The sequence below is a fragment of the Podarcis muralis genome, chromosome 15, assembly GCF_964188315.1.
Source record: "Podarcis muralis chromosome 15, rPodMur119.hap1.1, whole genome shotgun sequence".
Lineage (NCBI taxonomy): Eukaryota > Metazoa > Chordata > Lepidosauria > Squamata > Lacertidae > Podarcis > Podarcis muralis.
Window position 1 is genome coordinate 45,313,433 of NC_135669.1, and position 56,703 is coordinate 45,370,135.

The following is a 56,703-nucleotide window of genomic DNA, read 5'->3' on the forward strand; positions in this document are numbered from 1 at the left end:
CAATCTCTGCTTAAAAACCTCCAAGGAAGGAGAGTCCACCACCTTCGGAAGGGAGGCCGTTGTTCCACCGTCGAACAGCTCTTACCGTCAGAAAGTTCTTCCTAATGTTGAGTCAGAATCTCCTTTCTTGTAAACTTGATTCCACTGGTTCTAGTCTTACCTAGCAGAGCAGGAGAAAACAAGCTTTCTCCATCCTCCTTGTGATATATTTGAAGATGGCTCTCATATCTCCTCTCAGTCTTCTCTTTTCCAGGCTAAACATATCCAGCTCCTTCAACCGTTCCTCATCAGACTTGGTTTCCAGACTTAGCAACAACAACAACAACAACAATTTATTTTTTATACCCCACCCATCTGGCTGGGCTTCCCCAGCCACTCTGGGCAGCTTCCAACAAAATATTAAATTACCGTAATGCACCAAACATTAAAAGCTTCCCTAAACAGGGCTGCCTTCCGATGTATTCTAAAAGTCTGGTAGTTGTTGTTCTCTTTGACATCTGGTGGGATGGCGTTCCACAGGGCAGGTGCCACCACCGAGAAGGCCCTCTGCCTGGTTCCCTGTAACTTGGCTTCTCGCAGTGAGTGAACCGCCAGAAGGCCCTCGGAGCTGGATCTCAGTGTCCGGGCAGAACGATGGGGGTGGAGACGCTCCTTCAGATATACAGTAGTACCTTGGGTTAATAACTTAATTCATTCTGGAGGTCCGTTCTTAACCTGTTCTTAACCTGAAGCACCACTTTAGCTAATGGGGCCTCCTGCTGCTGCTGAACCGCAGGAGCATGATTTTTGTTCCTCTCCTGAAGCAAAGTTCTTAACCTGAGGTACTATTTCTGGGTTAGCGGAGTCTGTAACCTGAAGCGTCTGTAACCTGAAGCGTATGTAACCCGAGGTACTACTGTACTGGATCATCTTTGTTGCCCTCCTCTACACACATTGCAGCTTACCAATGGCATTTTAAAATTGTGGCACCCAGAACTGGACACAGTATTCCAGGTGTGGTCTAACCCAGGCAGAATAGAGTGGGACTATGACTTGATCTCGACACTAGACTTCTGTTGATGCAGCCTAGAACAGCATTAGCTTTTTTTGCTGCTGCATCACACTGTGGACTCATGTTCAGCTTGTGGTCCACCAAGACCCCTGGATCCTTTCCTGCTAGCAAATTCATGGTCTGTCCACAGCTATGAATGGCTATTGGTCATGATGGTTTTCCTCTGCCTCCATGGAGACAGTGATGCTTTTGAATACCAGTTGCTGCGAACTCGCAGGAGGGGAGGGGGTCAAATCCTGAGTGTGGGTTTTCCACAGTCAACTGTTCAGCCACTGGGATGCTTGACTAGGCAGGCCATTGGCCTGATCCAGCAGCCAAGCTCTTCCCATGTTCTGGCACAAAAGATAACTTAATATTTTCAGTTGAAATCCCAGCAATCAAGTTACATAATTTAAAGGTGCCACACAAACACATTACATTTGTTTGCTTTTCAGATAGCACAAGACTCTGCTGCTGGTGTTGTTTTTTTTTGCTGTAAAAGTAAATGGCTGTTTACCCCTCTGGCGATAACCCTGGACTGAGCATCAGCCCATTAGGGCTGGCTCCAGTCCATTGTGGAGCCCAGCCACTGACTCAGCAGCTTCACCGCTATGTATTATAGATGAGGAAAGAGAGAGAGAGATTCATGTGCTATAAAAGCCACCTGGACAGAGGCTGGATTAACAAAAATAACCTCATTTTTATTTTTTCAGCATCATATAAAAGGAATAGTAGAGCTCAAAAAAAAAAAAAAAAGGAAAACCAAAAAAGAGAAAGAAAACAAGTGAAATAAAATAGCAACGGCAATAATGAACCTAATAAAATACAAAAGTATATAGGTTTTTTAATCTACAGTATCTGTCATCTCAGTATTTTGTCTTAATCTTCAATCCTTCCAGCTCCCACCTGGGAGAGATTCTCCCTTCCTCTGATTCCTGCCCCCCAGTCATTTACCCTTCAGATATTAGCGTCTTCCGAAATTAAAAGACGCATATAGATAATATTTTTAGAGGCCTGTCAAGAGGCTGAGGCTGGATGATTCTGACGATACCAGGAAGGGAATCTCCCAGCCCCACTTCCAGGGGGCTGCCCCTTGGCCTTCCTAAGAGGGACCCAGGATTAACCCCAAATACAGGCACGGCCAACATCGCACAGCGTTTGGTGCAGTTAAATGTATTAATTTTGTGTCCGCATGACGGAGCTTTGACATCCACACGCATGTGTTAGTGCTCAGCATAGAGCCAAAGTGCGCAGTAGCGCCCCCTGGAGGTGGTGGGATTCCCTAGTGGGGGCCCTAAAGGGGTGGCGGGGGGGGGGGGCTGGAGGTGGAAGAGACTGCCAGACTGCCACTGGGTCCAAATTCATCTCTTTGGTTGAATTAGGTAGTTTTAATTGGACCTTGAATCAATGTGCAATTATCTCTTCCTCCAGTCTGGTGCTATTATTTCCATTAGTGGGTTGTGCAAACAGCTATCCTGAATATTGCTTTTTATAGGGCAGGGGTCCCAAAAAGTCTGGGAAACCTCTGGCATAGAGGAACATAAATGATGAATATAGAGGCCTCTCTATATTTTGGATATTGTAACCTCTGTATTCTATCCTCTGGGACTCAGGATGCTTGATGGCGAGAGAGAGGCTGTTAGAAGCATTTTAACTGTGGCCATTGGGGTTCCTGGAACAGGAAAAAACCAGGACAGGTGCACAGGGTGAGAGAACGTTCTTCTGCGGTTAAAGGGGAGGCGTCAACCAGTGATGAAAAGACGGAGAGATGAAGAGCTCCTGCTGGAACAGCCTATTGCCATTTTGGGGAGGGAGACAGGTGGGAGGGCAGGCGTTTCCGCTGCAATCTCTTTGGCACCTCCTCAAAACATTCTTGTTTAGAAAAGTCCACCGGGACGTTTCAGAAATTTGATGTTAGTTTCCACCCGTTTTACACCAATTCTTATTTTAACCTTTTGAAAGACTTAAAATTCTTGCCATTTATTTTTCTTAACGATCTTTTGTGTAAACTGCTTTGAGGGGGATTTTCACAATTGAGCGGTGCATAAATTTTATGAAATAAAAAAAAATGGGGGAAAGAGATGCACAAACCTCCAACAACTATACAGGTTGCAGAATTATTATTTTTTAAAAGAGATTTTAAGAACTTTAAGCAGGGTGGGGAAAGGCCTGTTCTGGTGGCCTGCTTTCAGCGGGGGAGAGCTTGCAAGCAGAAGGCCACAAAGGGTGGGTGGGTGGGAGTCTAGAAGGAAGCACGCTGCTGCTTTTTAATGAAGAGGGGAGGAAGGCAGGTGGTCCTGTAGCCACAGAGGCAGAGAAATGCTTGCTGGCCATAGCCTCCACCCCCCCCCCGAAAAGAGACATGACTCTGAGCAGGGAGCTGGGACAAGGGGAATCTAGGCCACGGTGGGGGAGAAGGAGGACCCCCCCCACGCTCCGCCCCAGAGAAGCTAGGTCACCCGTGACGGAGGACGCCCAAGGGCAGAGGGACGGATCCAGCACCTTCTTGAGGTGGGGCTAAATCGGGGACAGAACTGGCTGCAGGCTGTGTGTGGGCGGCAGGGAAAAAAGGAGGAGCAGGGCAGCTGGGAGAGAAATGAAATTAAGTCAATCAATGACTTGGGAATAAAACGAGGGGCTGGGCTGCGTCAGAGGATGGAGGCTGAGAGGGGCCGCCAATTGCAGACTCTTTGCTTTCTTTTTGCTCCCGTCTCACAGAGTGGGCAGGCCAACTCTGGCCTCCGGCCTCTGTTGTAAACAAAAATTGCCCTTTTCCCTTATGGGGTATCCAAGAGCCCATATAGAGTCCTTACGTAGGTTCCCTATTGGTAGGAGAGAATAACAGAGGCCAAGCAGAGAATATTGAGAAGCAAAGCAGCTAGTGAGCCTGATCTTTATTGATCTGTTGCAACAGGGTGCTCCCCTCACCCGCAGGAGAAGGAGGAGGACCCAGAACAATGGCGCTCAAGGCCTTATAAAGACTTTTGAAATTACCACCCTGTAGATCAAGACTACCCCTCAGATACATCATACCTACATCACAGAAAAGGCGGTCTAAAACAGAAATTTTGTTAAGTTGTGGTTGCGGAGCTTCTCTTGGATCGTGTCCCACAGTGTTGCCTGGACTGCTTCAGGCGCAACCAATGCTCAGGCTGTCTCGAACACCTCAGGCCCACAGAGGCTGAGGAATAGGCCCCGCTTACGCTCCTGTGATACTTCCATCAGCTCATTGGCTTGGAGGTAACAGTCGAACCGAGCGAGGTAGGAGTCCCATGATTCAGAGGCTGGGGCAAACGGCAGTAGAGGCATGAGTGAAGACAAGGTTCTGATGCCGATGTGGAGGCGATGGATGGAACACAGTGCTCTAGCCAGAACAGTCAGCTCTGAATTGGTTCTGCTCCGTGATTTCGCTCAGTGTTTCAGCTCCATGATTCAGCTCCGCTCAGAGGGTGGCTGCATCTGGCTGTGCTCTGTTGTCCATCCATCCCACCTTCGTCGCCAGTGTTAAGTTGTGGGTGAACATATCAGATGACATAGCGATTCTTCAAACAGCTCTTGTTTATTCACAGGCCAGAACAGAACTGAACTGAAGGGTTCAGCCAGCCTGCTTATATAGAGCTCCACTACAACACAACTGTAACCACTTTCTGTAACTATCCAATCACTGAACATCATTTTCAATCCCTTATTTGCATATGTGGACCTGAGTGAAAACTATCTACAGTATCCCCCTGGTGGCTCAGGGTGAGAACTTCAGTACATAACAAATCTGAATGTTGCTTTTCTCCTGTTGTTTATCTCCTGTCTGGCAGGTTACTTGATTGGATTTCCTGGGGAGCCTGGCCAATCTTTTGTAATGATAAATACTTAGTTCCTGGGCCAGGTCACAGGCTCACACCCTATTCAAACACAGACATGCCCATAAGACAGGATTTGTGAAGGAAAAGACAATGGGGAGGCTTTTCCATTTTCCTTTGACCTTGCAGAGAAAACATTTGGTCAGTTTGGGAATAAAAAATGGTTTCCGGTCGGTCTTCCTGTGCTGATCTATGTACGTGCTTGGTTGGTACACTTATGAACATTACCATATATCTAAGACCTCAAAATTCCTATCACACCTCCCACTTTCCAGGGCGGCTGGATGTAGGGGTGCAGATATCCAGAGTGTGGGGGTCAGGTGGGATTGCTATGAGGAATTATGAAATATGGAGCAAGCCACTGTGTCCGCTATGAAAGCATTGCGCTGACTGGGTTTGATTCATTGACAATGGTTTCTGATCAAATCCCCCAGGCCTCTCCGCCTCTGCCATTTGCTTTCTCTACACCTGACAGGCACCTATAAGCATTCTATACACAGGCCAGTTGCTTCATCAGGCATCCTCAGTACCCAAAGATAGTAGGTTACTTTGATGTAGTTTAATCTTTAGATAGATCTTAAGGGCCAGGAAGAGAGTTCACAAAGAGATGGCAAATACTGCCATCCTGTTTATTCCTGTTTATGACCTCTGGGGTATCCTAAAAGCATTCCTCCTTGCTTCCTCTTTTATTTACTCTGGACTACATATATGCATGCTCAAGTAGGAAATAGTTTCTTTGTAGTTAAAAGAATTTCTCTAATTTTACTTTGTCCCACTTTTTTTGAAATGCTCAGGGAAAATCTGATTGGTTCTTACAAACACTATGTAAAAAGTTCTTTTGTGAATAAAACGACCTGGGACTAGAGGTGGAGAGGGAGGATTGTTATATGCACTCCTCCCAGAGTCTTGCTGGTCAAGCCTCGTGTGTATTCTATTAATCAGAGTCCAATCCTTCCTTGCTACAGCTGGAGGCTCCCCAATGCCGCGAGACGTCCGTGTGGAACTGAAGGTGATCCTGCGGCTCCACACATCCAGCAGATCTCACAGCGGCCCAATGGAAGGAGGAACCCAGATAGACTGCCTCTGGAACTGGAGGTTCCATCAGAACATCAGAAGAGCCAGCCAGATGAGAGCAAGCATCTTCTCCCCTCCTGCAGTTTCCAGCAACTAGTTTCGGAAGAATTGTGGCAGAGCCAAGCCACAGTCGCTAGGAGCCATTGAGAGGCCTCTCCTCCTTTGTGCCTAGTATACCTGAAGGAGCGTCTCCACCCACATTGTTCTGCCCGGACACTGAGGTCCAGCGCCGAGGGCCTTCTGGCGGTTCCCTCACTGCGAGATGTGAGGTTACAGGGAACCAGGCAGAGGGCCTCCTCGGTGGTGGCGCCCTCCCTGTGGAACACCCTCCCACCAGATGTCAAAGAGAACAACAACTACCAGACTTTTAGAAGACATCTGAAGGCAGCCCTGTTTAGGGAAGCTTTTAATGTTTGATGCATTACTGTATTTTAATATTTTGTTGGAAGCCGCCCAGAGTGGCTGGGGAAGCCCAGCCAGATGGGCGGGGTATAAATAATAAATTTATTATTGTTGTTGTTGTGGATGCAGCCCTTGCTTGGCATGCAGAAAGTGGCCGGTTCAATCCTTTGCCTCCCTACTTGAAAAATCACCAGTTGTGGGTGATTTGGGGGTGGGGACCCCAACCTTTCATTGGCAGTGTGGTGTGGTGGTTACAGTGTCAGCCATGACCTAGGAGAGAGCAGGATTCAAATCCCCACCAGTCAAGCCTTGAAGCTCTCACTGAGTGCCCTTGGGCCTCTCAGCCTATCCTACCTGGCACGGTTGTGCTGTGGGAATTAGATGAGTATTAGGCCCTGGGAGAGACCAGGATCCATCTCCCCCTACTCGGCCGCCAGCTCACTGGGCGCGTCCTTGGGCCAGGCACTGCCTCTGAACGTGGCCTACCTCACAGGGCTGTTGTGAAGTTTAAATGAAGGGGAGAATCAGGCATACCAAGGCGGATTAGAAATGCCACAAATGTCGGACAAGCAGCCAGGGCCTTTGGACTATAACTCCCATCAGCCGCACATGGGAGTTGTAGTCCTGATGTGCCCAAATCTGGACAGCTTTTGCCCACACACACCCAAACGTCACACGCTGGTCCTCTTGGGCGCATCAGGACTACAAATCCCATGTGCGGCTGAGAGGACACGACACTCCCGTCCGCCCAAATGACCTTCACACTTGGAGACAGACCGATCCTTGCAAAAGACACACACACATTTATTTAAATACACACAGGCGGCCGGATCAGGCTGGCAAACAGCCCCTTTCTCTGTCCTATTCTCCCCAGCCCTCAGCCGGCTTCATCCGAGGAGGTCGAGAATTAAGCGCACTTCCGAGATGTGGGAAGCTTCAGCGGGAAGCGAAGACATCACCTGGAAGTTGGAGGGAAAAGAGGCATTGGGGGGCGGAGGGGGCTGGCAGCGGCTTCCTCGCCTTTTGAGATGGGGAGGGGGGTCTTTCCCAGCCCAAGCCGTGGATCAAGAGGACTAGCCCCTTAGGTCTAAGAAAGGGTGCTGCTTGTGGAAACCATTCTGTCTCCCACCAGGGGTGGAGCAGCCTCATGCCACAACCCCCCCTAGCAGAGCCCTTTTTAACCTCTAAAAGCCTCAATACCCTTCCGCCTTTTTATTCAATTTCTGCTGTGGTGGCAGTGCATGCGCGGTGCAGGATAAATACAGTGGTACCTCGGGTTAAGTACTTAATTCGTTCTGGAGGTCCATTCTTAACCTGAAACTGTTATTAACTTGAAGCACCACTTTAGCTAATGGGGCCTCCCACTGCCACTGTGCAATTTCTGTTCTCATCCTGAAGCAAAGTTCTTAACCCGAGGTACTATTTCTGGGTTAGCAGAGTCTGTAACCTGAAGCGTATGTAACCTGAGGTACCACTGTATTACACAGGTCAGTTGAGCAGCGGGTCATGTTTCCCCCCTGCGCTGGAGGAGGGCTAGGAAGTTATAACTTTTATGGAAAGAAAATCCTAAAAAGCTACTTTTGGGGGAAAGGAAGGGCCAGAGATGGAGAAAATCTTCCACCTACACCCTCTTGCATGGGTAGGCAAACTAAGGCCTGGGGGCTGGATCCGGCCCAACCGCCTTCTCAATCCAGTCCGCAGACTGTCCAGGAACCAGCGTGTTTTAACATGAGTAGAATGTGTCCTTTTATTTAAAATGCATCTCTGGTTTATTTGTGGGGCATAGGAATTCGTTTATTCCCCCCCCCCAAAAAAAAAATATAGTCTGGCCCCCCACAAGGTCTGAGGGACAGTGGACCGACCCCCTGCTGAAAAAGTTTGCTGACCCCTGCTCTAATGCAACCAAATTGGAGGGGAGGGTGTAGATATCTGTGGCCCTCCAGATTTTCCTGGACTATAAGTCCCATCATTCTCCCTGGCCAAGATGGAGGACGGAGTCCCTTGGCTTTTTAAAAAAAGGGGGGAGGGGAGAAATCCCGAGGGAGGTGGGCAAAGGAAATCGAAGGTGCCCCAGACCCCCGGGGGATGGTGTCTCGCTTCCCAAGACCTCCAAATTGGGCCTCACTTCCAAACCCCCCAGATACGGTCTCACATCCCAAGACCAATTGGGTCTCACCTCCTTTATCTTTGCCTCCGTCCTCTTGAGTGCCTTCACCTCCCGTTGAGCGTGGAAAAGATGCTCCTCCAGATGCCTCACCTGGAAGCCAGGAGCAGAAAGAACGAGTTAGGGGGCTAAAAGAACAAGTTAGGGGGCTAAAAGAGCGAGGAGTTAAGAGGCTGGTCCATGCAAGGGCGGCCATTTCCCGGCCCTCCCCGGAAGGCTCCTTTCCTGCATCCCTCACCCCAGGTCCTCACCCGGCCTTGGTATCTCATCACGAGGTCCATGTTCTCGCTGTCCTGGCCAGCCAGAAGTTCCCTCAGCTTGGCAACCTAAGGAGACAAGAAGGCTCCATCTTGAACCACAGGGCGGTGGTTTGGGGTCACGGTGGGATTGGGGGAGGGGGGAAGAGTTGAAGACCCTTTACTGTTTCTGCAGGATCTGTTCCAAGAGACCCCACAAAAGACCCAAATGATTATTATTTTTCTCAGTGCAAATAAAACCACCTGAAATTCACTGAGTGCAAATAAATCTCTGGCCACGCGGGGATAGCCTGACGGCCGCAGTCCATGCGTGGATAACCTTGAGGATGGACTACTGCCGCTGCCCGGATCCTGACCCCAGTGACGCCACCCAGCCCCATACCTGCCGCTGCAGACACATCTTCTCCTGGACCCAATCCGCGCTGGACGGCTTCTGCTCCCTGAGCTCTTCCCACAGGGCTGACCTCTCCATCTCGCAGCTGCGGAGGTCAGATTTCAGCTGATCCAACTCCAGTTTTAGGATCTGGGGAAGGGAGAGAGAGATGGGGGGGGGGGGGCGTTTAGCAGCCACTCGGGGTTCAGCAACCCACCCCTTTGCAGGAGGCTGGAGGGTGAAGGCAGCACAGAACATCATGGCTGCTGCCCATGTTCCCACTTAAACCAGCCCCTTATTTCAGGCAATGAGGACTAGAATCTTTATGGTTCAGAGAAGCGGCTGCAGCTAAGTGGCAGAGCACCTGCTTGGCATGCAGAAGGCGCCAGGTTCAATTCCCCGGTGGCCTGGGGGAGACCCTCTTTCTGAAACCCCGGGGAGCGCTTGCTGCCAGCCAGGGGAGGCGGTATTGCAGTCTATGGACCATGCACATATTAAGGCAGCTTTTCCTGTGAGCTCCAGGACCTTCTCCTTCCCGAGGCACACAGATCTCTGAGAATGCCAGAGGGCAGGGGGCCCTTGGACCCACCCGGATGTCCGCACTCTGGTCATCCAGCTGCTGAAGCTTCCTGTCCTGCTGCCGGATAACTTCCTGAAGCTCCTTTTCGTCCTGTGTGAGAGAGAGCGCGCGTAAGAGGGCGGGGAGGGAGAAAGGCTTCACAGTGGTTTCGCCAAAGCCTGGCTAAGTTTCTAGTCCCTTGGACCCTGGGGGTGGGAAACAGGGCGGCAGATGCTGCCCAGGGAGAGGAAAGAGTTTGGACAACCTGTCCCACCTTCTGTGCTCCAAGAGTTCCTTATTTTCTTTCCCAAATGTTTTTACATTGCAAATTTAAATTCACGCATTAAACACCAAGACCATCACTTAGGATTTCCCTGAATCCTTCGACTCTCCTCTGCCCTTCCATGGTTACCCTGATCATTCTTTTTTCAACTGCTTCCCTTAATTTTCTGTTTTTTTAAATAAAAAATAACAATCCATTTTTACCGTAGTTTTTCATACATTACAAGCATTACTCAAATCCTGCCAAAGTTTGGGTTGTTTGTAGTGTTCTCTTAAATGCATTGTAAATTTCCCCCATTCCTTCTTAAAGTTCTTCTCTTCTTGGTTTCTGATTAAAATAAAAGGTAAAGGTAAAGGGACCCCTGACCATTAGGTCCAGTCGTGACCGACTCTGGGGTTGCGGCGCTCATCTCACTTTATTGGCCAAGGGAACCAGCGTACAGCTTCCGGGTCATGTGGCCAGCAGGACGAAGCCGCTTCTGGCAAACCAGAGCAGCGAACGGAAACGCCGTTTACCTTCCTGCTGGAGAGGTACCTATTTATCTACTTGCACTATGATGTGCTTTCGAACTGCTAGGTTGGCAGGAGCAGGGACCGAGCAACAGGAGCTCACCCCATAACGGGGATTCGAACCACCGACCTTCTAATCGGCAAGCCCTAGGCTCTGTGATTTAACCCACAGCGCCACCCGCGTCCCTTCTGATTAAAATAAGTGCTCCTTATTTTCAGACTATGTCTCTTATCCTGGAATCTATTTTGCGAAGAATTCTAACAAGAAGAAAGGGGATTTCTTTCCAAAGCTTAGGAAGAACTTTCTGACAGTAAGAGCTGTTTGACAGTCCCTGGGAAGGTGGTGGAATCTCCTGTCTTGTAAAGAGAGCTCGGGTGACCACCTGCCAAAGATTCTGCAGCTGTGATTCCTGCATTGCAGGGGGCTGGACTGGATAACAATTGGGGTTTCCTTCCAACTCTACAATCCTCTTTTTTTTTTTATTCCACAGCGCATAGAAAACGGGAGATACGTAGCCACTCCAGCAACATATCTCTATTTCCTCACATCCAGAAACGCAAGAAGGGCTTTTACTCTTGCTAGAAGCTCAGCCTTGCCCTCACCGGTTCTGGAAGGCTCCTGTAGAAGAGACTTTGCGCCTGTCCATTAGGGGAAATAGGAAGCCCCGAACATATATTTTTTAGATGTCCTTTTTATGTTGAGATGCTTAGAGACACCATTGATCCTTTGCTGAAGAGGCTCGCCGAACTTTCGGACAAGTCTAAACTTAATTCTCTCCTCTTAGGCAAAGATCACAAGACGACCTGCCTGGGAGCCAGATTCTGCTCCCAGATTTGTAGGCACAGATCATCCTCTAGAATAAAATAGCTTACTAGGGAAATGCTGAAGTTGACCTTTGGGGCGCCTCAGGGTCAATTTTTTGTGGTAGCCCAAATTTCAGCTGTACAGGTGTATGCATATATCTCAATTTTAACTCATGAGCTATTGCTGCAATCTGCTGCGATTGTATATTTTATCTTTACAAACACTGTTTTTATTGTGTTATGTTATGTGAGCTGGTCTTTGACCGTAATAAATTATCTACCTATCTATTCCACAGCGGCTTCAGAGACATGCAGGTTGATCGAGATGGAGGCTGGCTCCCTGGTTGCTGCAACGCCCTAGAAGCAGATCCCCGGCCGATCCGTGCCCCAGATCCTCCGAGCCCTGCGGCTCCATCCTGACCCAGATCCCCCTCCTCCTGGCAACCTCACCTGCTTCCTGTCGCGCAGAGTCTTGCTCAGCTGGGCGATGCTGGCGTCGCGGGAATCGACCTCAGCCTCCAGCTCCCTCTCCAGGCCCTGGAGCCGCAAACTGCGGGGGGGGGGGAGAAGGGAGAGAGGCCCCCAAATTCAACTCTGCGTTGACCAGTCTGGGGGAATAATCTGGATTGATCCCGCATGGCAAGGGGTTGGACTGGATGACCCCGGGGTGCCTTTCAACTCAACAGTTCTACAATTCTAGGATTGCCCTTCTTGAAAATGTATCTCATAATCTAACAGCATCTAAACGGCAAATCTAAAAGGACCTTTTAACAATATATACAACGTGTGGTTTTATTTTTTGTACAAATATTGCGGCACAAGGTCACCCAGCGCCTCCCGTATATGCAAAAGCCTGGCCCATTTAAGACTTGGCAAAATGTTTCTTCTCAATAGGGATGGAATGAACAGGTGGGGAACACTCATTTTGTGGTGAGTCTTATATTACCTGTAAAGGGAACCTTTACACGGATTAATATATTATTATCCTGTTGAAGCTGCGCTGTGTCTTTTCCCCTCCCAGGCTGTGACGCTTAATGGTCTGATTTTTTAAATTCTTTTACCTTTTTCACTTGGTGGAACGCTCTGTTCCGCCCTTATGATTCTTATGATTCCCTCCCCTTATGGTCTTGATCTACTGTATGGGCTACTTTTAAAATGAGGCTGATTTTAAATTGCATTTTAATCTGTATTTTAAATTAGGGTTTTTTTCTTCTTTTTTCCTTCCTATTATGTTTTTACTGTAATTTTACTGGTGTTAGCCGCCCTGAGCCCGGCTCTGGCCGGGAAGGGCAGGGTATAAATAAAAATTATTATTATTATTATTATTATTATTATTATTATTATTATTATTATTATTTTAAAAAGAAACAGCACATGCAGTTTAAATAAAGGGAAATGGGTACAGCAGAAGAGCAGGAACTTGTTTCCAGCTGCCTTCTCTTCCGGGGGCCACAATCCATGCAGGCCCCAATCTCTTTCTCTCCTTCCTTCAGGCAAGGAAGAAGCTAAGGGCACATTTCAAAAGCACTCATTGTTGTTGTTGCTTAGTCGTGTCCGCCTCTTCGTGACCCCCTGGACCAGAGAACGCCAGGCACTTCTGTCTTCCACTGCCTCCCGCAGTTTGGTCAAACTCCTGCTGGTAGCTTTGAGAACACTGTCCGACCATCTCGTCCTCTGTCGTCCCCTTCTCCTTGTGCCCTCCATCTTTCCCAACATCAGGGTGTTTTCCAGAGAGTCTTCTCTTCTCATGAGGTGGCCAAAGTATTGGAGCCTCAGCTTCAGGATCTGTCCTTCCAGTGAGCACTCAGGGCTGATTTCCTTCAGAATGGAGAGGTTGGATCTTCTTGCAGTCCATGGGACTCTCAAGAGTCTCCTCCAGCAGCATAATTCAAAAGCATCAATTCTTCGGCAATCAGCCTTCTTTATGGTCCAGCTCTCACTTCCATACATCAGCAAGAGGCGTGGTCCAGGGAGAGTCCAGGGGGCCAGGCGGAGAGGTCTGGGGGGCCGCATTCAGCCCACGGAGCCTGAGGCCCCCCCTCCCCAATGCTTCAAGCGGGAATCCTGATCGCACCTTGAAAATATTCAAAGAATCGCTTTGACCTCTCTACGAGTGCTTTAGAAATTTGCCCTTAGCTTCTTCCTTGCCCTGGTAATCCATGTAATGGTTCCCTTTACAGGTTATATAAGACTCACAAAAAAATAAGCGTTCCCCACCTGTGCATTCCATCAATATTGAGAAGTTGGAAGGGTCCTGTAGCCCAAGCTCCTTCAACGCAGGAACCTCAGGTAGAGCATCTTCACCTCTGGGTTTCCCCAGCGCAAAGCAAGCCCCCAGACCCACTTACATTTCCGCCTGCAGGGTTTCCCTCTCCTCCTGGGCGGCCCTCTGGTGCTGCGAAGCCAGGAGGCGGAGCTGTTCTGAAACGGACAGCAAGTCTTGGACGTGGGTGGAGAGCTGATCCTGGAGCTCTGCGGACGGGACAGACCGTGAGACGGCTTCGTTTCGTTCATTTATTGCATTCCTGTCGCACCTTTTCCCTTCTAGGAGCTCAGGGGGGGACATGGCTTTCCTCCCCCTCCCCATCTAATCCCCAACAACCCTGCAAGGTAGGTGAGGCTGAGAGAGGCAGGGGGCTGCCCACCTCCAGGGGGGGAATTCGAACCCTGGTCCCCTCTCAGGGCCGAGTCCTAGTTACCTGCCGGCTTGGGCGGACCTTCATGAACGGCTTTCGTGAAAGCGGTGCTCTCGCTCCAAATCCCGGGAGTTTCCACGTCTGAAAAAGAACAGGAGGCACAAAATTGGGGGGGGGGGGTGTCAAAACCTGCAATGCCCCCTTGAGTCAGAATTAAGAGGGAGGCTGCAATTGAGTGGCCTGGGGGCAGGGCTTGGACTACTGCAATGTGCTCTACGTGGCTGACTGGGAGAACCCAGCCAGTTGGGCGGGGTAAAAATAATAATTTATTATTATTATTATTACCCCTTTCCCCCATGAGGTCTGGCAACATGACAAGTGTGGGGGGGGGGCTTTCTGCTTCAGGTTTGTGTTTGGGGCCCCTCCCCCCCCCCGAGATGAGCGAACAGAAACCCCCACCTCTCTCCGCCACTGCCTGCAAGATGCTGTCCACGAAGGAGGTCCCAAAGCGGTGGGGGGTGAGTCGCCTGGGGGTGCAGGGCCGCCTCCTGGGGGCTGTGTCGACCACCTGCAAAAGAGCAGAGCATTGGGAGCGCTGCCATGATACGACTCTGAAGGGGTTCTTCAGCTGCGATTCCCGTATTGCAGCGGGTTGGGCTGGATGACCTTTGGGGGTCCCTTGCCAACTCTACCATTCTGTGATTCCAAGACCCTTTCCCAGCAGGGGAGAGAGATGGCAGGGACCCCGTTGCACACGGCCGCCTCACCTCTCCCTGCAGCACCCGTTCGAGGAAACTGGCAATTTCCAGGAGCTGCGTCTGAGCGCCATCCATCTCCTGCAAGGAGCAGGCGCAGGCCTCCATGCTGGATCGGGTCCTCTCCATTTCCGCCTTTGCGCTCGCCAGCTCCTCACCGACAGTCTCTCGCTCCTGCCTTTTGGGGTGGGGTGGGGGACAGGAGAAAGTCAGGACGATGCTGCTCCCTATGCCACAAAAGAAGGGAGACGCCCCACCCCAACCCAGACACTCTTTTGGGTGGGGTCTCGGAGAGGAACAGGCACTTACTGAAGGGCGCTGTGGGCACCCTTGAGGTCCTCCAGCTGGGCGCTGCGCTCCCACAGAGTCACAAGGGTAGCCTTCAGCTCCAACTCCGTCTCCGAGAGCTGGCGGCGGGCAATTTGGTTTTCCAGATCTATAAACTTTTAACATTTCAGCAGTTTGGTTAGGTTGGCTTATTTGCATTATTTTACACCGATTCGTATTATTTTACACCAACATTTTGAAGAAGAAGAAGAAGAAGAAGAAGAGGAGGAGGAGGAGGAGGAGGAGGAGGAGGAGGAGTTTGGATTTGATCTCCCGCTTTATCACTACCCGAAGGAGTCTCAAAGCGGCTGACATTCTCCTTTCCCTTCCTCCCCCACAACAAACACTCTGTGGGGTGAGTGGGGCTGAGAGACTTCAGAGAAGTGTGACTGGCCCAAGGTCACCCAGCAGCTGCATGTGGAGGAGCGGGGAGGCGAACCCGGTTCCCCAGTCTACTGCTCTTGACCACTACACCATACTGGTGTTTGTTGATGGTGTTATTTCTGATTGTTTCCGAGATAGAATCATTATACTGTTCTGAGTCACCTTATACTGCAAAAAACACCCCTGTTTAGAGAAGTCTACCCAGTCTCCTAGAAGGCTGAGATATTTTCAGTCAGTTTTAGCATTTTACCTTCTGTACCTTCTGTCAATCTCTCTTGATTTTGCTCAATTTTGTAAACTGCTTTGAGTGGTTTCTTCCCCCATCAAACGGTGTATAGATTTTACAAACTAGATAAAATGTAACTGAAGAAAGATGCGATTTCAAGAGGGATACAGGAAGCTGGTTTATGCAGAGTCAGACCATTGGGTCCGACTCTCTGGCGGGAAGTTTCAAGGGCCATCAAACAAACATTCATCCGTCTTCCTATGCGGCTGCATTTTCCACTTTCTGGATGCCCCACAATCGTATCACCAAGTAGTTGTGTTCGGGGTTATGACTCAAGCACGGCTAGCTGTTGTTTCTTCTTGATTTCCAATGTCAGAGTGGCTGAGGAAACCCAGCCAGATGGGTGGGGTATAAATTAAATAATAATAACAATATCTTATCAATAAAAATATTCAGTGTGGCCAATTTTTATTCTGAAAGTGTAGCCTGAAAGAAGTTTTCAAACCACTGGCCTCCACTGAGAGGCAGGCTGCCTCCTCTTACAGCCCTAACAAAGAGCTGGTATTCAAAGCAGGTCCTCCTCTGCTGAGAAGAAAGATACCAGTCCTCATGAAAGGCGACTTGCGACTTTCAGCAGGAAGATGCCTTACCCTGAGGAGATACCCTTAATAATAATAATAATAATTTTTTATTTATATCCCACCCTCCCCAGCCGAAGCCGGGCTCAGAGCGGCTAACAACAGTAAAAATAAGAGAGTTTACATAAAATCACAATCAATGAATTGAAATACATTCTAAAACCAATTCATTCTAAAATCAATTCAGAATCAAATGAATGGCAACCATTGGGCTAGAGTTCTATGAGGATTACAGAAGGAGGGGGTCAGGCTGTGCCCTGGCCAAAGTCCTGGTGGAACAGCTCTGTCTCGCAGGCCCTGTGGAAAGATGTCAAGTCCCGCAGGGCCCTAGTCTCTTGTGACAGAGCGCTCACCAGATCGGGGCCACGGCTGAAAAGGCCCTGGGCTCTAGTTGAGGCCAGCGTAACCTCCCTGTGGCCCGGGATCTCCAAGATGTTTTTGTTTGAAGACCGTAAGGTCCTCCGTGGGACGTACCAGGAGAGGCGGTCCTGAAGGTACGAGGGTCCTAGGCTGTGTAGGACTTTAAAGGTTTAAAGGTAAAGGTAAAGGGACCACTGACCGTTAGGTCCAGTCGTGGCCGACTCTGGGGTTGCGGCGCTCATCTCGCTTTATTGGCCGAGGGAGCCGGCGTACAGCTTCCGGGTCATGTGGCCAGCAGGACTAAGCCGCTTCTGGCAAACCAGAGTAGTGTACAGAAACGCCGTTTACCCTCCCTATTAATCTACTTGCACTTTTGACGTGCTTTCAGACTGCTAGGTTGGCAGTAGCAGGGACCGAGCAATGGGAGCTCACCGCGTCGCGGGGATTTGAACCGCCGACCTTCTGATCAGTAAGCCCTAGGCTCTGTGGTTTAACCCGCAGCGCCACCTGCATCCCTTAAAGGTCAAAACCAGCACCTTAAACCTGATCCTGTACTCCACCGGGAGCCAGTGCAGCTGGTATAGCACTGGGTGAATGTGATCCCGCGGCAAGGACCCCGTAAGGAGTCTCGTCGCGGCATTCTGCACCCGCTGGAGTTTCTGGGACAGCTTCAAGGGCAGCCCCATGTAGAGTGAGTTACAATAATCAAGTCTGGGAAGATCTGGAATCAGCGTGATGAACTGTTTCAAAAGGACTAGAGCAAATTTATATTCTATATGAAAGAAAATGGTAAACAGTTGAAAACGTTTGTAGGTTTGAGCTGTACAGTGGTACCTCGCAAGACGAATGCCTCGCAAGACAAAAAACTCGCTAGACGAAAGGGTTTTTTGTTTTTTGAGCTGCTTCGCAAGACGATTTTCCCTATGGGCTTGCTTCGCAAGACGGAAACGTCTTGCAAGTTTGTTTCCTTTTTCTTAACACCGTTAATACAGTTGCGACTTGACTTTGAGGAGCAACTCATAGAACGCGGTGTGGTAGCCTTTTTTGAGGTTTTTAAAGACTTTGGTGATTTTTGAAGCTTTTCCAAAACTTTCCCGACACCGTGCTTCGCAAGACGAAAAAAATCGCAAGACGACAAAACTCGCGGAATGAATTAATTTCGTCTTGCGAGGCACCACTGTAATGTGAAAATGAGCTGATTTACATATAAGAAGGTGAATGTTAAAAGATAGATATAAGGTAAAAAAGTGGTAATAGAAATGTGAAGACATTGGTAAAGTTGTGTGGAAGTCAGTTAGAGGGAGGGAAGGAAGTCCATGCTTTATGTAAGCAATGTCTTCAGTTATGGATTTCTGATATGAAAATGTAATGAAACATAGAAAACTTAATAAAAATCATGTTAGAAAAAAATACAATAATCAAGTCTGGAGGTGACCATTGCGAGGATCAGTGGCTAGGTCAGGGGACCAAACCTGGGGCATTCTGCACGCTAAGCAGGCACCCTGCCGCCAAGCTGCGGCTCTCGCACCCACTCCCCTTCCCCACCCGCCCCAGACCTTGCGCCCCTCGCTGCTCCAGGAGCCGCCCCTCTCCGTACCTCCCGGCACTCGGCCGTCTCGCGAGCTTCCCGCTGGGCTTCGTCACGCTCCTGCTCTGCCCTCGCCTTCTCCACAGACAGCCTGCGTCACACGGAACAGGGTTAGCGGGAGCCTGGGAACTGTAGCTTCCTGGGGGTGCTGAGCGCCCTTAGGAGGTTCCCACCTCCCAGAGCTACAATTTCCAGAGAGGTTGTCGTCCCTCTCTGGAGACCGTAGTTCTGGAAGGGGGACGGTTCCCAGGATTCACGGACGACAACATGACTGCGTAAAGTGAAGTCATAGTGCTTCAGGCGTCTGGTGTGAATGTGGCTGGGGGGGGGGGGGGTCAGGGTGTTGGGCCAGCAGTGGGGAGACCTGGTTTCAAATCTGCAACCCACTATTACATTCGCTGACATTTCAGCAGCTTCAGGCTTGAGCTTGACATAATAATAATAATAATAATAATAATAATAATAATAATAATAATAATAATAATAATTTATTATTTATACCCCGCCCATCTGGCAAAGGCCATGCCAGAACTATATATTGGATATATCTTTTTTTAAATTTCTATTCACTAAATTTATACATTGCCTGTGGTGGTCCCGTGGGATTACTATGAGGAATTATGAAAATATGGAGCAAGCCATTGTGTCCGCAATGAAAGCATTGCGCTGACTGGGCTTGACAATAATTCCTGATCAAATCCCACAAGCCTCTGCATCTCTGCCATTTTCTCTACTGCCCATTTCTCTACTCCTGACAGGCACGCATCAGCGTTCTAAAACACAGACCAGTTGCTTCACCAGGCATCCTCAGTACATAAAGATAGTAGGTAACTTTGATGTAGTTTGTTAACGTTTCACATGGAACTACATTTCCCAGAGTTCCCTGGGAAGGAGCCTCGAATCTGAGCATCAAGACTCACCGCGCTGCTTCCTCTTCCAGCTTCAGGATCATGTCCTGCTTCTCTGACAGCTGACGGGAGAGGATCTCCTTCTCCTCCTGCAGCCGATCCCGCTGGCTCTCGGCTGCGGTCCCCTTCTGCCTCGCAGCCTCCAGCTCTGCGGAAAGAGCGCGGGGTCAAGACTGGGTTAGAAACTCAGATACAGGGAAGTTTTTCATGTGCGACATTTTAATGTATTTTTAATCTTTGTTGGAAGCTGCCCAGAGTGGCTGGGGAAACCCAACTTCAGAGTCGCAAATATTTCAGTTCCTCTTTCCTTGGCTTGGGAGAATTTTTTGGGTGCTTTATGCAACATATGGAAAGTTAAAATTTAAAAACTTTTGTTTTACCCCACGGCTAAAGGATCTTGAGAGTTTTAGGACAAAACCAGAGGAAGGTTAACGCGTCTCTAAAAGTCCTGGACTCAAAAGGCGATGCTTCCCACCCATCCCAGGCGAGAGATACATGGTCGATTCACCTGTCTGCAGGTGAATCTTGGCTGCAGTCAGCTCATTTCCCCGTCCCAAGGCTTCGACCAACTCCTGTGTTGCGTTCTCCAGTTTCCTGCACACCTGCAGGCAGCAAAGGGTTAAGAAGGGTTAAGTCTGAAATAAATAAATTAAGGTCTTATATATTTATAATAAATGTTCATAAATGTACCAAGCAAACACGTACATAAATATATAAACCACATGTCTGAAGCAGCACAGGAAAGCAGTCCTGGAGCCATTTTGGCTCCCAGACTGACCAAATGTTTTCTCTGCGAGGTCAAAGGAAAATGGAAAAGCCTCCCCATTGTCTCTTCATTCACAAAACCTGTCTTAAGGGTATATCTGTGTATGAATAGGGTGAGCCTGTGACCTGGCTCAGGAACTAAGTATTTATCATTACAAAAGACTGGCCAGGCTCCCCAGGTATCCAGTCAAGTGAGCATTAACAGGTAACCTGCCAGACAGAAGATAAACAATGACAGGAGGTAAACAACGTACTCAGATTTCTCTTGAGCTACACCCCTTTCTGTGACGTAGGTATGATGTTTCTGGGGGTGGTTTTGGACTCCAAGGCGGGCAATTTAAAATGTCTATATAAGGGCGGGCACACCTGGGTTCTGGGTCCTCCTCCTTTCCTGAGTGTGAGGGGAGCACCCTGTTGCAACAGATCAATAAAGATCAGGCTTACGAGCTGCTTTGCTTCTCAATATTTTCTGTCTGGCCTCTGTTCTTTTCTCCGACCGATGGAGAACCTAGAAAGGACTCTATAAGGGCTCTTGTGTCCCCCAGAAGGGAATAAGGGCAGATTTTCGTTTATTACAAGTCCATGAACGGCAGCGAGGCAGAACACGTTCGCAAACACCAACATAGAAATATTGTCAGAAGGACTGGTCTTATCTCAAACAGCCGTTGGGACTGAGGGGAGAACAGCCCCAAAATCTCACACCACTCGCCCCGGAACGGAGCTATAGTGGGGGAAACGACACAATGAGTTATTATGGAGATATGGTGGAACCTCCAGGTTCAGAGGCAGTCTACCCCAGAACACCGGGAACCAGGGAAATGGAGGGAGAGAGCAAGAGTCTTTGGCGCAAAGGGAGAAACAGGACTGGATCTGGGCTGGGGGCCTGATCCAGCCATTCTAGACACACACCCCCTCCTCCCTGGTTCAGTGCCACCCCCAAGAGAAGACTTGCCTCGTGGTGCTGGGCAAGCTCCTGCTGGGCTGCCCTCATCTTCTGGACCATCTGCCCCATTGTGACTCGGAATCGGCCCGCCAGGGTCCTCATGGCCTCATACTGGAGAGAAAGAGAAATTTAGTCCCCCTGTTGGACAAGTCTGGCAAAGGCCTCGGTCCAGTATACCTGAAGGAGCGTCTCCACCCCCATTGTTCTGCCCGGACACTGAGGTCCAGCATCAAGGGCCTTCTGGCGGTTCCCTCATTGCGAGAAGTGAGGTTACAGGGAACCAGACAGAGGGCCTTCTCGGTGGTGGCGCCCGCCCTGTGGAACACCCTCCCTTCAGATGTGAAGGAAATAAGCAGCTACAGTGGTGCCTCGCAAGACGAAATTAATTCGTTCCGCGAGTTTTGTCGTCTTGCGATTTTTTTCGTCTTGCGAAGCACGGTGTCGGGAAAGTTTTGGAAAAGCTTCAAAAATCACCAAAGTCTTCCAAAACCTCAAAAAAGGCTACCACACCGCATGCTATGAGTTGCTCCTCGAAGTCAAGTCGCAACTGTATTAACGGTGTTAAGAAAAAGGAAACAAACTTGCAAGACGTTTCTGTCTTGCGAAGCAAGCCCATAGGGGAAATCGTCTTGCAAAGCAGCTCAAAAAACCAAAAACCCTTTCGTCTTGCGAGTTTTTTGTCTTGCGAGGCATTCGTCTTGCGAGGTACCACTGTATCTTCTCTTTGAAAGACATCTGAAGGCAGCCCTGTTTAGGGAAGCTTTTAATATTTAATGCTGTATTGTTTTTAACACTCGATTGGGAGCCGCCCAGAGTGGCTGGGGAAACTCAGCCAGATGGGCAGGGTATAAATAATATATTATATTATTATTATTATTATTATTATTATTATTATTATTATTATTATTATTGGAGCTGGGGAGGCCAGGAGTGAATCAGGACTCACGTCGTGCCGCATCTTCGCCCAGTTGCTCTGCAGGGCTGTCGCGAGGCAGGCCTCCTCCGCCAGGTGTTTGGCGTAGCCGCCCGAGAGATCAGACTGCAGAAACGAAAAACGGGAAAAGTGTGTGGATGAAAGAGAGGAGCTTCCTTCAGGGGCTTGCGGCAGAGCCGGAAAGGGGTCCAAAAAGGGCAGCTGGAAGGAGCGCCACGGAGAAAGGGGCTTTTGCATTTAGAGGAGAGTAGAAGACAACACGATTGAAGTTTATTACAATTCAGTGGCAAGAGAAATGGATGAACTACGCAGAATTGGCTAAACTGACACACAAACTGAGAGATCAGGACACCTGTGACTTCAAAGAAGAATGGGAACTTTTCACATATTACTTAAAAAGACAAGAAAATGAACTGGACTCCTTGGCAGGTTTTGAATATACATACACAAATGTATTGATTGTTAACATAGTAGATAGATAATATAAGGATTTATACAATTTTACAGTATGCAGAGAACAATATGAGTTGAGAAATCAGAGAGAGGAGCTGAGGGAAGTCTTGGGGTTTTGATGGGGAAATGGGGGGGAATGTTGAATATGAGATGTTTTGATATTTTGTTATGTTGAAATTGTTAGGTTTTTTTAAATAAAAAAAGTAGTTTATTACAATTATGCACGGCGTGGAAAGAGAGGACGAGGGAAAGTTTTTGTCCCTCTTTCGTAACCCTGGGAGTCACGGGCATTCAGTGAGGCTGAACACTGGACAGATTTTTAAAAGTTCTTCATCACACAGCGCAGGGTTAAACTACGGAACTCCTTGCCACAAGAGGCAGGGATGGATGCTCTTTTTGAGCTGTATCCAAACGTCCGTCCCGGTGCCTCCTTCCCCGCTCACCTGGAGTGCGTTGGCCTCCGCCAGCAGGGTGCGGAGATGCCGCCGGGACCCGCAGTCCTGCTCCAGCTGCCTGATGCGTTGGGTGGCGTGATTCTGGAACAACTCCAGAACGTGGTCTGCCTGCAAGGAGCGAACGGAGGGGGAAGAGAGATCACACAGGGAGCTTTTCAGTCAGAGGATTCGCACACCCAACCCTTCCCCCTCTGCATACTGAGCTCGATGCACTGGTGGTCTGAACCATAATCAGGGAATTATGGTGCCCCATGCTTCCCCCACAAACAGAACAGAAAAGCTGGCAGGGCTCATCCGCCCACCTGCATCTTCCTCTGTGCTCAAGAGACCTGTGACATCAAAAAGCTTGCCTCTTTTTTTTTTTTAACCTACCCTGAGCTAAACAGTCTTTACAGAAAAGAGTAACACCTCTTTTAAAAAACAAGGCTTTTTTTAAAAAAAAATTAATTGTAAATTTTATTTACAACATAACACAAACCCCCCACCCCCCCCAATACAGAAATACAATAAGCATAACATACAACAATACAAACAACCAAATAAAAGACTTCCTTTATCCTGTATCTGGCCTCCTTATTTACTTCTTATAAACTGTTTCCTTTATGAATAAATATTAAGCTTTTTCTAATTATAACTTAAATATCCACAAAGTCTCTGCAGACATGAATCGAAACAAGTCCAGGTATGTATTTTAGGGCACTGTTTTGGGAAGTATTCTCTGCATTTTCCCCATGCTTTTTGAAACTCTTGTCTAGTGTGATCTCTAATTGTATTTTGCATCTCTTACAGGCATAGGCAAACTCGGCCCTACAGATGTTTTGGGACTACAACTCCCATCATCCCTAGCTAGCAAGACCAGCGGTCAAGGATGGTGGGAGTTGTAGTCCCAAAACATCTGGAGGGTCGAGTTTGCCTATGCCTGGTCTATTACTCTGCAAGCCTATGTTCCGGTTTCAGTCCCTAAGAGGTGTTTGACAGCGGAAGGGACTCTCCTCACCTGGGAGCTTCTAAGCAGAGTTTGGATGGCCATCTGTCACGGATGTTGAGATTTCTGCATTGCAGGGGGCTGGACAAGAAGACCCTCAGGCATCCCGGCCACCTCTGTAGTTCTAGGATCACCAGAGCCACCCAAGTATTTTCACCAAGAAAGAACCTGACCTTGGGGTAACTTGAAGGAGTTTTTAATGGTTTGGATTTACACTTATGCAAATATTGCTGCTGTTATTTTAACCTACAACTATGTATTTCTTTAGGGGACGCGGGTGGCGCTGTGGGTAAAAGCCTCAGCGCCTAGGGCTTGACGATCGCATGGTCGGCGGTTCGAATCCCCGCGGTGGGGTGCGCTCCCGTTGCTCGGTCCCAGCGCCTGCCAACCTAGCAGTTCGAAAGCACCCCCGGGTGCAAGTAGATAAATAGGGACCGCTTACTAGCGGGAAAGTAAACGGCGTTTCTGTGTGCTGCGCTGGCTCGCTAGATGCAGCTTGTCACGCTGGCCACGTGACCTGGAAGTGTCTTCGGACAGCGCTGGCCCCCCGGCCTCTTGAGTGAGATGGGCGCACAACCCTAGAGTCGGACACGACTGGCCCGTACGGGCAGGGGTACCTTTACTTTTACCTTTATGTATTTCTTTGCTACCTGGTTTTCTGGTGCCCACGTGTTCTTGTATAATAAAATAAACGAACGAAGGTTGGACAGGCCCCCTGTCAGGGATCATCCAGCCGAGACTCCTGCATTGTAAGGGGTCAGAATAGATGACCCCTGGGGGTCCCCTTCCAACTCTATGGTTCTGCGATTCTACGCACCGCCTCCTTGTCTCTCAGGGTCTTCTTCCTTTCGTCCTCAATCCGGCTCCACCTCTCCCGGATGCGAGAGATCAGGTTGCCCAACTGCTTTTGCTGCAAGAGAGAGAGAGAGAAATCATAATAAATAACAACAATAATAATTTTGTATTTATACCCCGCCCTTCCTGGTTCAGAAACCGGGCTCAGGGCTGCTAACAACAAATCTAAAGCACTTAATTGTAAAAGCAGCATAAAATACGGTATAAAAACCTGAATAACAATAAAATTTGAAGGTCAGGGACCCTCCTGCCAGGGGGTGGGAGGGAGAAAGAGACTCTGTGCCCCCCCTCCTCCCCACCCAGCCCATCGCCTGGGCCTCACCTGCTGGCTAAGGGAGCGACGGCTGTCCTGAAGGCGCTGGAAGGAGGCTTCGGCCGTCTCTCGGAGAAACGTGGAATCCAAAAGGCATCCTCTCTGCAGGCAGAACGGGAGCCGGGTCAACACACAGGGCGCCAAAGGCTCTTCATAAGCCATCTCAGCTTACGAGGAACAGCGGGGTGCAGTGGTTAGAACATTGGACTGGAACCCGGGAGAGAGCAGGGTTCGAATCCCCCGCACTCCTTCGGGCGGTTCCCTCCCTGCGAGAAGCCAAGTTACAGGGAACCAGGCAGAGGGCCTTCTCGGTGGTGGCGCCCGCCCTGTGGAACGCCCTCCCACCAGATGTCAAAGAGAAAAATAACTGCCAGACTTTTAGAAGACATCTGAAGGCAGCCCTGTTTAGGGAAGCGTTTAATGCTTAATAGACTATTGTATTTTAATATTCTGTTGGAAACCGCTCAGAGTGGTTGGGAAAACCCAGCCAGATGGACGGGGTATAAATAAATTATTATTATTAAATAAGTAATAATAATAATAATAATATTCAGCCATGCAGCTCTCCTTGGGCGCCCTTGGGCCAGTCCTCCTTGCCTCCTCCTGGCCCCAACTACCTCACAGGGTCGTTGTGGGGATAAAATGAGCAGGGCGAGCAGAACCACACCTGCCCCCTTGCGGAAAAGGTGGGATTTAAATGCAACAAATTAAATAAATCAGCAGTCCAACCCCTCGAGCGGAAGAGACGCACGACAGAAGCCCAGGTTCGGACTGCGAGGAAGAAGACCTCGTTGCCATCGGCATCAGTGCTCAAAAATTAATTTCCAGCAATTCAGGGTGGGAAACCAGCCTCGAAGCTGGTGCCAGGGGTGAGGGGCACCTGTAACCCTCCGAACACCACCAGACTCTGTCTCCCCTCACCCTCCCCTCACACCTATTTGCATGCCCAGCAACCCACCATCTCGTCTGTGGCTGTGGCCAGCCTCTCAACCAGAGCACGCTGGTTCTTCAGAGTCTTTTGAAGGGGGTCGTGTCTCTTCCAGAGGGCCTCGTACATCTCGCGGTACAGCTGCACCTCCTGGGAAATGCAACAATTATTACTAATAGTAGTAGCGGCAGCAGCACACAAACTGCTTCCAAGAGACATAGAAACACAGAATCATAGCTGGAAGGGACCCCCAAAGGTCATCCAGACTAACCCCTGCTGCCATGCAGGAACCACAACTCAAGCATCCCCGACAGATGGCCACCCAACCTCTGCTTAAACACCTCTAAGGAAGGAGAGTCCACCATCTTCAGAAGGAGACCGTTCCACCATCGAACGGCTCTTAATGCCAGAAAGTTCTTCCTGATTTCTAGTTTTTTAAGCAAGGGAGTAGATGGCCAGTTGTCGGAGATTCTTCAGCTGCAATTCCTGCATTGCAGCGGGGTCAGACTAGATGTCCCTGGGTGTCCCTCCCAAGCCTACTCTTCTATGTGCAGTGGAACCTCGGCAGTTGAACACAATCCATTCCGGAAGACCGTTTGACTTCCGAAACGTTTAACAGCCGAGGCTCGACGGACGGCCCCGCAAAATCCATTGAGAAAATGGAGAAGCTGTTTGACTTCCGAGGCGCGTTCGAGAAACAGTTTCTATCCAAATGCGATTTCGGTTTTAAACGCAGCGTAGGTAGTCTCTATGTGAGTACAGTATATTGAATTCAATTATGGGGTATCAGAGTTTTTAGGGCTGGGATAGTTGGGATAGCAGGCTTGTTGGGTTTTCAATGTGTGATGTAGATTTTTCAGTTTCGTTGTTCTGTATGGGACAATGACAATAAAGATGATCGTATCGTATTGAAAGTGGAAGCAATTACAGTGGTACCTTGGGTTACATATGCTTCAGGTTACAGACTCCGCTAACCCAGAAATATCACCTCGGGTTAACAACTTTGTTTCAGGATGAGAACAGAAATCGCGCTGTGGCAGCAGGAGGCCCCATTAGCTAAAGTGGTGCTTCAGGTTAAGAACAGTTTCAGGTTAAGAACAGACCTCCGGAGCAAATTAAGTACTTAACCTGAGGTACCACTGTACTTCTGGGCTTTTGGCGCTCAAAAACCAAAACGTTCAGCTTCTGAGACGCTCAAAAACCACAGTTCCGCTGTACGGTACTAATTTTAGGAGTTCTAAAAGAGAGTGCAGCTCTTCAGACCTCAAAGATTTCCCTTTCCCTCGCTCGCCAGATCCCCCAAACACAGGCGCTGCCCACAAAACACACACACACACCCCGTCCCCGGCAGAGAGACAAAGCCGGGGTCAGCCCCTGCTGTCCGTGTGCAGCCGTGCAAGGCTTAATGCCCGCTGGCACGCTGCAGGAATCCGCTGCCGAGAGAGAGAGAACGTGGCTTGGCCACGTGAGGAACCCAGTGGCGCGAGGATGACCAGGCCGGCCAGCTGGTTTCAGCCCTGAACGGCTGGACCATCTTTGTGCAACGCTGGAAGCAGCATGGTGCAGTGGTTAGAGTGCCGGACTAGGACCTGGGAGAGACCAGGGTTCAAATCCTCCCACTCGGCCACAAAGCTATATTAAAATAAGGAAGATTCTCAGGGATGATTATTCACACCCTGGCCGGCACTTTCTTGATCTCCTGCCCTCGGGCAGAAGATATACAAGCATGATTAGTTGCACCAACAGGGTAAAGAACAGCTTCTGTCCGTGGGCTGTTGGGCTGCTGAATGAAAAGATGAAAACAACAGGGCAGCTGACTTTCAGGCTTGGTGGGTGTGCGTCAGTAAATGAGAGGAACTAAGATTAAGAGAGCTGAGTGGGGGGGGGGGGTGCTCATGTAATCTCACTGTCTGCAAGTTGTACAAGTGACAATAAAGTATTTTGATAAAGTATTTCAATTTATAAATAATTATTATTTATAAATATATTATTTACATCCCGCCCATCTGGCTGGGTTTCCCCAGCCCCTTGGGCGGCTCACAGCATATATTAAAACATAATAAAACATCAAACAATTCTGTATCCAGGGCAGCTGTCTACCAGCTCCACCTGGTACGCAGGTTGAGACCCCACCTGCCTGCAGACTGTCTCTCCAGAGTGGTGCATGCTCTAGTTATCTCCCGCTTGGACTACTGCAATGCGCTCTACGTGGGGCTACCTTTGAAGGTGACCCGGAAACTACAACTAATCCAGAATGCGGCAGCTAGACTGGTGACTGGGAACGGCTACCAAGACCACATAACACCGGCCTTGAAAGACCTACATTGGCTCCCAGTATGTTTCTGAGCACAATTCAAAGTGTTGGTGCTGACCTTTAAAGCCCTAAATGGCCTCGGCCCAGTATACCTGAAGGAGCGTCTCCTCCCCCATCGTTCTGCCTGGACGCTGAGGTTCAGCTCTGAGGGCCTTCTGGCGGTTCCCTCACTGCAAGAAGCCAAGTTACAGGGAACCAGGCAGAGGGCCTTCTCGGTAGTGGCACCCGCCCTGTGGAACGCCCTCCCACCAGATGTCAAAGCGATAAACAACTACCTGATATTCAGAAGACATCTTAAGGCAGCCCTGTTCAGGGAAGTTTTTAATGTGTGACATTTTAATGCATTTTTGGTCTCTGTGGAAGCCGCCCAGAGTGGCTGGTGAGACCCAGCCAGATGGGGGGGGGGGGTTACAAATAAATCATCACCATCATCAAACTAGTCACTGCCTCTCAACCAAATCTACCTTGCAGGGTTGTTGTGGTGATTACATGGGGGGATGACCACGTACCTCCCCCTTGCGCTCCTTGGAGAAAAAAGGTGGACTATAAATCCACTCTGCACTGACCCAGCAGAAGCCTCCCTCATTTCAGATAATAATAATAAATTTTTATTTATACCCCGCCCTCCCCAGCCAAGACCAGTTGTGTGGCCTCCCTTGCCGGGTGATGGCGAGATCTCACAAAACTTGTGTAGATATCCGTGGCTGGATGAGGCCTCCTCTTTCTCTACCTGGGTCTCTTCCCTGCCAGTGTTAGAAACTGGGATAGAAAAACTAGGAGCAAATGGCTCCTGGGACCTGGATTGTGGGTGCCAAAACAGAAAGTCTAGTCGCCATTTTTTTTGGGGGGGGGGGAGTCAGCAACATTTTTTATTTATCATTTTGATAAGCATGAATTAATATGCAATTCACGTAAGCGACACATTGTTAATATCACATTTCTAGCAGAAATTGTTAATACAGTGGTACCTTGGGATGCGAACGGGATCCGTTCTGGAGCCCCGTTCGCATCCTGAATGGAACGTAAGATGCGACAGCGCGTCTGCGCATGTCGCGTTTTGCTGCTTCTGCGCATGACGTCATTTTGAGCATCTGCGCATGCGCGAGCAGCAAAACCTGGAAGTAACGTGCTCCGTTACATCCGGGTTGCCACGGAGCACAACCTGAAAGCGCTCAACCTGAAGCACATTCAACCCGAGGTATGACTGTACATGTTTAATTTGGTGTTGGCAATAAAAATATTGGTACCATACTTCTCAAAACACTCTACTCTTTCTTGATTCAGTAGGTAGGCGTGTTGGTCTGATGCAGTCAAAATATATAAAAAAAATTGTCCAGTAGCACCTTAGAGACCAACGAAGTTTGTTCTTGGTATAAGCTTTTGTGTGGACACCGGGCAATTTTTTTATTTTTTATCTACTCTTTCTTGTTACATTCCTTGGCCTATTGTCTATCCTTAACTTCGAGGCTTCAAAGCACCTACATTTCAGGAATCCTAGAGTGTCAAGCCAGGCGCAAAAAAATGAGGCGCTTGCAAATGGAGAATCTTTAGGCGCCAAATGCACCTGGTGCCCGCTAATTTCGAACCCTGTTCCCTGCTTACCTGGCTGGGCTCAGAGATGGGGGTCTGGGTGGCCGCGTCCCTCTGATCCGCCGGTCCCACGCAGGCAGGCAACCTCTGGGAATTCAGGGAGTCCCGGATCTCCCGGGAAAGGGCTTCCACGATGATCTGGGTGCTGGCCAGGTGCGCCTCTAGCTCTGCCCGAGACAGGCTGTGCAGCTGGTCCTGAGACAAGCTAGGAGGAAACAGCAAAGAGGCCACCTGTGGTTTGCTGCATTGCAGGGGGCTGGACTAGAGGACCCTCAAGGGCCCTTCCAACTCTAGGATTTGGAGTCCCTGCTTTGCATGCAGGTCCTGGGTTCAAATCCTGACATTGCCAGGGCTAGCTGGGGGAACAGTCCAAGTCGGGGTGGCGTGGGGGGGGGAATAAAAACCACCACAGCAGCCAGGTGGCTGAACACCTGCTTGGCATGCAGAAGGGCCCTGGGTTTGGTCCTCCCGCTTGGAAGGTGTCTGAGATCCTGGGGAGCTGCTGCCAGTCAGAGGAGGCCATGCTGAGCTCGGCAGACTAATGCAGCCTGGCATTTATGGCAGCTTCCAACATATGCCACATAATCCCCCCCTTCCGCATTTGGACAGACCTGACCGTTTAGTGCGGCAGAACCTCCCTGCCTACGGATATTAAGCAGCCGTACTGTTCAATGCCTGTTAAGGCATTTGTGGTAAGACAAGCCTGGTCAAACGCTGAGAAAAGTCAAGGTGAACTTTAACCTGTTTTAGGATTTTTTTAGTTTTGCTGATTTCCCCCAATAATGTTATTGTTTCATCTTTTCATAAACTGCTTTGAGGGTGGTAGTTGTTGTTTTTATATTCAAGCAGTGGGGAAAAGAAAAAAATAATTGCATACATTTTTTAAAGACTTCTGTCTTTACCCCGTCCTGCTTTTAAGAAAAAAATACATGAGTGTCCCTATCTCTGCCCCCAGAGGCAGAAGTGACGACTCTGTGGGCCTCTTCCATCCCCTTCAAGGCCCAATCCCAATCCCAGGGCAGCTGTTTATCAGCTCCATCTGGTACGCAGGCTGAGACCCTCCCTGCCCGCAGACTGTCTCGCCAGAGTGGTGCGTGCTCTGGTTATCTCTCGCTTGGACTACTGCAACACGCTCTACGTGGGGCTACCTTTGAAGGTGACCTGGAAACAGTAATTAATCCAGAATGTGGCAGCTAGACTGGTGACTGGGGGCAGCTGCCGAGACCACGTAACACCGGTCTTGAAAGACCTACACAGGCTCCCAGTACGTTTCCAAGCACAATTCAAAGTGTTGGTGTTGACCTTGAAAGCCCTAAACGGCCATCGGCCCAGTAGACCTGAAGGAGTGTCTTCACCTCCATCATTCTGCCCAGACACTGAGGTCCAGCTCCGAGGGCCTTCTGGTGGTTCCCTCGCTGCGAGAAGCCAAGTTACAGGGAACCAGGCAGAGGGCCTTTTCGGTAGTGGCACCCGCCCTGTGGAACGCCCTCCCACCAGATGTCAAAGAGAAAAATAACTACCAAACTTTTAGAAGACATCTGAAGGCAGCCCTGTTTAGGGAAGCTTTCAATGTTTAATAGGTTATTGTATTTTAGTGTTTTGTTGGAAGCTGCCTAGAGTGGCTGGGGAAACCCAGCCAGATGGGCTGGGTATAAATAATAAATTATTATTATTATTTTTTATTATTATTATTATTGCCAAGATTCTCTCTTTGCAAAGAGGAGGGGCTGAGGGGTCCCCTTCGTAGGTGATCTTTCTGCCCCCCCAAGCCAGACCTTCGAGACCTGGACGCAGCGGCTGGATGGAGCAGACAGACACCAACGGAGATTCTCAGTCCCCAGAGAAGACCTGGGTCTTAGGCGCTCTACTTACTGCCACAGCAGGGAGTCTGTTTCTGCTGTGCTGTCCTTGGTCAAAGTCCTCTCCTCCAGGGAGGTGTTGACACCCGTCTCCAAGAGGCTCAGAGGCGACATCCAGGTTGCCGCCGAAACCAGAGAAACAGCCGCCTTCCTCTGTTGCCACAGGACAGAAGCCGTATTCATGGGGGATGTGCTGAGTCCTGTCTCCAGGATGTTCAGAGGGAGGATCTGGGAAGCTGCAGGCGACACAAAGGCCGAAACCATGCCATTATCCTTCTCCTGTTCCTGGTCCTCCGAGGATACATTTGGTCCAGCCTCCAGGAGCCTCAAAGGAGAGACGGAAGTGAGGCTGTTGTCCTCCTCCTGTTCTTGGACAGAAGCCTTGTACTGCAAAGATGCATTTGGTCCAGCCTCTGGGAGACTCAGCTGGGGGACTGAAATAAGACCATTCTCCTTCTCAGGATGCAGGTCAGAACCCTCATCCTGTGAGCATGCATTTGGGTCGGCCTCCGGGAGCCTCAAGGGGGATGTCCAGGTTACTTCAGGAACCACAGAGACTGAAGTGAGGCTGTTGTCCTTCTCCTCTTGCTGGATGGAAGCCCTGTCCTGCAATGATGCGTTTAGTTCAGCCTCCGGGAGACTCAGCTGGGGGACTGAAATAAGACCATTCTCCTTCTCGGGATGCAGGATGGAAGCCTTGTCCTCTGAAGACGCATTTGAGTTGGCTTCTAGGAGCCTCGAGGGGGACGTCCAAGTCATTTCAGGAACCGCAAAAACTGGAGTGAGGCTGTTCTCCTTCTGTTCGTGGACAGAAGTCTTGTCCTCGGAGCATGCATTTGGTCTGACCTCCAGGAGACTCAAGGGAGAGACTGAGGCGAGGACATTGTACTTCTCCTCTCGCTGGATAGAAGCCTTGTCCTCCCAGGATGCGTTTGGTCCAGCCTCAGGGAGACTCAGCTGGGGGACTGAAATAAGACCATTCTCCTTCTCGGGATGCAGGATGGAAGCCTTGTCCTCTGAAGACGCAGTTGAGTTGGCTTCTAGGAGCCTCGAGGGGGACGTCCAAGTCATTTCAGGAACCACAGAGACTGGAGTGAGGCTGTTCTCCTTCTGTTCGTGGACAGAAGTCTTGTCCTCGGAGCATGCATTTGGTCTGACCTCCAGGAGTCTCAAGGGAGAGACTGAAATGAGGCCGTTGTCCTTTTCCTCCTGCTGGACAGAAGCCTTGTCCTCCCAGGATGCATTTGGTCCAGCCTCAGGGACACTCAATTGGGGGACTGAAATAAGACCATTCTCCTTCTCAGGATGCAGCTCAGAACCCTCATCCTGTGAGCATGCATTTGGGTCGGCCTCCGGGAGCCTTGAGGGGGACGTCCAGGTCGCTTCAGGAACCACAGAGACTGAAGCGAGGCTGTTGTCCTTCTCCTCTTGCTGGATGGAAGCCCTCTCCTGCAATGATGCGTTTAGTTCAGCCTCCGGGAGACTCAGCTGGGGGACTGAAATAAGACCATTGTCCTTCTCGGGATGCAGGATGGAAGCCTTGTCCTCTGAAGACGCAGTTGAGTCGGCCTCTAGGAGCCTCGAGGGGGACGTCCAAGTCATTTCAGGAACCACAGAAACTGGAGTGAGGCTGTTCTCCTTCTGTTCGTGGACAGAAGTCTTGTCCTCGGAGCATGCATTTGGTCTGACCTCCAGGAGTCTCAAGGGAGAGACTGAAATGAGGCCGTTGTCCTTTTCCTCCTGCTGGACAGAAGCCTTATCCTCCCAGGATGCATTTGGTCCAGCCTCAGGGAGACTCAGTTGGGGATGCAGGTCAGAACCCTTGTCCTGCAAAGATGCGTTTGGTCTGGCATCCAGGAGCCTTGAGGGGGACGCCCAAGTCATTTCAGGAACCACAGAGACTGAAACGATGCCATTATCCTTCTCCTGTTCGTGGACAGAAGTCTTGTCCTCTGAGCATACATTTGGTCTGACCTCCAGGACACTCAATGGGGAGACTGAAGTGAGGCCATTGACCTTCTCCTCTTCCTGGATGGAAGCCTTGTCCTCCGAGGCTGCATTTGGGCCGGCCTCTAGGAGGCTCTGAGGGGACCTCCCGGTTGCTGCAGAGCCTGGGGCGACGCTCCTCCCATCTTGCAAGGCAGGGAAGGGGAGACTTTCTCTTTTGGGGGTTTCCAAAGCCAGGTTTGGCTCGGCCATCTCCTGTGGGTGGCTGTCTCGGAGTGAGTCGCCAGGCAGCCGTTCCTGGATAGGCTGCAGAAGCAAAAACAACAACACAGGCTCATAGGATGTTGCAGAAAAGTGAGAGCTGGGTTCAAATCCTGACTCAGCCAGGATGTTCACAGCAGAGGGGAAACGGAGGCAACTGCTCTCTCTCAGCCTTGCCTACCACACAGGGTTGTGTGAAGCTGAAATAGTTTGGGGTGGGGGGGATCGAAATGCAATAAAAATAAATAAAACAGGTCCTTTTCGGTTGGGGCGGCACCACAATGCCATTCCAGAAGGAGGTGATAAAATGCTAAACTTCTTGGACTGATTTTTATGGTCCTGTGTTTCACTATTGAGAAAACAGTCCTCAGAGAGCAGCCTTGATTTCACTCGTTTTTTTAGTGACTTTTATTTCGTTAGGGCTGCCATTTTCCCGGACCCTACTGGGATTTCAAAGGTGGAATTGACGTCCAGGGGTCTTCCTTTAAAAAACCTCAATAATGTTGGGGTCTTCCTTAAAAAAGGAAGTGTCTTTTGCGGTGTCCTGGTTTTTACTTTTCGAAACATGGCAACCCTAATTCTGTTTATTCATTACATTTGCATTGCGCCTTTTCCTCCCAGGAGCTCAAGGTGGCGTCCCTGGTTCTCCCCCTCCTCATTTAATCCCCCCAACAACCCTGTGAGGCAGGTTAGGCTGAGAGGCAGCGACTGGCCCAAGGCCACACCCAGTGAACATCATTTGAACCCGGGTCTCCCTGACGCTCCAACCCCTGCCCCCCACTGGTCCTCTTGGCTAGCTGCCTTGGCCAGGAGGGCTTGAAAAAGACAGAAAGGCAGGACAGGCCATTTGTTACGACTTATTATTACAGTATGTCTGTGCTGTGGGGGAGCTTCTGGGAAGGCTGATTTAGAGGAAGCCAAGAGTAAGGCCTACCTGCCTATGAGGCATCCCTACACTTTCCTGCACTGCAGAGGGTTGGGCTGGATTACCTTTATGCCCCATGGAAAGCCTCAAGGTCCATAAATAGCAACACCCTAGAGGTCCCGGGCCCTAAGGAAGTCAGATTAGCTTCAACCAGAGCCAGGGCCTTTTCAACACTGGCTCCCGCCTGGTGGAACGCTCTGTCTCATGAGACCAGGGCCCTGCAGGATCGGATTTCTTTCCGCAGGGCCTGTAAGACAGAGTTGTTCTGCCTGACCTTGGGCTTGGAGCCAATTTGATTCCCTCCCTCCCTCTCTTTCTTTTTTCTTTTCCTTCTCCTCCTGCGATGAGGCTACATTTTAATATTTCAATATTTTAATGTTGTATTTTAATTTTGTTTTTAAGTTGTAATCATGCACCTTGTTTTTATTATTGCTTGTAAGCCGCTCTGAGCCCGGCCTTGGCTGGGGAGGGCGGGGTATAAATAAAAATTATTATTATTATTATTACTATTACTATTACTAGCCGCTTGGCTGCTCAATATTCTCTGGTTGGCCTCTGTTATTTTCTCCTACATAAGGACCCCATAGCGGCTCTTGGATGAGGATAAAGGAGCAGTTGTTTCTTATAACGCCAGGAAACCCAGGAACTTGTAACTATCCCTACTGTATCCCTCGATGGGTGTAGAGGGGTGGGAGAGGGAGGTTGGGGCAAACCTGGTTTCCGCCAGAAACCCCCTCCCTGTTTGTGACACATGTCTGATGATGGACGCATGATGCTTCACCAAAGGTGTTTATGGGGAAAAGGGGAAACTTATATAAAAGTGAGAGAATCCTTCTGTTCGGGGCTTCTTCCTGCTTCTTCTATGGGCTGGGTGGAAGTCCTGTAGCTGAAGTCTTGGAAGTGATTCTTTTAATAATAATAAATAATAATAAATGTTATTTATACCCCACCCTCCCCGGCCAGAGCCGGGCTCAGGGCAGCTAACACCCAAAAAATCACAGTAAAAGCATAATTGGGGGGTGGGGTGGGGAGAACCAATTTAAAATACAGGTTAAAATGCAATTTAAAATGCAGCTTCATTTTAAAAGTAGCCAATAGATCAAGCCCAGAAGGGTCAGCCTGAGTCCAAACCAAAGGCCAGGCGGAACAGCGGTCGAGTCCCGCGGGCGGGGGAGGGAGCAGGGGAGGAGAGTGCGGCGCAGTGGTTAGAGTCCTGGGCGGGACCTGGGTTCAAATCCCCACCCGGCCCCCACGAAGCTCCCTCGGAGCCGCCTCCTCTCAAGGAAGTTGGGGGTCTGGCCTCAAGCCCCCTTCCCAGGCGCTGGGAGGGGGGGGCGCAACCCCCCAATAGAGCCCGGGACTCACCGGCTCCACGGCGCCCCGAGGTCCGGCCAAGAGCGCAGCGCCCTCGCTTTTTTGAATGAAACCGCCGAGTGACGCCACCGGAGGAGGCGGGGCCAATGAGGGGAGGGCGAGTGGGAGGGGCCCGATCTGGCCCCGCCCCCCCGCGCAAGAGCTGCTGCAAAACGTTTCAAGCTCCGCTGCTGCTGGCGGAAGATGTTCTGCAGGGCGCAATTCCCAGCCAAGCCGATTCGGCTCTTGCACAAATGCAAAGCCATTTGCATGAAAGAATCATAGTACTTTCATTTTCGGAATGTATAGAAAACCGACAGAACAATTCCCGCCCTGGGGAACGCCCTCCCACCAGATGTCAAAGAGAAAAACAACTACCAAACATTCAGAAGACATCTGAAGGCAGCCCTGTTTAGGGAGGTTTTTGATGTTTGACCAGGGGTAGGCAAACTAAGGTCCGGGGCCGAATCCGGCCCAATCGCCTTCGAAAGCCGGCTCCTGGACGGTCCAGGAATCAGTGTGTTTTTACATGAGATAAATGTGTCCTTTTATTTAAAATGCATCTCTGGGTTATTTGTGGGGCATAGGAATTTGTTCTTTTTTTTTTCTTTTCCAAAATATATTCGTTCATTTTTTCCCTTCAAAATATAGTCCGGCCCCCCACAAGGTCTGAGGGACGGTGGACCGGCCCCCTGCTGAAAAAGTTTGCTGACCCCTTTGTTTGACTTTTATGTTTTTTCATGTGTTGGAAGCCACCCAGAGTGGCTGGGGAAACCCAGCCAAGAGGGGCGGGGTATAATCAAACAATTAATGGGCGGGGTATAAGCAATTAATCTAGGGCTGCCGTATTTTAGAAAGTGAAAATCCAGACAGAACAGGTGTTGAGCTTTTCTAGGCAAAGGTGTTTTTCTTTCTTTTTTGGGTGTGTGTGTGAAGAAAAGCTGTTGAGCTTTTCTACTGTTGCCGGAAAATCCGAGGGCTCTCTTGGACAAAAACAAAGACACCAACCAGGATAACTTGGAGCAAAACAGCAGCCTGTAGGCTTGGCCTTTATTGAACTGATGCATCAGGGTGTTCCCCTCACTTGCAGGAGAGAGGAAAGACCCAGAAAAATAGTGTGCAAGGTCTTATAAAAACTTTTCAAATTCCCCTCCTCTAGGTCAAGCCCACCCCCAGAAACATCATGCATACATTACAGAAAGGAGGGGTTGAGGGAGGAGTTGGTGGTAACCTGAGTGTCTTGTCACCTGGCTGGTTCCTCCTTTCCCCCCTCCCCATGAGTCACTTCCAGGAGACAAAGGGGAGTTTGCAGTTTCCTGCCCCCTGAGGGAAGATCTGATCATTGTCCTTTGTTTCAGTCCATGCTGAATCCACTCCCATATGCAAGTTCTTTGTGATCTTGATTGCCTTCTGTCTGGGATCATCTGGGCAGGGATCCTGCAGATGTGCTGAGATGGTGGAGGGATTATGGCTGACCAGGAATAAGTCACCCCCCCCTTTTGTTAGTTCTTGTCATATGGAGTAAAATAAAAATGGAACAGTGCAAATCCGATGTATGGTTGATTTTCTATGAATTTATAACAGAAATGTGGCGTATGTAGTGTGTGAGTGTGTGTGTGTGAAGTTTGTACAAGCAGAATGATTGGGGTGGGGGGGTTCCTGCTACACTGCAAAAAACTGTTTTTTTGGGTTTCCACACATCCAAACATTAATAGGATTCCAGCCCAGACAAAGTTCCTGGAAATTCCGGGCGTACGCCAACCCTAATTGTGCGTCAGCTGCTCTGGGTGCCTTTTTTTGGGCTTCAAACACTCCAAATACGTGAATGTGCTTTTTCTTGCTTGTGTTTTTCCCCTTTGGGCTCCTTTGGGAGGTGAGGGGCCGAGCAGCAACTCTGGAGAGATTGGTGGGGTGGAATAAAAAGGACACAGCCTTCCCGGAATTGAGATTTATTCCCCTCCGTTGCTGACCTTCCAGCCCCAGGTGTGCCGCAATGCGGCCTGCACAAAAGACGAGAACTCGCCATCCAACCGCAGAGACCAATAAAAGACAGATTTATTGCTTGTTTAAGAAAAAGCACAGAGACGGGGCGGAGGAGGCGAGGAGAGGAAGAAGGTTGGGAACCAGGGTGGAGGAGAAGGTTCCGGTTCTTCTTGAACAGAGGGGAACCAGGCCAGAATCCGTTCTCACAGGGGGAAAGGGGTTGGCACGTCTGAAGAGGAAGGGGCAGCAAGCCCATCACAGCCCGTCTGCCTCTTGCATAGCGAAGGAATATCTCTCTCTACGGTTATTAGTCTCTCCTGTTAGATTAGCTGAGCTCAGGGTCAGGGTTGGTGGGGAAAAGAGGCAAGCTTCCGGATTCCACAGGACTCTTGCACACACAGGAAGTTGCAGGCAGCCAGCTGACAAGCCATCTTTGCCATTCTGTGCAACGCTGGCCTTACATGGGAAGGAAAATTCGCTGCGCTCGTCATCCCCGATCTCTGGGTGGCAGTCTTGCATAGTGGGAGAACTCAGTAGCCAGGGGGGTGGCAGGTAAAGTAGGGGTCCAGCCTCCCTGCCGGAGAGGGGCCGGCGCTTTTTCGGCCGGGCTTCCTGAGATCCTTGGCGGCTTCGTTCGCCCAAAGAGCTGCCTGGAAGAAGCATTTCCTGAGAAGGTCTCACAGTGATTCCCGGGGGTCTCCCGAGGGCGGCTTTGGGCCTCCTGAGAAGAACTGCTGCCCCCCAGGAGGACGGGGGGCCACTCAGCCCGGCCACGGCTGGCTCGAGGGCACCACGAGGTCGCAGTCGAAATCCGAAAAGGCGGCCGAGTCCAGGGGGGTTTCCCGGGGGCTCCGCAGGCCCAGCACAACATCCACCGGCCGCTTCCGAAGCATCTCTGCGTCAAAGGTCATCCCGCGGAAAAAGAGGTGGCCGCGGAAGTGGTGGAGGTAGCGCAGGCGCCGCTGGGGGTCCTGGCACAGGAGCTGGACGGAGAGAGCGGGCAGCGGTCAGAGGAGACGGCAGAAGCTGCCTGGCACAAACTGTTTGCCCACCAAATGCAGAACCGCCCTGGATCCTGTGCCCCTTCTCTATGTGTCCCCTCCCCAAAAGGTTGGGAGAGTGGCAAGGGCCTTCTCGGTGGTGGCTCCCCGTCTGTGGGCTGCTCCCTCCCAAGAGAGGCCCACCTGGCACCATCATCATGGGCAAAAACATTCCTCTTTACCCAAGCCTTTGGCCGCTAGATAGTCTATGGCCTGTTAAAGGTGTGGGGGGGGGGGGACAGGTATTATGATTAATATACGGCCAGGACCCTCGTACCTACGGGACTGCCTCTCCTGGTATGTCCCATGGAGGACCTTACGGTCTTCAAATAAAAACATCTTGGAGGTCCCGGGCCACAGGGAGGTCAGGCTGGCCTCAACCAGAGCCAGGGCCTTTTCGGCTGTGGCCCCGATCTGGTGGAACGCTCTGTCACAAGGGACTAGGGCCCTGTGGGACTTGACATCTTTCTGCAGGGCCTGCAAGACAGAGCTGTTCCACCAGGCCTTTGGCAAGGGCACAGTCTCCTTTGGCGATCCTCAAAGAATTCTAGCCCAATGGTTGCCATTAATTTGATTTTGAATTGATTTTAGAATGAATTGATTTTAGAATGCTGTGTTACTTTTATTGTTGTTAGCCGCTCTGAGCCTGGCTTTGGCTGGGGAGGGCAGGATATAAATAAATTTTTAGTATTATTATTATTATTATTATTAATGATGATGTTTACACTGGCCAGCAGCAACTCTCTGGGACAGGGGACCAGCCCTTCCTGGGAAGAAGAGGACTGAGCCCCGAGGCCTTCTGCATCCAGAGCAGGGCTCTCCCACCGAGCAGAAGAGAAGGCTGTCGGTGGCTGCTAGCCCTGGTGGCACTCTTCTGCCCACTGCTGTCAGTCACTGGAAACCAGTCCCTGGGAATCTGGTGGGCTTCCCTTGCGGGGGGTCTGGCTGGCCACTGTGAGAGCAGGAGGCTGGACTAGGTGGGATGGGACCCACATTGCCCGATCTCCCAGCCAGGCTCTGCTTATGGAGCCTCCAGCTGCAGAGGCAGTCTATCTCACTCCCCATGTTCTTAGGGGCACATGGCCACTGGGAGAACAGGATGCTGGAACAGACACGGCCCCTTTTTTGTCTGATCCAGACGAAGGACTCTGTTTATATTCTTGTGCCCAGAGTGGCTGTGAATCTAAGTTTGCCTCATTTAGGGGAATACTTCAATATGAGTAGGAAAATGAGAGTACCCCCCAAACATTTTTTTAATAGAAAAAGCACTGCTTATGCCCATAAGATCCTAGTACTTATGATCTCAAATGAAGGGCTGGTTTTAAAAAGTGCCTTGCACCGATTTGGATCCACCCAGCTCAGTATCTTCTGCACCAATTGGCTATGGGCTGATGGGAATTGTGGCCCAAAACAACTGGGTTGGCGAAGGCCGGCTCAGATACACGTTAAAGGTTTCTGAAGTGGAATCCCAGAATCAGAAGGGTCCCCCAGCGGTCATCTAGCCCAACCCCCTGAAATGCAGGAATTAGACCGGAGTCAGTAAGTGACTGAACCCTTTGACCATGTGCAACGCTTGCACCGTCAAGTTTGTGGTCTGTGCAATATCACATTTTAGATTTGCCCAAAATTTTAAGTATTAAGAAAAAACCGCAGCTCACCTCGCTGAGGAGAAGGCGGAGGCCCAGGCTGAGGGTGCCTGGGATGGCGTAGCTGCAGCGTTTGACGCTCTCCAGCATGCTGATGTGGTCTTTCTCGGGGGCCACCGGGAACTGAAAAGAACGTGGGAGAGCTGGATTCCTCTCTGCCTCCTCGCACCTTCATGCAGGAATGCAGAGTTTTCCTAGGATCCCTGCCCAGCAATTACTCTCTCATGTGAGTCACCCTCCTTTGCTACCCACAAAGAGAATTTCACTGCTAGAACACAGCTGATCCATGGAACTCACTGCTGCAGGAGGCTGTGAGGGCCACAGACTTGACTGGCTTTAAAGGAGGACAGGAGGAATTCCTGGAGGAGATGGCTTCTAGCAAAACCGCTTCTCAATCCCAGTTGCCGGAAACCGCAGGCATGGAGAATGCTTTTCTGCTCGGATCCTGCTCGCGAGCTTCCCATTGGGGCATGTTTTGGCCCCTTTGAGAAGAGGGATGCTGGGCTAGGTAGGATCCAGCAACGGGCTGCTCCGATGGAACCTCCATGTCCAGAAGCAGTCTATCGAGATTCGATAGGGGCATTTGGGCCCTGTGAGAACAGGACGCTGGCCTGATTCCATCTCAGGCTCGCCTTATACGATAATCTTTATTGTCATTGTCCCATACAGAACAACAAAATTGAAAAATCTACATAAAACATTCAAAACCCAACAAGCCTGCTATCCCAACCTGGTTAGCCCCCTAAAAACTCTGATACCCCATAATTAAATACAATATACTCCCATCAAGACTGCTTACACTGTGTTTAAAACCAAAATTGCATTTGGGTGGAAACTGTTTCTCAGGCAGCTAGTCCTAGTCTTTATAACCCTGGACCTTCTTCCAGAAGGCAGAAGCTGAAAGAGATCATTTCCGGGGTGTGCACTATCCTGCACTATCTCTGCAGCTTTCTTGTGGCACCTGGAAGCGTAGATTTGATCCGAGGTGGGAAGAGCGCACCTGATTATTCTCTCCGCAGTCTTTACAACCCTGGACAGCATTGTTTTTCCCCTGACCGTGCAGCTCCCAAACGACACACACACAGACCATACGTTAATACACTCTCCACAGTACAATGGTAAAATGCCATCAACAGGTCCTTTGAGAGACTGTTTTTCCGGAGGATTCTCAGAAAATGTAACCTCTGCTGTGCTCTCTTCATCAAGTCTTTGCTTCTTAATGGACCCTCCATCTCCGGAGGTAGTCTACCTTCACAGGAGACAGAGAACTGGGGAACATGCAGTGGAGTCTCTCTCTCCAAGCTGCTTCACAGCCTTACCTTCCCAGTGGCTAAGCCATACAGCAGCACCCCCATGGACCACCAATCTGCCGCATGGGCGTACGGCCCGCCACTCAAGACCTCCGGGGCTGCAAAGAAAGAAGAGGCGAGGAGATATTGAGCCTTGCAAAGACGGCCCCCGTCCCACTTAGCCACTGTCTCCTTTGCCTCCTTAACCGCCCGTACCCATGTACTGGAGGGTCCCACAAATGGTGTAGGCCCTTTCGCCCCAGGGCAGGTGGCGGGAGAGGCCAAAGTCAGTCAGCTTCAGGTGACCTGCAGTGGGAGAGAAAAAAAATAAATAAATTAGGGCATTACAGAGCAGAGAGAGACCCACACAATTTGAAAATGATTTTTATTTGATTTTACAAGCATAGAGTTAAAACAATAAAAAGATAAAGGACGCCTGACAGTTAAGTCCAGTCGCGAACGGCTCTGGGGTTGCGTCGCTCATCTCGCTTTACTGGCCGAGGGAGCTGAAGTTTGTCCACAGTTTTTCCGGGTCATGTGGCCAGCATGACTAAGCTGCTTCTGGCAAAACCAGAGCAGCGCACAGAAATGCCGTTTACCTTCCCGCCGGAGTGGTACCTATTTATCTACTTGCACTGGTGTGCTTTCAAACTGCTAGGTTGGCAACCACCGACCTTCTGATCAGCAAGCCCAAGAGGCTCAGTGGTTTAGACCGCAGCGCCACCAAGTAAATATTTGGAGATTTCTCTCAATCTCCAGACTTCCCACCATCCCCATCCATGGGTCTTATTGTGAACCATTTCGACTGCATGTTGTTTCATAATCCATATTTTGCATCTGTCCATATTGTCCATAGTGATTGTTACATTCCAAGTATTATTAAAATCCTGCTAGTGCTTTCATCTGCTTACAGTGGTCTCCCAAATAAATTATCAGTTTTCTCCATTCTTTCTTAAAGTTTTTGTCTTCTTGGTTCCTGAGCTTTCGAGTCAGTTTTGCCATTTCGACGTAGTCCCATCAGCTTGGTTTGCCATTCCTCCCTGGTTGGGACGTATTTATTGATATTTTTTGCAATTACACCCCACCTTTTCTTCCACAGAGCTAACGGTGTCATGCACCAGGAGTTCCTGGGGGGGGGCAGAGATATCAAAAATAGGGGGTCCGTAGCTTGACTTTTGAAAAACAGGAGCTCTGCAGCACTCCACTAATTAGGAACCTCTGGCATACACGATTATTCGCCCACAGCAACCCTGTGAAGTAGGCCAGGCTAAGAGACACTCAGACATGGCTGAGTTGGGATTCGAACCCTGATCTCCCAAGTCTTAGTCCCACTCAAACCACTGAGCCACTCAGGAAGCTCATGGGAGGGTCTGCAGATTTTGGGGGGTTTGAAGACAGGATATTGAGCACCCATCACACTAGATCTGCATGTTGACTTTTAATTGCATTTTAACTACTTCTTTTATTTCTCACATTGTCCTTTACGGCGTTAACCGTTTTAAATTCTACAGGGTGCACTAAATTAGAACAACAAAAAAGAGAAGCAATTAAAATGAAATTTACAGACCAAACAACATCTAGTACCGCGCATTACAATGGTTGCAATAGGCAAAAGTCATTTGAGTGGTTACAGGATTTGGGGTGGCTATTGTTGTTGTTGTTGTTATCCGCCTTTCCTTCCTGCCCCTGCCCCCCCCCCACTAGAACTCAGGGCAGTTTCCAAAAATAAAAAACATGTGAAAGATAACCACTAAAAAGCATTTAAATTCTGGTAGAATTAAAGCAACATAAAAAGGCGAATTTATTAAGGTAAGAATAATATGTTGTTTCTCCGCAGGACATTCAGGAACTCCCTCCCCTGCCAGCCTGAGCGGGACGCACCTTGTTCATCCAGAAGGATATTTTCCATCTGTAAAGAGAAGAGAGCAGCCCAGTGAGGATGTGAAGGTGCCCTCCCCTCTGGCGGCACTCGAATTCGGACCAAGGATTTGCCAAGTGCAAGAGGCAGGGATCTCTGGGAAAGGGCCAGGCTGAAGTTACGCCAGAAGTTTGGGCTGGTGGGCCAAATCCCTTCCCCTGAGAAGGGCCAATCCCAGGGTTGGGGGTTGGAGTGGGGGTGGGAGGCCATTGCTCATAGCGAAAAGGCCCCCCGTAAAGGCATCTCTCAGCAGGGCTGGGAGAGAGACCCCTGGAGGACGACTGCTGCCAGTCAGTGGAGACAATACTGGGCTAGATCATGGACCCAGGATCTGACAGGGGATAAGGCAGCTTCCCATTTCCCTGCCCCACAATGAAAGGGGGGAGGAGGTGTCTCTTGTACCTTGACATCGCGGTGGACAATGCCCAGATTGTGGAGGTAGCCTGGGAGAAGGAAGAGAAGGAAGCGTCATCCCAATTTTATTTTCCATCCGTGGTAAAAATCATTATTATTATTAAGGGCTGTGATTGCTCCAAAGTATGTGAAGAACTCTCTAGGGCTTGCCCCATTGGCGTGGGGCAAAGAGGTCAGCGGTGGGCTGGGTGAAGTTTCTCCTGTTCCATGCCCCACCCCAATCTCCCAGAAGAGAAAGATTCCAGTAGGATTTCCTTGGAATAGGGGACAGTGGAGATAATGGGGCTTTGAGCGCCCATGGCCTTATTTGTGCGTACAGTGGTACCTTGGTTCTCAAACGCCTTGGTTCCCAAATGCCAAAAACCCAGAAGTAAGTGTTCCGGTTTTTGAACGTTTTTCGGAATTCGTCCGATGCAGCTGTTGGCTATATTTTCCAGGGCACCTGCACCAATCAGAAGCTGCACCTTGGTTTTTGAACATTTTGGAAGTCAAACGGTAAACGGCGTTTCCGTGCGCTGCTCTGGTTCGCCAGAAGCGGCTTAGTCCTGCTGGCCACATGACCCGGAAGCTGTACGCCGGCTCCCTCGGCCGATAAAGCGAGATGAGCGCAGCAACCCCAGAGTCGTCCGCGACTGGACCTAACAGTCAGGGGTCCCTTTACCTTTACCTTTTACATGGATTATTGCTTTCATTTTATGGATCAATGGTCTCGTTAGATAGTAAAATTCACGTTAACTTGCCGTTTTGGGGGTTGTTTTTAAAAGCCTGGAACGGATTAATCCATTTTGCATGGCTTTCGATGGGAAAGCGTGCCTTGGTTTTGGAATGCTTTGGTTTTCGAATGCACTTCCAGAATGGATAAAGTTTGAGAATCAAGGGACCACTGTATATGCAACCTGAGCCAGAGGCGGAGGGGCTCACAGCAGGAGCACCCCAGAAGATATTGCTTCTCCATCGGTCGCTGGTTTGGATCCAGCACAGAGCAAGCGGATCTCTTTGTCTCCTGCTCCCAACTGAGCTCACACACTCCAAAAAAACATAGGCTCGGAGGAAGGGCCCACCCATTAGCCCGGGGGAACCCCCTCACTTAGTGGGGGCTCTTGCAACCTGGATTGTCCTTTCGGGCGCTGATGAGGACACTCAAGAGGCCAGCTCCGGCCATTGTCTTACCAAGAGACTTGTCTGGCCAGCAATGGAGTCATCTGTTAAGAGTTCAACCCTCCCTTTGTACAGGACCCCCCAAATTAGAAGGGACTCAGGGCATCATCTAGACTAACCCCCGTCCCCGTCCCCAAACCCACAGCACTTCCTTACCAAGCACCAGGACCAACTCCGTAGCAAAGAGGCGGATTACGGCTTCGGCAAAACGCCCCACCGACTTCCAAAGGGTGTACAAATCCCCAGTACTGCAATATGTGCACACTGGTGGTCAGGGGGAGATAAGAGGGGGTGGGAAAAAGAGGGGGGTGTTACTTATAGAGTCTGAACAGAGCCTGCTGACCCCACTTTGCGCCTTTTGTACATGCAGTGCATGTCCTTTTCCTCCGACGCATATGCCCCGTATATCAAAAGCACATTTAAAGCACGCACCCCCTTCCAAAATATCCTGGGGACTGTCGTTTACCCACTTACTGCGCTACAGTTCCAGCCACCCTTAACCAACCACAGTTCCCAGGATGGTTTGGGGGAAGCCATGCGCTTTAAATGTATGGTGAAGCAGGTGGCTTCCTCCAAAAGCAGCCCAGGAACTATCGTTTGTTCAGGGTGCAGGGAAGCGTAGCACCGCGAGGGGTAAACTAAAGTTCCCAGGATACTTTGGAGCGAGGGAAGAGGTGCTGGATGCTGTGCACACAGCCTTGAAAGCAGCCACCTTCTGCCCAGGTGTGAAGGCAGAAGGAAATTCAGAGTCCAGGTGGGGTTCAAGGAGGGACAGAGGAGAGGGGGACCCGAGGCCAGCAAGAGAGACAGAGAGAGCCAATGGTGGTGCACCTCGCAGGGTTGTTGTGTATGGCATTATTTTACTGTATTTACTCAAATGTAATGTGCACTTTTTTGCCAAATTACGCCGTGAAAATTAGGGTGCACATTAACATTCCCCAGCAGATCGGGTTTTTTGCTTCGAGGTTTTGAAAACCAAGGTGCGCATTAATTTAATGGTGCATTAGATTCGCATAAATATAGTATTCCTACAAATATTGAGGCACGTGGTCATTCAGTGCCATCAGTATATGCAAATGTCTGGCTCATTTAAGGGTACCCAAAACCGTATTTTCGCAATAACAACGGAACTTACAGGTGGATAATACTTTTGTTTTTACAAAGATACCAGGTAGCTCAACTATTTTAGTAAAGTATTACTAAAATAGAAAGATCCCCTTTGCAAACAGCACCATGTAAAAGTATTAACTCGGGCAAACAGTCCCTTTGTAGATCATATTATTTGAAATAGCAATGCCTTTAACTGCAAATAATATTATTTGCTAAGGGAATCTTTGCACAAGTTAATACTTTATTATCCCTGTATCTTTGCACTTTTGCTCTCCCAGGCTGTGACGCTTAACGGTCTGGGTTTTTTAGACTTTCCCTTTTTTTATTTTTGCGCTCTCTTTTTTGTGTTAACAAATCAATTAATTTTTTTTTTTTTTAAGGGTGTGTTGGCAGGAAGCGGGGAAGGAGAGAGAGGAGACGCCGTTGATCCCTGCACAGGCGGGCGCCGTGAGAGCCAGCCGATTCCTATGGCAGGGGAGAAGCAGAATGAGCTGCGGGAAGAGTAAACAAGGAGTCACATGTGTGGGCAAAGGCTCAGCGGCACATGGCTGGACACGCACAAGGGTGGGGGGCACAGGGTGGGGAGAGAAGGATGGAGGGAGGGGGGCAGATCTCTACTCTAGCCGAGCCCCGCAGGGCAGATGGTCACTCACTAATAAAGAGATGGCGGCGGCCTTGCCAGCTGTCTCCCAGGCAATGCACAAAAGGGTGCCTGACCTGCTTCTGGAGAACAAGAGAAAAGGGGAGCGGTGAGTGAAGGAGGGAGCCCAGCAGGGGAGGGCTTTTTGGGGGGTGGGGTGGGAGAGGGGCTTCTTGGATTTGGAAGACATATCAACCTCTTTGCGGAGGAAAGGGGTCGATGGTGCAGCCGGAGATCGCAAACGACCGAAATCTATTCAGGACAAATAAACATCATTCCATCGTCACGACAATATACGCACACAAATTTGGTGGAAATAAGTGCCCTCTTGAAAGGTTCGGCCTTTCGTCTCGATTCAAAATGCCACCCAAAGGCCCATCTATCGTTCACTAAAAATGAAATACAGTGGTACCTCGGGTTACATACGCTTCAGGTTGCATACGCTTCAGGTTACAGACTCTGCTAAGCCAGAAATAGTACCTTGCTTCAGGATGAGAACAGAAATCGTGCGGCGGCAAGAGGCCCCATTAACTAAAGTGGTGCCTCAGGTTAAGAACAGTTTCGGGTTAAGAACGGACCTCCGGAAGGCATTAAGTACATAACCAGAGGTACCACTGTACACGCATATAGATAACGGACACACACAGAGAGATTTGGTCTTTGGAGTGTGGTCTTGGAATGTTCCCTCTGGATTTTGATTCAAAATGATGCTCAACGGTGCATCTCTCCACCATCAGAATATATATATTATAGTGTCCAACATTTCTCTGATGAAAACAGAGACGTCCTATTGCATAATAATTATAACGATATTATTTCTACCCCAGCCGCTCTGGGTGGCTTCCAACATATAGGAAACATAATAGAGCATTAAACATTAAAAAAAACTTCCTTATACAGGGCTGCCCTCAGATGTTTTCTAAAGGTTGGGAGTCACGTAACTCCCTATCCTCCAATATTTCTCTGATGAAAATAGGAAAAGTGGGACATTCCGGGATCAAATCAGAAACTGGGACATCTTCTGTAAATCCAGGGCTGTCCCTGGAAAATAGGGACACTTGGAAGGCCTGATATATATAGTCACACACACACAAATTTGGTGAAAATCAGAGCAGTCTGGAAAGGCTCAGTCTTCCAACTTGATTCAAAAGGGCGTCCAATGGTACCCAAACATTAAACACCCAACCCTTAACACAGCTAAATTCGCAGCAAAGGCTGCTCAACTTAGACAAGGTCACGTGGACTCCCTTACAATTTAAGATTCTGGGATTTTTAATGTATGTTTTATTTACTGTTTCATGTTTTTATTTATAATTCTTATGCATACACTGTGTTTGTATGTAACTGTTTAGTGACCACCTGTGTTTGGCTGTCTCGTTAATAACTTGGTGCTCATTTGTTCTCTTTTTCCATATCAGGAGAAATGAATGTTTGGTGTACAGTGTATTGGTTTGGGCTGAATATTGCTATATGCAGACTAATGGTTTTACTGGTGATTTGTTTATTGCATTGTTTGGTTTATGCTGCGTTTGTGATGTCCCGTTATGTTATTGTTTGCAAGCAGCATAGAAATACAATAAATTGAATAAATGAACAAAGGCCTTGAATCTCAAGTCCTGCAGGGCATCCCCAGGAGTTCAGGAAACACCCCCCCCCCCAAAAAAAAAACCTGTCCCCATGAGAATAGATATTGCACCCACAGAGCTCAGGACACACCTGAATGCTGACCTCCTCCTTGCACTGCTTGAGGGTGTCTCGGCGGAGAACTTCCACTTTGGGGAGCACCTGAAAGGAAACGAGACTTTGAGCAAGAAAGAGAGACAGAGGGCTGGGGGTCTTGGGGGTCAGGCAGGGCACTCACCTTGACCGCAAAGACCTTCTCTTGCCCGCAGTCTAAGACCTTCAAGACTGTCCCAAAGGACCCCTTGGCCACAAAGCCCAGGATCTGCAAGGATGAAGAGGGACAGGGGTTCAGTGGCAGAGCACCAACCGTGCATGCAGATCCCAGGTTCCAGCCCCAGTAGCTCCAGCTTCTCTGCCTGTAGCCCTGGAAGCTATTGCTGCCAGTCAGTGCAGACAATACTGATCTGACCTCGGAATAAGGCGCTTTCCTATGTTCCATAATAATAATAATAATAATAATAATAATAATAATAATAATAATAATAATGTTGTTAGCCGCTCTGAGCCTGGCTTCGGCTTCTTCTTCTTATTATTATTATTATCTATACCCCACCCATCTGGCTGCGTTTCCCCAGCCTCTCTGGGCGGCTTCCAACAGAATATTAAAAACACAATGAAACATCAAACATTAAGAACTTCCCTAAACAGGGCTGCCTTCATACGTCTTCTAAAAGTCAAATAGTTGTTTATTTCCTTGACATCTGATGGGTGTTCCACAGGGCAGATGCCACCACCGAGAAGGCCCTCTGTCTGGTTCCCTGTAACTTGGCTTCTCGCAAGGAGGGAACCGCCAGAAAGCCTTCGGAGCTGGACCTCAGTGTCTGGACAGAACGATGGGGTGGAGACGCTCCTCCAACTATAAATGGGTCTTGGGGGAGCTAGATGGGTCCATAGTCTGCCTAAAGCAGCTTCCACCATTCCTATTTAAACCAGACGTCCATTCAGAACCACGAGGACTAGAAATTTGCTGTGTTTTTAAGGGAAGGGCCACTGCTCAGTGGCAGAGCAAGTCCTTTTCAGGCAGAAGGACTCTGGCTCTTTCGACAACAGCGTCTCAGGGCGGTCTGGGACAAAGCCTCCGTCCATGAGACCCTGGAGAATGGCTGCCAGTCAGACTGACAGCGCTGGGCTGGGTGGGCCAATGGGTAGAGTCAGGCTATGGCAGCCTCCGATGCTCCAAGGGGGAACGCGCCACCTTTGCTGTCCCCGGTGTGGGTGCCAGTGAGAGGCAGGGTGGTGAAGTGGTTAGAATGCTGGACCAGGACCAGGGTTCGAATCCTCCCACTCGGCCATGAAGCTCACTGGTGTGAGCCAATTGCTGCCTCTCAGCCTCGCCTACCTCGCAGGGTTGTGGTGGGGATTAAATGAGGAGTAGGGAGGGGACCACATACAGCGCCGTGAGCATCTTCGAGGGGAAAAGGTGGGATAAAAATGCAAAATAATAATTTCCCCCAAATCTGCTTCCTGAGACTCGCTTTAGTTTCCCCCCCTTAGGAGGGCACTGACCTTCAGCTGGCGCTGCTCCATTGGAGGCTGGACTGGGAATTCGGGCAAGAAGAGGGAGATGCACTGGGGCAGGGTCCTCTCAGCCCCCTCCTTCGCCAGCTGGGGCAGCTTCTCCACCACAGACCCTGACTCTCGCTTCAGGGGGTTCCTGCCTGCAAAGGCTCTCTCCAGGCCCAGAAGTGTGCCGCCAAAGCTGGAGAGGAGGTTCTTCCAGCCTCGTGCCCAGGAGGCGTCGGACAGGAAACTGGCCCCACGACCCTGCAGAGGAGGACAGGCATGGGGTGAGGCCCCAAGGAAAGCAGGAGCAGACAAAAGGGACAGGCTTCAGTAACAGCAATAGCGGGGAACTTATTGGAGCAGAATGTCAGAAGATTCATGGCAAGTAGAAGGAAGCCCTTCTCCACACAGTGCCTAGTTTTTGTTTTGTTTTAAGATAGTAAAAAATGTATTTTGGCTATACACATTGTTTTATTTTGAAGTCATTATGATACTTAGTAATTTGGGAGAATTTGCATTTATTAGAAAATATTACATGAAATATTACAAGAAATTATTTACATGATTTGAGCACTTTTTGTGGAATGAAAACTTAATGATAACGCAGCAAGATGAACTGTTCAATCCACATATTTTCCAAGAATATCTCCATCTCTAAATATGAAATAGTCCTTGTTATCCAGCACAACTTTTGTTCCACCATACTCCGGGAGCAGAATCTTCTCACCAACTTGGACACTAACTGGAAGAGTGTCTCCCTCCTTGCTTTTAGAGCCTGTTCCAACTGCCACAACAGTGGCTTGTAACACTTCTCCTTGTGATTTTTCTGGAATCATAATGCCTCCTTTAGTTACTGCCGCAGCTGCACACCTTTCCACCAATACACAGTCGAAGAGGGGAAGAATTTTTTTTAAATGCCTGTCCTGCCATGGCGTGCTCTTTACAAGGGCTCCTGCTCCTCCTGCGAGGACTCCTTGCACCCCTGACCGACCCACAAAGCTAGCCCACGCCCACACAGTGCCTTGTTAAACTCTGGAACTCCCCGCTGCAGGAGGCAGTGATGGTCATCAGCTTGGACTGGACAAATTCATGGAGGAGACGGCTATCAGTGAGAACAGGATGCTGGATTAGATGGGCCCTTTTTGGCCTGATCCAGCAGTCCCTTCTTATATTAAAAGCCGGGAATCCTGCACAGCAGGGGGTTGGACTAGATGGCCCTTGGGGTCCCTTCCACCTCCAGAGTTCTAGGATTCTATGACAAAAACAATAACCCAAACAGCACAGATAATTCTGAGGGTTTCTTGGAGCCCCTTTGAGGTTTCTGTCTGCCTGTCTTTTGCTTTTTGATCAAGCAATATGTAAGAAATCAATATAAAAAAAGATCAGCATTAAAGTATGAGCTTTATAGAAGGAATGCTTTTAAGGTACACATAGGACAGGGGTAGGACACCTGCTATGTTTGCAGAAGGCCCCAGATTCAATCCTGGAAGGACGGGGAGAGATCCCCACCCCCTGGAACTGCAGAAGGTTGCTGCCAGTCCGTGTAGATAATAACGGGCAGGATGGAGCAAAGGTCCTTCTGTTCCCTCAGCAGGCGCCAAACAACTCTTCCGAAAAAACAGAAGTGGTCGGGTGCAAAGGCAATAACCACAATTTCTTTGAAGGGAAGGTGGGATATAAATGTACTGAACTGATTAATTAACAGCAAGTGGGGCAGAGGGGCCTCCCAGCAATGGGGGGAAGGGTGTCTGAGACTACCCTGCCCCATAATCCCCATTTGCTGCTTCTAAGACAAAGAAGATATTCACAGGCAGGGAGGACTCCACGGGAGAAGGCAGCTCATAAAATACCTTGGGTTCCATTTCCCTTGAATGTGTTAACCAGTTTAAAAAACAAATCAAAACCTCTGAAGCAAACTGGAGTCCATTGCAGTTTGACTACGAATGGAGTCTCAAGGTCCCATTTTCGCGAGGGGGCTGCAGCTGTTTCCAAAACAGTCTCCCAAGGCAGCCCCACAGAGAATGAACTGCAGCAGTCCAGCCTGGGCAAACTGTGGCCAAGCCTGCCTTCTTCCAGAAGTGTTGCAGCTGGAGCAAAAGCTGAAACTACACACAAAATCCCTCTAAAAGGAGATAGATCCAATTTAGGTCCCAAACTGGTAGAATTTAATTTAGATTTGGGGAGGGGAAGAACTGCAACCCCACCCTTAGAGCAGCAGCTCCCCAATTGAGTGGTAGCAAACACCTGGGGGGGGGGCGGTGAGTTTATCTAGGGGCCGCTAAGAGGCAAGGGGGTGGCAGGCGGGCACTGGAGGTGCAAATAACTCTCAGACTTTCAAAAGCTGGTCTCACTGGATCAAGTCCATCCATCTAATACATTTGGATTTTGAATAAATCTGCAGGAGGAGCAGACTGTTGCTGTTTGGCTGAACAAAAGCATTGTTCAGAATAGTGGCTTGCACGATGCTTTTTATAGGGTAGGGGACACCGGGGTGATTTTATTGTGTGTCTCCCCCCACCCCATTTGGGGACCACTGCAGTAGTGCTACAGAGCCAGAGGCGGGTGGGTTCCAAATATTTCTTTTGGGCGGGGGGATCCCTGTCTTGAGGAGGATGAAGGAATACAGAGCATCCTCTGGTTGCGCCCACGGCAGAATGAGGCGGTATAGTCCTGAGATAGCGGAGGGGCCCAGATCACATTTCAGGCAGCAAATAATAGGTGGGAGGGAAGGAGATATGGGGGGGGGGGCTACAAGGGGTTGCCTCCCCCCGTCCCGAGCCCTCTGCGCCCCACGAGGCGCCGATCCCCCACCGGCAGGCTCCTTTATTACTGGGCAAGTTTCCTTTTCCCGAAGCTCCTGTCGCTGCCTCTCTCTGCCTGGCCTACCTTGCAGGGCTGTCGTGGGGATGGGGCGAGGAGGGGGAGCCGCGTCTTTGGAGAAAGAGGGCAGATCCGGACGCCAGCGAGGCATCAGGGCGCTCTGTCCACGCAGCTCCCCTCGCAGGGCTGTCGGGAGGACGAAACTCAGGGGCATAGCTGTCAACCTTCCCTTTTTTTGCCGGAAATCCCCTTATTCCAGCGCCGTTTCCCGCTGCTATCCCGGATTGTTAGATATCCCGTAGACTGTCCCCGGGACAGGTGAGGCTGCCGATCCCTTGTTTTCGGGGCTCCCCGGGACAGGTGAGGCTGCCGGTCCCTTATTTTCGGGCTCCCCGGGACAGGTGAGGCTGCCGGTCCCTTGTTTTCGGGGCTCCCCGGGACAGGTGAGGCTGCCGATCCCTTATTTTCGGGGCTCCCCGGGACAGGTGAGGCTGCCGATCCCTTGTTTTCGGGGCTCCCCGGGACAGGTGAGGCTGCCGATCCCTTGTTTTCGGGGCTCCCCGGGACAGGTGAGGCTGCCGGTCCCTTGTTTTCGGGGCTCCCCGGGACAGGTGAGGCTGTCGATCCCTTATTTTCGGGCTCCCCGGGACAGGTGAGGCTGCCGGTCCCTTGTTTTCGGGGCTCCCCGGGACAGGTGAGGCTGCCGATCCCTTATTTTCGGGCTCCCCGGGACAGGTGAGGCTGCCGGTCCCTTGTTTTCGGGGCTCCCCGGGACAGGTGAGGCTGCCGGTCCCTTATTTTCGGGCTCCCCGGGACAGGTGAGGCTGCCGGTCCCTTGTTTTCGGGGCTCCCCGGGACAGGTGAGGCTGCCGATCCCTTATTTTCCGGCTCCCCGGGACAGGTGAGGCTGCCGATCCCTTGTTTTCGGGGCTCCCCGGGACAGGTGAGGCTGCCGATCCCTTATTTTCGGGCTCCCCGGGACAGGTGAGGCTGTCGATCCCTTGTTTTCGGGGCTCCCCGGGACAGGTGAGGCTGCCGATCCCTTGTTTTCGGGGCTCCCCGGGACAGGTGAGGCTGCCGATCCCTTATTTTCCGGCTCCCCGGGACAGGTGAGGCTGCCGATCCCTTGTTTTCGGGGCTCCCCGGGACAGGTGAGGCTGCCGATCCCTTGTTTTCGGGGCTCCCCGGGACAGGTGAGGCTGCCGGTCCCTTATTTTCGGGCTCCCCGGGACAGGTGAGGCTGTCGATCCCTTGTTTTCGGGGCTCCCCGGGACAGGTGAGGCTGCCGATCCCTTGTTTTCGGGGCTCCCCGGGACAGGTGAGGCTGCCGATCCCTTATTTTCCGGCTCCCCGGGACAGGTGAGGCTGCCGATCCCTTGTTTTCGGGGCTCCCCGGGACAGGTGAGGCTGCCGATCCCTTGTTTTCGGGGCTCCCCGGGACAGGTGAGGCTGCCGGTCCCTTATTTTCGGGCTCCCCGGGACAGGTGAGGCTGCCGGTCCCTTGTTTTCGGGGCTCCCCGGGACAGGTGAGGCTGCCGGTCCCTTGTTTTCAAATCTGAAAGTTGACAGCTATGCTCCGGGGAGAGGCCCAGGACAATGGAAGGAGGGGCGAGGCGAGGCGCTCTGCACATGCCCAGAGGCAGGAGCCTTACCTTGAGCATCCCGGCGGGCGGCGCCTCCTCCTGCGCCCGGTCCTCCTCGGGGCTGGAGCTGCTGCTCCCCGCGCCTCCCATGGCCCCGCTGGCGCCTTCGGCCCCTCAGCCCGCCCGCCCCATGGCCAGCCCCATCGCCCGCGCCGCGCTAAGCCGCCTTACGTAAGCAGCGCCGCTAAGCCGGATCGCGCAGAGAGACTCTCTGGCCCCGCCCCCTCGCGCAAAGCCACGCCCCGCCCTCCTTAGGATGAAAAACGCAGCCCCGCCCCTCATGCAAAACAGGTCCGCCCCAACCGTCCTATCATTATTCAAGCCACGCCCCTCATGCAAAACAAAGCCGCTCCAGCTGCCTCATTATTATCAAAGCCACGCCCCTTATGCAAAACGCAAGACCTGCGCTTCTCTGGATGCAAATTGCAGTCACGCCCCCGCCCTCCAAGCCCCGCCCCTCGAGCAGAACAGATTCCCCTCCCCACTTTATTATTATGCAAGCCACGTATGATAACATTCTCCCCTATGTGTCTTTCGAGTTGCCCGCCCTCAATCCTTATTCCCCGCCCCGTATATATTTTATTCCGCCCCCCCTCCCAGTACTATCTTTCTTATGCAGGCCACGCCCTTTATGCAAAATAGAGCCCCGCCTGAGATTCTTATTATGCACGTCGATGGGGCGGGCCCTTGACACGCTTTATGCTCCACCCAAACTGCCCCAGGGAAGGGATCTGATTGGTCCCAGTACGCCGAGCCCCACCCCCTCCTGCTTAATGCATCAAGCACACCTGGGACTTCTCCCTCCCAGAAACTGGTACCCAGAGCATCTTTCTTCGATAGCAACTTGCCGTGGCATCTGTGTGGCAGGAGGGGGCAGTGTGCCCACTGGCAGATGAGACCCTGTACTGTATTAGCATGCATTTTTTGAGTCTTCCACCAGACACAGAGCTCTCCTTAATTTGTTTTTCCAGTGCCGCAAAAGAGGCCCTGGTATGAGCCTCTTCAACTTTCTTAAGAGGGTCCCAGGTGGGAAGAGATCTAGGTGGGGTGCAAGCCCAGAGTGGGCTGGAGTGGCTTCGGGTGCCCCTTTTCTGCAGACCACATACTCATAGGCGCCGACTCCATGGGGCTTGAGGGGGCCCGAGCCCCCTCAAAAATTCGTTTGGGGGGGCTCCACCCCCCCAATAATCTCCGGCGCCCCTCCAGCAGAGCGCCATCGCCGCCCCTCCCCCAGCCCAAAATGCACAGGGAGGGGCGGGCTGCATGCCTCCTGCCCTCCCTCCCGAGCAAAAGCTCCACCCAATTTCCTTTGGAGCTGATTAATAGGCGCAGCACGCTCTCCCCTATTCGCTCACGAGGAGGCGGCGCCACTTTATTTGCATATTCATGAGCTTATTTATTATTCATGAGCTTTCCCGGGGCCCCCCAATATTTTTTATAAGTCCGCGTCCCTGCACATACTCCTTGTGTCTGAAGAGGGGGGCTGATTGGCCATGGGGGACTGGTCAGTTTTGCTCCTGGGTTCAGTCCCCAGAAAGGGCTGGGCTTGTCCAGACAATACTGAGCTGGATGAATCAGCACTCAAACTTGGCCTTCAGCAACCTCTTCACTGCTGGTTTGATGGCACCAGGTGATAGTTTTCTGGGGTGGGTGACAGCCTGACACTCACCCACACCTTCCTGCAAGGAAACCACAGACGAGACACAGGTGTCTATTTGGACTCTTGTGGGTGCAAATCGTATCAGGGTGCTCAGCTTCCCCAAAGCAAAAAAAGCACTCCAGAAATTTACCTACTATGTGCCCACTCGACTCTTTTCATTGGCAAAACTGGCTACAGGGGTC

At 50.4% G+C, this 56,703-nt stretch overlaps 2 protein-coding genes and 1 pseudogene across 2 annotated transcripts; all 3 read right to left on the reverse strand.

Moving 5' to 3' along the window:
- Positions 1-7,143: 7,143 nt before the first annotated feature.
- SPAG5 (sperm associated antigen 5) lies at positions 7,144-38,516 on the reverse strand. Its single transcript, XM_077919828.1, has 25 exons — positions 38,459-38,516; positions 37,985-38,014; positions 36,027-36,223; positions 31,542-33,781; positions 29,682-29,874; positions 25,796-25,915; positions 24,847-24,939; positions 24,487-24,579; positions 22,673-22,792; positions 21,789-21,881; positions 20,852-20,953; positions 19,643-19,736; positions 19,147-19,282; positions 18,236-18,317; positions 15,013-15,146; positions 14,716-14,881; positions 14,408-14,516; positions 14,012-14,089; positions 13,661-13,784; positions 11,763-11,862; positions 9,747-9,827; positions 9,167-9,307; positions 8,779-8,853; positions 8,540-8,620; positions 7,144-7,322 (listed from the first exon to the last, which is right to left on the reverse strand). Exons 1-25 carry the CDS (start codon positions 38,514-38,516, stop codon positions 7,251-7,253), a joined length of 4,812 nt encoding a protein of 1,603 aa, XP_077775954.1. The 3' UTR covers positions 7,144-7,250.
- On the reverse strand, positions 38,052-55,029 carry RSKR (ribosomal protein S6 kinase related). Its single transcript, XM_028708525.2, has 12 exons — positions 54,871-55,029; positions 50,402-50,659; positions 49,074-49,157; positions 48,929-48,997; positions 47,226-47,295; positions 45,619-45,726; positions 44,293-44,333; positions 43,854-43,881; positions 42,189-42,278; positions 42,003-42,091; positions 40,696-40,806; positions 38,052-38,980 (listed from the first exon to the last, which is right to left on the reverse strand). Exons 1-12 carry the CDS (start codon positions 54,949-54,951, stop codon positions 38,759-38,761), a joined length of 1,251 nt encoding a protein of 416 aa, XP_028564358.2. The 5' UTR covers positions 54,952-55,029; the 3' UTR covers positions 38,052-38,758.
- Positions 50,714-52,620, reverse strand: LOC144325691 (10 kDa heat shock protein, mitochondrial pseudogene; annotated as a pseudogene).
- Positions 55,030-56,703: the final 1,674 nt, after the last annotated feature.

What these genes read in the sequence shown, in the direction of transcription:
- SPAG5 (XM_077919828.1), bottom strand. Translation starts at nt 38,516, where the DNA reads ATGCAAGACTGCCACCCAGAGATCGGGGATGACGAGCGCAGCGAATTT. An exon ending in ACAGACTCCCTGCTGTGGCA is followed by an intron (nt 29,875 to 31,541) that starts GTAAGTAGAGCG and finishes GTTTCCTCCTAG; the next exon opens with CTTGTCTCAGGACCAGCTGC. An exon ending in CCCTGAGAGACAAGGAGGCG is followed by an intron (nt 22,793 to 24,486) that starts GTGCGTAGAATC and finishes CGCTCCTTGCAG; the next exon opens with GCAGACCACGTTCTGGAGTT.
- RSKR (XM_028708525.2), bottom strand. Translation starts at nt 54,951, where the DNA reads ATGGGAGGCGCGGGGAGCAGCAGCTCCAGCCCCGAGGAGGACCGGGCG. An exon ending in CGCCCGCCGGGATGCTCAAG is followed by an intron (nt 50,660 to 54,870) that starts GTAAGGCTCCTG and finishes CCTCCTCTGCAG; the next exon opens with GGTCGTGGGGCCAGTTTCCT. An exon ending in ATGGCTTAGCCACTGGGAAG is followed by an intron (nt 40,807 to 42,002) that starts GTAAGGCTGTGA and finishes CGTTCTTTTCAG; the next exon opens with TTCCCGGTGGCCCCCGAGAA.